The following is a 70,079-nucleotide window of genomic DNA, read 5'->3' as shown; positions in this document are numbered from 1 at the left end:
TGCCTTCATGACATTGTGCCAAGTTTGGTGGCTTTAGCGGTTTCCTCTGGTTATGGCTGTCATTGACACCCATTGCTTTGGGCTGGTGGCCTCGTGCCGGCCAGGTACCCATGACGACACATTTTGAAAGTTGGCGCTAGAGTCCCGAAAGTCCGTTTGTGCACTCCTGGCATGCCTTCATGACATTGTGCCAAGTTTGGTGGCTTTAGCGGCTTCCTCTGTTTATGGCTGTCATTGACACCCATTGCTTTGGGCTGGCGGCCTCGGGCCGGCCAGGTTGGTCAGGTAACCATGACGACACATTTTGAAAGTTGGCGCTGGAGTCCCGAAAGTCCGTTTGTGGACTCCTGGCATGCCTTTGCGACCGTTTTAGAAGTTTGGTGGCTTTAGCGGCTTCCTCTGGTTATGGCTGTCATTGACACCCATTGCTTTGGGCTGGCGGCCTCGTGCCGGCCAGGGTTGATCAGGTACCCATGACGACATATTTTGAAAGTTGGCGCTAGAGTCCCGAAAGTCCATGTGTGCACTCCTGGCATGCCTTCGCGCCCGTGTGCGAAGTTTGGTGGCTTTAGCGGCTTCCTCTGGTTATGGCTGTCATTGATACCCATTGCTTTGGGCTGGTGGCCTTGTGCCGGCCAGGGTTGGTCAGGTACCCATGACGACACATTTTGAAAGTTGGCGCTAGAGTCCCGAAAGTCCGTTTGTGGACTCCTGGCATGCCTTTGCGACCGTTTTAGAAGTTTGGTGGCTTTAGCGGCTTCCTCTGTTCATGGCTGTCATTGACACCCATTGCTTTGGGCTGGAGGCCTCGTGCCGGCCAGGGTTGATCAGGTACCCATGACGACACATTTTGAAAGTAGGCGCTGGAGTCCCGAAAGTCCGTGTGTGGACTCCTGGCATGCCGTTGCGCCCGTTTTCGAAGTTTGGTGGCTTTAGCGGCTTCCTCTGTTTATGGCTGTCATTGATACCCATTGCTTTGGGCTGGGGGCCTCGGGCCGGTCAGGTACCCATGACGACACATTTTGAAAGTTGGCGCTGGAGTCCCGAAAGTCCGTGTGTGCACTCCTGGCATGCCTTCGCGCCCGTGTGCGAAGTTTGGTGGCTTTAGCGGCTTCCTCTGTTTATGGCTTTCATTGACACCCATTGCTTTGGGCTGGCGGCCTCGGGCCGGCCAGGTTGGTCAGGTAACCATGACGACACATTTTGAAAGTTGGCGCTGGAGTCCCGAAAGTCCGTGTGTGCACTCCTGGCATGCCTTCACGCCCGTGTGCGAAGTTTGGTGGCTTTAGCGGCTTCCTCTGGTTATGGCTGTCTAGATACCCATTGCTTTGGGCTGGTGGCCTTGTGCCAGCCAGGGTTGGTCAGGTACCCATGACGACACATTTTGAATGTAGGCGCTGGAGTCCCGAAAGTCCGTGTGTGGACTCCTGGCATGCCGTTGCGCCCGTTTTCGAAGTTTGGTGGCTTTAGCGGCTTCCTCTGTTTATGGCTGTCATTGATACCCATTGCTTTGGGCTGGGGGCCTCGGGCCGGCCAGGTACCCATGACGACACATTTTGAAAGTTGGTGCTGGAGTCCCGAAAGTCCGTGTGTGCACTCCTGGCATGCCTTCGCGCCCGTGTGCGAAGTTTGGTGGCTTTAGCGGCTTCCTCTGGTTATGGCTGTCATTGATACCCATTGCTTTGGGCTGGTGGCCTTGTGCCGGCCAGGGTTGGTCAGGTACCCATGACGACACATTTTGAAAGTTTGCGCTAGAGTCCCGAAAGTCCGTTTGTGCACTCCTGGCATGACTTCGCGCCCGTTTTCAAAGTTTGGTGGCTTTAGCGGCTTCCTCTGTTTATGGCTGTCATTGACACCCATTGCTTTGGGCTGGCGGCCTCGGGCAGGCCAGGGTTGGTCAGGTAACCATTACGACACATTTTGAAAGTCGACGCTGGAGTCCCGAAAGTCCGTGTGTGGACTCCTGGCATACCGTCGCGCCCGTTTTCGAAGTTTGGTGGCTTTAGCGGCTTCCTCTGTTTATGGCTGTCATTGATACCCATTGCTTTGGGCTGGGGGCCTCGGGCCGGCCAGGTACCCATGACGACACATTTTGAAAGTTGGCGCTGGAGTCCCGAAAGTCCGTGTGTGCACTCCTGGCATGCCTTCGCGCCCGTGTGCGAAGTTTGGTGGCTTTAGCGGCTTCCTCTGGTTATGGCTGTCATTGATACCCATTGCTTTGGGCTGGTGGCCTTGTGCCGGCCAGGGTTGGTCAGGTACCCATGACGACACATTTTGAAAGTTGGCGCTAGAGTCCCGAAAGTCCGTTTGTGGACTCCTGGCATGCATTTGCGACCGTTTTAGAAGTTTGGTGGCTTTAGCGGCTTCCTCTGTTCATGGCTGTCATTGACACCCATTGCTTTGGGCTGGCGGCCTCGTGCCGGCCAGGGTTGATCAGGTACCCATGACGACACATTTTGAAAGTTGGCGCTAGAGTCCCGAAAGTCTGTTTGTGCACTCCTGGCATGCCTTCGCACCCGTGTGCGAAGTTTGGTGGCTTTAGCGGCTTCCTCTGGTTATGGCTGTCTAGATACCCATTGCTTTGGGCTGGTGGCCTTGTGCCGGCCAGGGTTGGTCAGGTACCCATGACGACACATTTTGAAAGTTGGCGCTGGAGTCCCGAAAGTCCGTGTGTGCACTCCTGGCATGCCTTCACGCCCGTGTGCGAAGTTTGGTGGCTTTAGCGGCTTCCTCTGGTTATGGCTGTCTAGATACCCATTGCTTTGGGCTGGTGGCCTTGTGCCGGCCAGGGTTGGTCAGGTACCCATGACGACACATTTTGAAAGTTGGTGCTAGAGTCCCGAAAGTCCGTTTGTGGACTCCTGGCATGCCTTTGCGACCGTTTTAGAAGTTTGGTGGCTATAGCGGCTTCCTCTGTTCATGGCTGTCATTGATACCCATTCCTTTGGGCTGGTGGCCTCGTGCTGTCCAGGGTTGATCAGGTACCCATGACGACACATTTTGAAAGTTAGCGCTGGAGTCCCGAAAGTCCGTTTGAGCACTCCTGGCATGCCTTCATGACATTGTGCCAAGTTTGGTGGCTTTAGCGGCTTCGTCTGTTTATGGCTGTCATTGATACCCATTGCTTTGGGCTGGGGGCCTCGGGCCGGCCAGGTACCCATGACGACACATTTTGAAAGTTGGCGCTGGAGTCCCGAAAGTCCGTGTGTGCACTCCTGGCATGCCTTCGCGCCCGTGTGCGAAGTTTGGTGGCTTTAGCGGCTTCCTCTGGTTATGGCTGTCATTGATACCCATTGCTTTGGGCTGGTGGCCTTGTGCCGGCCAGGGTTGGTCAGGTACCCATGACGACACATTTTGAAAGTTGGCGCTAGAGTCCCGAAAGTCCGTTTGTGGACTCCTGGCATGCCTTTGCGACCGTTTTAGAAGTTTGGTGGCTTTAGCGGCTTCCTCTGTTCATGGCTGTCATTGACACCCATTGCTTTGGGCTGGCGGCCTCGTGCCGGCCAGGGTTGATCAGGTACCCATGACGACACATTTTGAAAGTTGGCGCTAGAGTCCCGAAAGTCTGTTTGTGCACTCCTGGCATGCCTTCGCACCCGTGTGCGAAGTTTGGTGGCTTTAGCGGCTTCCTCTGGTTATGGCTGTCTAGATACCCATTGCTTTGGGCTGGTGGCCTTGTGCCGGCCAGGGTTGGTCAGGTACCCATGACGACACATTTTGAAAGTTGGCGCTGGAGTCCCGAAAGTCCGTGTGTGCACTCCTGGCATGCCTTCACGCCCGTGTGCGAAGTTTGGTGGCTTTAGCGGCTTCCTCTGGTTATGGCTGTCTAGATACCCATTGCTTTGGGCTGGTGGCCTTGTGCCGGCCAGGGTTGGTCAGGTACCCATGACGACACATTTTGAAAGTTGGCGCTAGAGTCCCGAAAGTCCGTTTGTGGACTCCTGGCATGCCTTTGCGACCGTTTTAGAAGTTTGGTGGCTATAGCGGCTTCCTCTGTTCATGGCTGTCATTGATACCCATTCCTTTGGGCTGGTGGCCTCGTGCTGTCCAGGGTTGATCAGGTACCCATGACGACACATTTTGAAAGTTAGCGCTGGAGTCCCGAAAGTCCGTTTGTGCACTCCTGGCATGCCTTTGCGCCCGTTTTCGAAGTTTGGTGGCTTTAGCGGCTTCCTCTGTTTATGGCTGTCATTGACACCCATTGCTTTGGGCTGGCGGCCTCGGGCCGGCCAGGTTGGTCAGGTACCCATGATGACACATTTTGAAAATAGGCGCTGGAGTCCCGAAAGTCCGTGTGTGGACTCCTGGCATGCCGTTGCGCCCGTTTTCGAAGTTTGGTGGCTTTAGCGGCTTCCTCTGTTTATGGCTGTCATTGATACCCATTGCTTTGGGCTGGGGGCCTCGGGCCGGCCAGGTACCCATGACGACACATTTTGAAAGTTGGCGCTGGAGTCCCGAAAGTCCGTGTGTGCACTCCTGTCATGCCTACATGCCGGTGTGCGAAGTTTGGTAACTTTAGCGGCTTCCTCTGGTTATGGCTGTCATTGACACCCATTGCTTTGGGCTGGTGGCCTCGTGCCGGCCAGGTACCCATGACGACACATTTTGAAAGTTGGCGCTAGAGTCCCGAAAGTCCGTGTGTGGACTCCTGGCATGCCTTCATGACATTGTGCCAAGTTTGGTGGCTTTAGCGGTTTCCTCTGGTTATGGCTGTCATTGACACCCATTGCTTTGGGCTGGTGGCCTCGTGCCGGCCAGGTACCCATGACGACACATTTTGAAAGTTGGCGCTAGAGTCCCGAAAGTCCGTTTGTGCACTCCTGGCATGCCTTCATGACATTGTGCCAAGTTTGGTGGCTTTAGCGGCTTCCTCTGTTTATGGCTGTCATTGACACCCATTGCTTTGGGCTGGCGGCCTCGGGCCGGCCAGGTTGGTCAGGTAACCATGACGACACATTTTGAAAGTTGGCGCTGGAGTCCCGAAAGTCCGTTTGTGGACTCCTGGCATGCCTTTGCGACCGTTTTAGAAGTTTGGTGGCTTTAGCGGCTTCCTCTGGTTATGGCTGTCATTGACACCCATTGCTTTGGGCTGGCGGCCTCGTGCCGGCCAGGGTTGATCAGGTACCCATGACGACATATTTTGAAAGTTGGCGCTAGAGTCCCGAAAGTCCATGTGTGCACTCCTGGCATGCCTTCGCGCCCGTGTGCGAAGTTTGGTGGCTTTAGCGGCTTCCTCTGGTTATGGCTGTCATTGATACCCATTGCTTTGGGCTGGTGGCCTTGTGCCGGCCAGGGTTGGTCAGGTACCCATGACGACACATTTTGAAAGTTGGCGCTAGAGTCCCGAAAGTCCGTTTGTGGACTCCTGGCATGCCTTTGCGACCGTTTTAGAAGTTTGGTGGCTTTAGCGGCTTCCTCTGTTCATGGCTGTCATTGACACCCATTGCTTTGGGCTGGAGGCCTCGTGCCGGCCAGGGTTGATCAGGTACCCATGACGACACATTTTGAAAGTAGGCGCTGGAGTCCCGAAAGTCCGTGTGTGGACTCCTGGCATGCCTTCATGACATTGTGCCAAGTTTGGTGGCTTTAGCGGCTTCCTCTGGTTATGGCTGTCATTGACACCCATTACTTTGGGCTGGTGGCCTCGTGCCGGCCAGGTACCCATGACGACACATTTTGAAAGTTGGCGCTAGAGTCCCGAAAGTCCGTTTGTGCACTCCTGGCATGCCTTCATGACATTGTGCCAAGTTTGGTGGCTTTAGCGGCTTCGTCTGTTCATGGCTGTCATTGATACCCATTGCTTTGGGCTGGTGGCCTCGTGCCGGCCAGGGTTGGTCAGGTACCCATGACGACACATTTTGAAAGTTGGCGCTGGAGTCCCGAAAGTCCGTGTGTGCACTCCTGGCATGCCTTCACGCCCGTGTGCGAAGTTTGGTGGCTTTAGCGGCTTCCTCTGGTTATGGCTGTCTAGATACCCATTGCTTTGGGCTGGTGGCCTTGTGCCGGCCAGGGTTGGTCAGGTACCCATGACGACACATTTTGAAAGTTGGCGCTAGAGTCCCGAAAGTCCGTTTGTGGACTCCTGGCATGCCTTTGCGACCGTTTTAGAAGTTTGGTGGCTATAGCGGCTTCCTCTGTTCATGGCTGTCATTGATACCCATTCCTTTGGGCTGGTGGCCTCGTGCCGGCCAGGGTTGATCAGGTACCCATGACGACACATTTTGAAAGTTGGCGCTGGAGTCCCGAAAGTCCGTTTGTGCACTCCTGGCATGCCTTCATGACATTGTGCCAAGTTTGGTGGCTTAAGCGGCTTCGTCTGTTTATGGCTGTCATTGATACCCATTGCTTTGGGCTGGTGGCCTCGTGCCGGCCAGGGTTGGTCAGGTACCCATGACGACACATTTTGAAAGTAGGCGCTGGAGTCCCGAAAGTCCGTGTGTGGACTCCTGGCATGCCTTCATGACATTGTGCCAACTTTGGTGGCTTTAGCGGCTTCCTCTGGTTATGGCTGTCATTGACACCCATTACTTTGGGCTGGTGGCCTCGTGCCGGCCAGGTACCCATGACGACACATTTTGAAAGTTGGCGCTAGAGTCCCGAAAGTCCGTTTGTGCACTCCTGGCATGCCTTCATGACATTGTGCCAAGTTTGGTGGCTTTAGCGGCTTCGTCTGTTTATGGCTGTCATTGATACCCATTGCTTTGGGCTGGTGGCCTCGTGCCGGCCAGGGTTGGTCAGGTACCCATGACGACACATTTTGAAAGTTGGCGCTAGAGTCCCGAAAGTCCGTTTGTGCACTCCTGGCATGCCTTCACGCCCGTTTTCGAAGTTTGGTGGCTTTAGCGGCTTCCTCTGTTTATGGCTGTCATTGACACCCATTGCTTTGGGCTGGCGGCCTCGGGCCGGCCAGGTTGGTCAGGTAACCATGACGACACATTTTGAAAGTTGGTGCTGGAGTCCCGAAAGTCCGTGTGTGCACTCCTGGCATGACTTCGCGCCCGTGTGCAAAGTTTGGTGGCTTTAGCGGCTTCCTCTGGTTATGGCTGTCATTGACACCCATTGCTTTGGGCTGGGGGCCTCGGGCCGGCCAGGTTGGTCAGGTACCCATGACGACACATTTTGAAAGTAGGCGCTGGAGTCCCGAAAGTCCGTGTGTGGACTCCTGGCATGCCTTCATGACATTGTGCCAACTTTGGTGGCTTTAGCGGCTTCCTCTGGTTATGGCTGTCATTGACACCCATTGCTTTGGGCTGGTGGCCTCGTGCCGGCGAGGTACCCATGACGACACATTTTGAAAGTTGGCGCTAGAGTCCCGAAAGTCCGTTTGTGGACTCCTGGCATGCCTTTGCGACCGTTTTAGAAGTTTGGTGGCTTTAGCGGCTTCCTCTGTTCATGGCTGTCATTGACACCCATTGCTTTGGGCTGGCGGCCTCGTGCCGGCCAGGGTTGATCAGGTACCCATGACGACACATTTTGAAAGTTGGCGCTAGAGTCCCGAAAGTCTGTTTGTGCACTCCTGGCATGCCTTCGCACCCGTTTTCAAAGTTTGGTGGCTTTAGCGGCTTCCTCTGTTTATGGCTTTCATTGACACCCATTGCTTTGGGCTGGCGGCCTCGGGCCGGCCAGGTTGGTCAGGTAACCATGACGACACATTTTGAAAGTTGGCGCTGGAGTCCCGAAAGTCCGTGTGTGCACTCCTGGCATGCCTTCACGCCCGTGTGCGAAGTTTGGTGGCTTTAGCGGCTTCCTCTGGTTATGGCTGTCTAGATACCCATTGCTTTGGGCTGGTGGCCTTGTGCCGGCCAGGGTTGGTCAGGTACCCATGACGACACATTTTGAAAGTTGGCGCTAGAGTCCCGAAAGTCCGTTTGTGGACTCCTGGCATGCCTTTGCGACCGTTTTAGAAGTTTGGTGGCTATAGCGGCTTCCTCTGTTCATGGCTGTCATTGATACCCATTCCTTTGGGCTGGTGGCCTCGTGCCGTCCAGGGTTGATCAGGTACCCATGACGACACATTTTGAAAGTTGGCGCTGGAGTCCCGAAAGTCCGTTTGTGCACTCCTGGCATGCCTTCATGACATTGTGCCAAGTTTGGTGGCTTAAGCGGCTTCGTCTGTTTATGGCTGTCATTGATACCCATTGCTTTGGGCTGGTGGCCTCGTGCCGGCCAGGGTTGGTCAGGTACCCATGACGACACATTTTGAAAGTAGGCGCTGGAGTCCCGAAAGTCCGTGTGTGGACTCCTGGCATGCCTTCATGACATTGTGCCAACTTTGGTGGCTTTAGCGGCTTCCTCTGGTTATGGCTGTCATTGACACCCATTACTTTGGGCTGGTGGCCTCGTGCCGGCCAGGTACCCATGACGACACATTTTGAAAGTTGGCGCTAGAGTCCCGAAAGTCCGTTTGTGCACTCCTGGCATGCCTTCGTGCCCGTTTTCGAAGTTTGGTGGCTTTAGCGGCTTCCTCTGTTTATGGCTGTCATTGACACCCATTGCTTTGGGCTGGCGGCCTCGGGCCGGCCAGGTTGGTCAGGTACCCATGATGACACATTTTGAAAGTAGGCGCTGGAGTCCCGAAAGTCCGTGTGTGGACTCCTGGCATGCCGTTGCGCCCGTTTTCGAAGTTTGGTGGCTTTAGCGGCTTCCTCTGTTTATGGCTGTCATTGATACCCATTGCTTTGGGCTGGGGGCCTCGGGCCGGCCAGGTACCCATGACGACACATTTTGAAAGTTGGCGCTAGAGTCCCGAAAGTCCGTTTGTGGACTCCTGGCATGCCTTTGCGACCGTTTTAGAAGTTTGGTGGCTATAGCGGCTTCCTCTGTTCATGGCTGTCATTGATACCCATTCCTTTGGGCTGGTGGCCTCGTGCTGTCCAGGGTTGATCAGGTACCCATGATGACACATTTTGAAAGTTGGCGCTGGAGTCCCGAAAGTCCGTTTGTGCACTCCTGGCATGCCTTCATGACATTGTGCCAAGTTTGGTGGCTTTAGCGGCTTTGTCTGTTAATGGCTGTCATTGATACCCATTGCTTTGGGCTGGTGGCCTCGTGCCGGCCAGGGTTGGTCAGGTACCCATGACGACACATTTTGAAAGTTGGCGCTAGAGTCCCGAAAGTCCGTTTGTGCACTCCTGGCATGCCTTCGCACCCGTTTTCGAAGTTTGGTGGCTTTAGCGGCTTCCTCTGTTTATGGCTGTCATTGACACCCATTGCTTTGGGCTGGCGGCCTCGGGCTGGCCAGGTTGGTCAGGTACCCGTGATGACACATTTTGAAAGTAGGCGCTGGAGTCCCGAAAGTCCGTGTGTGGACTCCTGGCATGCCGTTGCGCCCGTTTTCGAAGTTTGGTGGCTTTAGCGGCTTCCTCTGTTTATGGCTGTCATTGATACCCATTGCTTTGGGCTGGGGGCCTCGGGCCGGCCAGGTACCCATGACGACAAATTTTGAAAGTAGGCGCTGGAGTCCCGAAAGTCCGTGTGTGGACTCCTGGCATGCCTTCATGACATTGTGCCAAGTTTGGTGGCTTTAGCGGTTTCCTCTGGTTATGGCTGTCATTGACACCCATTGCTTTGGGCTGGTGGCCTCGTGCCGGCCAGGTACCCATGACGACACATTTTGAAAGTTGGCGCTAGAGTCCCGAAAGTCCGTTTGTGCACTCCTGGCATGCCTTCATGACATTGTGCCAAGTTTGGTGGCTTTAGCGGCTTCCTCTGTTTATGGCTGTCATTGACACCCATTGCTTTGGGCTGGCGGCCTCGGGCCGGCCAGGTTGGTCAGGTAACCATGACGACACATTTTGAAAGTTGGCGCTGGAGTCCCGAAAGTCCGTTTGTGGACTCCTGGCATGCCTTTGCGACCGTTTTAGAAGTTTGGTGGCTTTAGCGGCTTCCTCTGGTTATGGCTGTCATTGACACCCATTGCTTTGGGCTGGCGGCCTCGGGCCGGCCAGGTTGGTCAGGTAACCATGACGACACATTTTGAAAGTTGGCGCTGGAGTCCCGAAAGTCCGTGTGTGCACTCCTGGCATGCCTTCGCGCCCGTGTGCGAAGTTTGGTGGCTTTAGCGGCTTCCTCTGGTTATGGCTGTCTAGATACCCATTGCTTTGGGCTGGTGGCCTTGTGCCAGCCAGGGTTGGTCAGGTACCCATGACGACACATTTTGAAAGTTGGCGCTAGAGTCCCGAAAGTCCGTTTGTGGACTCCTGGCATGCCTTCACGCCCGTGTGCGAAGTTTGGTGGCTATAGCGGCTTCCTCTGTTCATGGCTGTCATTGATACCCATTCCTTTGGGCTGGTGGCCTCGTGCCGGCCAGGGTTGATCAGGTACCCATGACGACACATTTTGAAAGTTGGCGCTGGAGTCCCGAAAGTCCGTTTGTGCACTCCTGGCATGCCTTCATGACATTGTGCCAAGTTTGGTGGCTTTAGCGGCTTCCTCTGGTTATGGCTGTCATTGACACCCATTGCTTTGGGCTGGTGGCCTCGTGCCGGCCAGGTACCCATGACGACACATTTTGAAAGTTGGCGCTAGAGTCCCGAAAGTCCGTTTGTGCACTCCTGGCATGCCTTCACGCCCGTGTGCGAAGTTTGGTGGCTTTAGCGGCTTCGTCTGTTTATGGCTGTCATTGATACCCATTGCTTTGGGCTGGTGGCCTCGTGCCGGCCAGGGTTGGTCAGGTACCCATGACGACACATTTTGAAAGTTGGCGCTAGAGTCCCGAAAGTCCGTTTGTGCACTCCTGGCATGCCTTCGCGCCCGTTTTCGAAGTTTGGTGGCTTTAGCGGCTTCCTCTGTTTATGGCTGTCATTGACACCCATTGCTTTGGGCTGGCGGCCTCGGGTCGGCCAGGTTGGTCAGGTAACAATGACGACACATTTTGAAAGTTGGCGCTGGAGTCCCGAAAGTCCGTGTGTGCACTCCTGGCATGCCTTCGCGCCCGTGTGCGAAGTTTGGTGGCTTTAGCGGCTTCCTCTGGTTATGGCTGTCATTGATACCCATTGCTTTGGGCTGGTGGCCTTGTGCCGGCCAGGGTTGGTCAGGTACCCATGACGACACATTTTGAAAGTTGGCGCTAGAGTCCCGAGAGTCCTTTTGTGGACTCCTGGCATGCCTTTGCGACCGTTTTAGAAGTTTGGTGGCTTTAGCGGCTTCCTCTGTTCATGGCTGTCATTGACACCCATTGCTTTGGGCTGGCGGCCTCGTGCCGGCCAGGGTTGATCAGGTACCCATGACGACACATTTTGAAAGTTGGTGCTAGAGTCCCGAAAGTCCGTTTGTGCACTCCTGGCATGCCTTCGCACCCGTTTTCAAAGTTTGGTGGCTTTAGCGGCTTCCTCTGTTCATGGCTGTCATTGACACCCATTGCTTTGGGCTGGCGGCCTCGGGCCGGCCAGGTTGGTCAGGTAACCATGACGACACATTTTGAAAGTTGGCGCTGGAGTCCCGAAAGTCCGTGTGTGCACTCCTGGCATGCCTTCACGCCCGTGTGCGAAGTTTGGTGGCTTTAGCGGCTTCCTCTGTTTATGGCTGTCATTGATACCCATTGCTTTGGGCTGGGGGCCTCGGGCCGGCCAGGTACCCATGACGACAAATTTTGAAAGTAGGCGCTGGAGTCCTGAAAGTCCGTGTGTGGACTCCTGGCATGCCTTCATGACATTGTGCCAAGTTTGGTGGCTTTAGCGGCTTCCTCTGTTTATGGCTTTCATTGACACCCATTGCTTTGGGCTGGCGGCCTCGGGCCGGCCAGGTTGGTCAGGTAACCATGACGACACATTTTGAAAGTTGGCGCTGGAGTCCCGAAAGTCCGTGTGTGCACTCCTGGCATGCCTTCACGCCCGTGTGCGAAGTTTGGTGGCTTTAGCGGCTTCCTCTGGTTATGGCTGTCTAGATACCCATTGCTTTGGGCTGGTGGCCTTGTGCCGGCCAGGGTTGGTCAGGTACCCATGACGACACATTTTGAAAGTTGGCGCTAGAGTCCCGAAAGTCCGTTTGTGGACTCCTGGCATGCCTTTGCGACCGTTTTAGAAGTTTGGTGGCTATAGCGGCTTCCTCTGTTCATGGCTGTCATTGATACCCATTCCTTTGGGCTGGTGGCCTCGTGCCGTCCAGGGTTGATCAGGTACCCATGACGACACATTTTGAAAGTTGGCGCTGGAGTCCCGAAAGTCCGTTTGTGCACTCCTGGCATGCCTTCATGACATTGTGCCAAGTTTGGTGGCTTAAGCGGCTTCGTCTGTTTATGGCTGTCATTGATACCCATTGCTTTGGGCTGGTGGCCTCGTGCCGGCCAGGGTTGGTCAGGTACCCATGACGACACATTTTGAAAGTAGGCGCTGGAGTCCCGAAAGTCCGTGTGTGGACTCCTGGCATGCCTTCATGACATTGTGCCAACTTTGGTGGCTTTAGCGGCTTCCTCTGGTTATGGCTGTCATTGACACCCATTACTTTGGGCTGGTGGCCTCGTGCCGGCCAGGTACCCATGACGACACATTTTGAAAGTTGGCGCTAGAGTCCCGAAAGTCCGTTTGTGCACTCCTGGCATGCCTTCGTGCCCGTTTTCGAAGTTTGGTGGCTTTAGCGGCTTCCTCTGTTTATGGCTGTCATTGACACCCATTGCTTTGGGCTGGCGGCCTCGGGCCGGCCAGGTTGGTCAGGTACCCATGATGACACATTTTGAAAGTAGGCGCTGGAGTCCCGAAAGTCCGTGTGTGGACTCCTGGCATGCCGTTGCGCCCGTTTTCGAAGTTTGGTGGCTTTAGCGGCTTCCTCTGTTTATGGCTGTCATTGATACCCATTGCTTTGGGCTGGGGGCCTCGGGCCGGCCAGGTACCCATGACGACACATTTTGAAAGTTGGCGCTAGAGTCCCGAAAGTCCGTTTGTGGACTCCTGGCATGCCTTTGCGACCGTTTTAGAAGTTTGGTGGCTATAGCGGCTTCCTCTGTTCATGGCTGTCATTGATACCCATTCCTTTGGGCTGGTGGCCTCGTGCTGTCCAGGGTTGATCAGGTACCCATGATGACACATTTTGAAAGTTGGCGCTGGAGTCCCGAAAGTCCGTTTGTGCACTCCTGGCATGCCTTCATGACATTGTGCCAAGTTTGGTGGCTTTAGCGGCTTTGTCTGTTAATGGCTGTCATTGATACCCATTGCTTTGGGCTGGTGGCCTCGTGCCGGCCAGGGTTGGTCAGGTACCCATGACGACACATTTTGAAAGTTGGCGCTAGAGTCCCGAAAGTCCGTTTGTGCACTCCTGGCATGCCTTCGCACCCGTTTTCGAAGTTTGGTGGCTTTAGCGGCTTCCTCTGTTTATGGCTGTCATTGACACCCATTGCTTTGGGCTGGCGGCCTCGGGCTGGCCAGGTTGGTCAGGTACCCGTGATGACACATTTTGAAAGTAGGCGCTGGAGTCCCGAAAGTCCGTGTGTGGACTCCTGGCATGCCGTTGCGCCCGTTTTCGAAGTTTGGTGGCTTTAGCGGCTTCCTCTGTTTATGGCTGTCATTGATACCCATTGCTTTGGGCTGGGGGCCTCGGGCCGGCCAGGTACCCATGACGACAAATTTTGAAAGTAGGCGCTGGAGTCCCGAAAGTCCGTGTGTGGACTCCTGGCATGCCTTCATGACATTGTGCCAAGTTTGGTGGCTTTAGCGGTTTCCTCTGGTTATGGCTGTCATTGACACCCATTGCTTTGGGCTGGTGGCCTCGTGCCGGCCAGGTACCCATGACGACACATTTTGAAAGTTGGCGCTAGAGTCCCGAAAGTCCGTTTGTGCACTCCTGGCATGCCTTCATGACATTGTGCCAAGTTTGGTGGCTTTAGCGGCTTCCTCTGTTTATGGCTGTCATTGACACCCATTGCTTTGGGCTGGCGGCCTCGGGCCGGCCAGGTTGGTCAGGTAACCATGACGACACATTTTGAAAGTTGGCGCTGGAGTCCCGAAAGTCCGTTTGTGGACTCCTGGCATGCCTTTGCGACCGTTTTAGAAGTTTGGTGGCTTTAGCGGCTTCCTCTGGTTATGGCTGTCATTGACACCCATTGCTTTGGGCTGGCGGCCTCGGGCCGGCCAGGTTGGTCAGGTAACCATGACGACACATTTTGAAAGTTGGCGCTGGAGTCCCGAAAGTCCGTGTGTGCACTCCTGGCATGCCTTCGCGCCCGTGTGCGAAGTTTGGTGGCTTTAGCGGCTTCCTCTGGTTATGGCTGTCTAGATACCCATTGCTTTGGGCTGGTGGCCTTGTGCCAGCCAGGGTTGGTCAGGTACCCATGACGACACATTTTGAAAGTTGGCGCTAGAGTCCCGAAAGTCCGTTTGTGGACTCCTGGCATGCCTTCACGCCCGTGTGCGAAGTTTGGTGGCTATAGCGGCTTCCTCTGTTCATGGCTGTCATTGATACCCATTCCTTTGGGCTGGTGGCCTCGTGCCGGCCAGGGTTGATCAGGTACCCATGACGACACATTTTGAAAGTTGGCGCTGGAGTCCCGAAAGTCCGTTTGTGCACTCCTGGCATGCCTTCATGACATTGTGCCAAGTTTGGTGGCTTTAGCGGCTTCCTCTGGTTATGGCTGTCATTGACACCCATTGCTTTGGGCTGGTGGCCTCGTGCCGGCCAGGTACCCATGACGACACATTTTGAAAGTTGGCGCTAGAGTCCCGAAAGTCCGTTTGTGCACTCCTGGCATGCCTTCACGCCCGTGTGCGAAGTTTGGTGGCTTTAGCGGCTTCGTCTGTTTATGGCTGTCATTGATACCCATTGCTTTGGGCTGGTGGCCTCGTGCCGGCCAGGGTTGGTCAGGTACCCATGACGACACATTTTGAAAGTTGGCGCTAGAGTCCCGAAAGTCCGTTTGTGCACTCCTGGCATGCCTTCGCGCCCGTTTTCGAAGTTTGGTGGCTTTAGCGGCTTCCTCTGTTTATGGCTGTCATTGACACCCATTGCTTTGGGCTGGCGGCCTCGGGTCGGCCAGGTTGGTCAGGTAACAATGACGACACATTTTGAAAGTTGGCGCTGGAGTCCCGAAAGTCCGTGTGTGCACTCCTGGCATGCCTTCGCGCCCGTGTGCGAAGTTTGGTGGCTTTAGCGGCTTCCTCTGGTTATGGCTGTCATTGATACCCATTGCTTTGGGCTGGTGGCCTTGTGCCGGCCAGGGTTGGTCAGGTACCCATGACGACACATTTTGAAAGTTGGCGCTAGAGTCCCGAGAGTCCTTTTGTGGACTCCTGGCATGCCTTTGCGACCGTTTTAGAAGTTTGGTGGCTTTAGCGGCTTCCTCTGTTCATGGCTGTCATTGACACCCATTGCTTTGGGCTGGCGGCCTCGTGCCGGCCAGGGTTGATCAGGTACCCATGACGACACATTTTGAAAGTTGGTGCTAGAGTCCCGAAAGTCCGTTTGTGCACTCCTGGCATGCCTTCGCACCCGTTTTCAAAGTTTGGTGGCTTTAGCGGCTTCCTCTGTTCATGGCTGTCATTGACACCCATTGCTTTGGGCTGGCGGCCTCGGGCCGGCCAGGTTGGTCAGGTAACCATGACGACACATTTTGAAAGTTGGCGCTGGAGTCCCGAAAGTCCGTGTGTGCACTCCTGGCATGCCTTCACGCCCGTGTGCGAAGTTTGGTGGCTTTAGCGGCTTCCTCTGTTTATGGCTGTCATTGATACCCATTGCTTTGGGCTGGGGGCCTCGGGCCGGCCAGGTACCCATGACGACAAATTTTGAAAGTAGGCGCTGGAGTCCTGAAAGTCCGTGTGTGGACTCCTGGCATGCCTTCATGACATTGTGCCAAGTTTGGTGGCTTTAGCGGTTTCCTCTGGTTATGGCTGTCATTGACACCCATTGCTTTGGGCTGGTGGCCTCGTGCCGGCCAGGTACCCATGACGACACATTTTGAAAGTTGGCGCTAGAGTCCCGAAAGTCCGTTTGTGCACTCCTGGCATGCCTTCATGACATTGTGCCAAGTTTGGTGGCTTTAGCGGCTTCCTCTGTTTATGGCTGTCATTGACACCCATTGCTTTGGGCTGGCGGCCTCGGGCCGGCCAGGTTGGTCAGGTAACCATGACGACACATTTTGAAAGTTGGCGCTAGAGTCCCGAAAGTCCGTTTGTGCACTCCTGGCATGCCTTCGCGCCCGTTTTCGAAGTTTGGTGGCTTTAGCGGCTTCCTCTGTTTATGGCTGTCATTGACACCCATTGCTTTGGGCTGGCGGCCTCGGGTCGGCCAGGTTGGTCAGGTAACAATGACGACACATTTTGAAAGTTGGCGCTGGAGTCCCGAAAGTCCGTGTGTGCACTCCTGGCATGCCTTCGCGCCCGTGTGCGAAGTTTGGTGGCTTTAGCGGCTTCCTCTGGTTATGGCTGTCATTGATACCCATTGCTTTGGGCTGGTGGCCTTGTGCCGGCCAGGGTTGATCAGGTACCCATGACGACACATTTTGAAAGTTGGCGCTAGAGTCCCGAGAGTCCTTTTGTGGACTCCTGGCATGCCTTTGCGACCGTTTTAGAAGTTTGGTGGCTTTAGCGGCTTCCTCTGTTCATGGCTGTCATTGACACCCATTGCTTTGGGCTGGCGGCCTCGTGCCGGCCAGGGTTGATCAGGTACCCATGACGACACATTTTGAAAGTTGGTGCTAGAGTCCCGAAAGTCCGTTTGTGCACTCCTGGCATGCCTTCGCACCCGTTTTCAAAGTTTGGTGGCTTTAGCGGCTTCCTCTGTTCATGGCTGTCATTGACACCCATTGCTTTGGGCTGGCGGCCTCGGGCCGGCCAGGTTGGTCAGGTAACCATGACGACACATTTTGAAAGTTGGCGCTGGAGTCCCGAAAGTCCGTGTGTGCACTCCTGGCATGCCTTCACGCCCGTGTGCGAAGTTTGGTGGCTTTAGCAGCTTCCTCTGGTTATGGCTGTCATTGATACCCATTGCTTTGGGCTGGTGGCCTTGTGCCGGCCAGGGTTGGTCAGGTACCCATGACGACACATTTTGAAAGTTGGCGCTAGAGTCCCGAAAGTCCGTTTGTGGACTCCTGGCATGCCTTTGCGACCGTTTTAGAAGTTTGGTGGCTTTAGCGGCTTCCTCTGTTCATGGCTGTCATTGACACCCATTGCTTTGGGCTGGCGGCCTTGTGCCGGCCAGGGTTGGTCAGGTACCCATGACGACACATTTTGAAAGTTGGCGCTAGAGTCCTGAAAGTCCGTTTGTGGACTCCTGGCATGCCTTCACGCCCGTGTGCGAAGTTTGGTGGCTATAGCGGCTTCGTCTGTTTATGGCTGTCATTGATACCCATTGCTTTGGGCTGGTGGCCTCGTGCCGGCCAGGGTTGGTCAGGTACCCATGACGACACATTTTGAAAGTAGGCGCTGGAGTCCCGAAAGTCCGTGTGTGGACTCCTGGCATGCCTTCATGACATTGTGCCAACTTTGGTGGCTTTAGCGGCTTCCTCTGGTTATGGCTGTCATTGACACCCATTGCTTTGGGCTGGTGGCCTCGTGCCGGCCAGGTACCCATGACGACACATTTTGAAAGTTGGCGCTAGAGTCCCGAAAGTCCGTTTGTGGACTCCTGGCATGCCTTCACGCCCGTGTGCGAAGTTTGGTGGCTTTAGCGGCTTCGTCTGTTTATGGCTGTCATTGATACCCATTGCTTTGGGCTGGTGGCCTCGTGCCGGCCAGGGTTGGTCAGGTACCCATGACGACACATTTTGAAAGTTGGCGCTAGAGTCCCGAAAGTCCGTTTGTGCACTCCTGGCATGCCTTCGCGCCCGTTTTCGAAGTTTGGTGGCTTTAGCGGCTTCCTCTGTTTATGGCTGTCATTGACACCCATTGCTTTGGGCTGGCGGCCTCGGGCCGGCCAGGTTGGTCAGGTAACCATGACGACACATTTTGAAAGTTGGCGCTGGAGTCCCGAAAGTCCGTGTGTGCACTCCTGGCATGCCTTCGCGCCCGTGTGCGAAGTTTGGTGGCTTTAGCGGCTTCCTCTGGTTATGGCTGTCATTGATACCCATTGCTTTGGGCTGGTGGCCTCGTGCCGGCCAGGGTTGGTCAGGTACCCATGACGACACATTTTGAAAGTAGGCGCTGGAGTCCCGAAAGTCCGTGTGTGGACTCCTGGCATGCCGTTGCGCCCGTTTTCGAAGTTTGGTGGCTTTAGCGGCTTCCTCTGTTTATGGCTGTCATTGATACCCATTGCTTTGGGCTGGGGGCCTCGGGCCGGTCAGGTACCCATGACGACACATTTTGAAAGTTGGCGCTGGAGTCCCGAAAGTCCGTGTGTGCACTCCTGGCATGCCTTCGCGCCCGTGTGCGAAGTTTGGTGGCTTTAGCGGCTTCCTCTGTTTATGGCTTTCATTGACACCCATTGCTTTGGGCTGGCGGCCTCGGGCCGGCCAGGTTGGTCAGGTAACCATGACGACACATTTTGAAAGTTGGCGCTGGAGTCCCGAAAGTCCGTGTGTGCACTCCTGGCATGCCTTCACGCCCGTGTGCGAAGTTTGGTGGCTTTAGCGGCTTCCTCTGGTTATGGCTGTCTAGATACCCATTGCTTTGGGCTGGTGGCCTTGTGCCGGCCAGGGTTGGTCAGGTACCCATGATGACACATTTTGAATGTAGGCGCTGGAGTCCCGAAAGTCCGTGTGTGGACTCCTGGCATGCCTTCATGACATTGTGCCAACTTTGGTGGCTTTAGCGGCTTCCTCTGGTTATGGCTGTCATTGACACCCATTACTTTGGGCTGGTGGCCTCGTGCCGGCCAGGTACCCATGACGACACATTTTGAAAGTTGGCGCTAGAGTCCCGAAAGTCCGTTTGTGCACTCCTGGCATGCCTTTGTGCCCGTTTTCGAAGTTTGGTGGCTTTAGCGGCTTCCTCTGTTTATGGCTGTCATTGACACCCATTGCTTTGGGCTGGCGGCCTCGGGCCGGCCAGGTTGGTCAGGTACCCATGATGACACATTTTGAAAGTAGGCGCTGGAGTCCCGAAAGTCCGTGTGTGGACTCCTGGCATGCCGTTGCGCCCGTTTTCGAAGTTTGGTGGCTTTAGCGGCTTCCTCTGTTTATGGCTGTCATTGATACCCATTGCTTTGGGCTGGGGGCCTCGGGCCGGCCAGGTACCCATGACGACACATTTTGAAAGTTGGCGCTAGAGTCCCGAAAGTCCGTTTGTGGACTCCTGGCATGCCTTTGCGACCGTTTTAGAAGTTTGGTGGCTATAGCGGCTTCCTCTGTTCATGGCTGTCATTGATACCCATTCCTTTGGGCTGGTGGCCTCGTGCTGTCCAGGGTTGATCAGGTACCCATGATGACACATTTTGAAAGTTGGCTCTGGAGTCCCGAAAGTCCGTTTGTGCACTCCTGGCATGCCTTCATGACATTGTGCCAAGTTTGGTGGCTTTAGCGGCTTTGTCTGTTAATGGCTGTCATTGATACCCATTGCTTTGGGCTGGTGGCCTCGTGCCGGCCAGGGTTGGTCAGGTACCCATGACGACACATTTTGAAAGTTGGCGCTAGAGTCCCGAAAGTCCGTTTGTGCACTCCTGGCATGCCTTCGCACCCGTTTTCGAAGTTTGGTGGCTTTAGCGGCTTCCTCTGTTTATGGCTGTCATTGACACCCATTGCTTTGGGCTGGCGGCCTCGGGCTGGCCAGGTTGGTCAGGTACCCGTGATGACACATTTTGAAAGTAGGCGCTGGAGTCCCGAAAGTCCGTGTGTGGACTCCTGGCATGCCGTTGCGCCCGTTTTCGAAGTTTGGTGGCTTTAGCGGCTTCCTCTGTTTATGGCTGTCATTGATACCCATTGCTTTGGGCTGGGGGCCTCGGGCCGGCCAGGTACCCATGACGACAAATTTTGAAAGTAGGCGCTGGAGTCCCGAAAGTCCGTGTGTGGACTCCTGGCATGCCTTCATGACATTGTGCCAAGTTTGGTGGCTTTAGCGGTTTCCTCTGGTTATGGCTGTCATTGACACCCATTGCTTTGGGCTGGTGGCCTCGTGCCGGCCAGGTACCCATGACGACACATTTTGAAAGTTGGCGCTAGAGTCCCGAAAGTCCGTTTGTGCACTCCTGGCATGCCTTCATGACATTGTGCCAAGTTTGGTGGCTTTAGCGGCTTCCTCTGTTTATGGCTGTCATTGACACCCATTGCTTTGGGCTGGCGGCCTCGGGCCGGCCAGGTTGGTCAGGTAACCATGACGACACATTTTGAAAGTTGGCGCTGGAGTCCCGAAAGTCCGTTTGTGGACTCCTGGCATGCCTTTGCGACCGTTTTAGAAGTTTGGTGGCTTTAGCGGCTTCCTCTGGTTATGGCTGTCATTGACACCCATTGCTTTGGGCTGGCGGCCTCGGGCCGGCCAGGTTGGTCAGGTAACCATGACGACACATTTTGAAAGTTGGCGCTGGAGTCCCGAAAGTCCGTGTGTGCACTCCTGGCATGCCTTCGCGCCCGTGTGCGAAGTTTGGTGGCTTTAGCGGCTTCCTCTGGTTATGGCTGTCTAGATACCCATTGCTTTGGGCTGGTGGCCTTGTGCCAGCCAGGGTTGGTCAGGTACCCATGACGACACATTTTGAAAGTTGGCGCTAGAGTCCCGAAAGTCCGTTTGTGGACTCCTGGCATGCCTTCACGCCCGTGTGCGAAGTTTGGTGGCTATAGCGGCTTCCTCTGTTCATGGCTGTCATTGATACCCATTCCTTTGGGCTGGTGGCCTCGTGCCGGCCAGGGTTGATCAGGTACCCATGACGACACATTTTGAAAGTTGGCGCTGGAGTCCCGAAAGTCCGTTTGTGCACTCCTGGCATGCCTTCATGACATTGTGCCAAGTTTGGTGGCTTTAGCGGCTTCCTCTGGTTATGGCTGTCATTGACACCCATTGCTTTGGGCTGGTGGCCTCGTGCCGGCCAGGTACCCATGACGACACATTTTGAAAGTTGGCGCTAGAGTCCCGAAAGTCCGTTTGTGCACTCCTGGCATGCCTTCACGCCCGTGTGCGAAGTTTGGTGGCTTTAGCGGCTTCGTCTGTTTATGGCTGTCATTGATACCCATTGCTTTGGGCTGGTGGCCTCGTGCCGGCCAGGGTTGGTCAGGTACCCATGACGACACATTTTGAAAGTTGGCGCTAGAGTCCCGAAAGTCCGTTTGTGCACTCCTGGCATGCCTTCGCGCCCGTTTTCGAAGTTTGGTGGCTTTAGCGGCTTCCTCTGTTTATGGCTGTCATTGACACCCATTGCTTTGGGCTGGCGGCCTCGGGTCGGCCAGGTTGGTCAGGTAACAATGACGACACATTTTGAAAGTTGGCGCTGGAGTCCCGAAAGTCCGTGTGTGCACTCCTGGCATGCCTTCGCGCCCGTGTGCGAAGTTTGGTGGCTTTAGCGGCTTCCTCTGGTTATGGCTGTCATTGATACCCATTGCTTTGGGCTGGTGGCCTTGTGCCGGCCAGGGTTGGTCAGGTACCCATGACGACACATTTTGAAAGTTGGCGCTAGAGTCCCGAGAGTCCTTTTGTGGACTCCTGGCATGCCTTTGCGACCGTTTTAGAAGTTTGGTGGCTTTAGCGGCTTCCTCTGTTCATGGCTGTCATTGACACCCATTGCTTTGGGCTGGCGGCCTCGTGCCGGCCAGGGTTGATCAGGTACCCATGACGACACATTTTGAAAGTTGGTGCTAGAGTCCCGAAAGTCCGTTTGTGCACTCCTGGCATGCCTTCGCACCCGTTTTCAAAGTTTGGTGGCTTTAGCGGCTTCCTCTGTTCATGGCTGTCATTGACACCCATTGCTTTGGGCTGGCGGCCTCGGGCCGGCCAGGTTGGTCAGGTAACCATGACGACACATTTTGAAAGTTGGCGCTGGAGTCCCGAAAGTCCGTGTGTGCACTCCTGGCATGCCTTCACGCCCGTGTGCGAAGTTTGGTGGCTTTAGCGGCTTCCTCTGTTTATGGCTGTCATTGATACCCATTGCTTTGGGCTGGGGGCCTCGGGCCGGCCAGGTACCCATGACGACAAATTTTGAAAGTAGGCGCTGGAGTCCTGAAAGTCCGTGTGTGGACTCCTGGCATGCCTTCATGACATTGTGCCAAGTTTGGTGGCTTTAGCGGTTTCCTCTGGTTATGGCTGTCATTGACACCCATTGCTTTGGGCTGGTGGCCTCGTGCCGGCCAGGTACCCATGACGACACATTTTGAAAGTTGGCGCTAGAGTCCCGAAAGTCCGTTTGTGCACTCCTGGCATGCCTTCATGACATTGTGCCAAGTTTGGTGGCTTTAGCGGCTTCCTCTGTTTATGGCTGTCATTGACACCCATTGCTTTGGGCTGGCGGCCTCGGGCCGGCCAGGTTGGTCAGGTAACCATGACGACACATTTTGAAAGTTGGCGCTGGAGTCCCGAAAGTCCGTTTGTGGACTCCTGGCATGCCTTTGCGACCGTTTTAGAAGTTTGGTGGCTTTAGCGGCTTCCTCTGGTTATGGCTGTCATTGACACCCATTGCTTTGGGCTGGCGGCCTCGGGCCGGCCAGGTTGGTCAGGTAACCATGACGACACATTTTGAAAGTTGGCGCTGGAGTCCCGAAAGTCCGTGTGTGCACTCCTGGCATGCCTTCGCGCCCGTGTGCGAAGTTTGGTGGCTTTAGCGGCTTCCTCTGGTTATGGCTGTCTAGATACCCATTGCTTTGGGCTGGTGGCCTTGTGCCAGCCAGGGTTGGTCAGGTACCCATGACGACACATTTTGAAAGTTGGCGCTAGAGTCCCGAAAGTCCGTTTGTGGACTCCTGGCATGCCTTCACGCCCGTGTGCGAAGTTTGGTGGCTATAGCGGCTTCCTCTGTTCATGGCTGTCATTGATACCCATTCCTTTGGGCTGGTGGCCTCGTGCCGGCCAGGGTTGATCAGGTACCCATGACGACACATTTTGAAAGTTGGCGCTGGAGTCCCGAAAGTCCGTTTGTGCACTCCTGGCATGCCTTCATGACATTGTGCCAAGTTTGGTGGCTTTAGCGGCTTCCTCTGGTTATGGCTGTCATTGACACCCATTGCTTTGGGCTGGTGGCCTCGTGCCGGCCAGGTACCCATGACGACACATTTTGAAAGTTGGCGCTAGAGTCCCGAAAGTCCGTTTGTGCACTCCTGGCATGCCTTCACGCCCGTGTGCGAAGTTTGGTGGCTTTAGCGGCTTCGTCTGTTTATGGCTGTCATTGATACCCATTGCTTTGGGCTGGTGGCCTCGTGCCGGCCAGGGTTGGTCAGGTACCCATGACGACACATTTTGAAAGTTGGCGCTAGAGTCCCGAAAGTCCGTTTGTGCACTCCTGGCATGCCTTCGCGCCCGTTTTCGAAGTTTGGTGGCTTTAGCGGCTTCCTCTGTTTATGGCTGTCATTGACACCCATTGCTTTGGGCTGGCGGCCTCGGGTCGGCCAGGTTGGTCAGGTAACAATGACGACACATTTTGAAAGTTGGCGCTGGAGTCCCGAAAGTCCGTGTGTGCACTCCTGGCATGCCTTCGCGCCCGTGTGCGAAGTTTGGTGGCTTTAGCGGCTTCCTCTGGTTATGGCTGTCATTGATACCCATTGCTTTGGGCTGGTGGCCTTGTGCCGGCCAGGGTTGATCAGGTACCCATGACGACACATTTTGAAAGTTGGCGCTAGAGTCCCGAGAGTCCTTTTGTGGACTCCTGGCATGCCTTTGCGACCGTTTTAGAAGTTTGGTGGCTTTAGCGGCTTCCTCTGTTCATGGCTGTCATTGACACCCATTGCTTTGGGCTGGCGGCCTCGTGCCGGCCAGGGTTGATCAGGTACCCATGACGACACATTTTGAAAGTTGGTGCTAGAGTCCCGAAAGTCCGTTTGTGCACTCCTGGCATGCCTTCGCACCCGTTTTCAAAGTTTGGTGGCTTTAGCGGCTTCCTCTGTTCATGGCTGTCATTGACACCCATTGCTTTGGGCTGGCGGCCTCGGGCCGGCCAGGTTGGTCAGGTAACCATGACGACACATTTTGAAAGTTGGCGCTGGAGTCCCGAAAGTCCGTGTGTGCACTCCTGGCATGCCTTCACGCCCGTGTGCGAAGTTTGGTGGCTTTAGCAGCTTCCTCTGGTTATGGCTGTCATTGATACCCATTGCTTTGGGCTGGTGGCCTTGTGCCGGCCAGGGTTGGTCAGGTACCCATGACGACACATTTTGAAAGTTGGCGCTAGAGTCCCGAAAGTCCGTTTGTGGACTCCTGGCATGCCTTTGCGACCGTTTTAGAAGTTTGGTGGCTTTAGCGGCTTCCTCTGTTCATGGCTGTCATTGACACCCATTGCTTTGGGCTGGCGGCCTTGTGCCGGCCAGGGTTGGTCAGGTACCCATGACGACACATTTTGAAAGTTGGCGCTAGAGTCCTGAAAGTCCGTTTGTGGACTCCTGGCATGCCTTCACGCCCGTGTGCGAAGTTTGGTGGCTATAGCGGCTTCGTCTGTTTATGGCTGTCATTGATACCCATTGCTTTGGGCTGGTGGCCTCGTGCCGGCCAGGGTTGGTCAGGTACCCATGACGACACATTTTGAAAGTAGGCGCTGGAGTCCCGAAAGTCCGTGTGTGGACTCCTGGCATGCCTTCATGACATTGTGCCAACTTTGGTGGCTTTAGCGGCTTCCTCTGGTTATGGCTGTCATTGACACCCATTGCTTTGGGCTGGTGGCCTCGTGCCGGCCAGGTACCCATGACGACACATTTTGAAAGTTGGCGCTAGAGTCCCGAAAGTCCGTTTGTGGACTCCTGGCATGCCTTCACGCCCGTGTGCGAAGTTTGGTGGCTTTAGCGGCTTCGTCTGTTTATGGCTGTCATTGATACCCATTGCTTTGGGCTGGTGGCCTCGTGCCGGCCAGGGTTGGTCAGGTACCCATGACGACACATTTTGAAAGTTGGCGCTAGAGTCCCGAAAGTCCGTTTGTGCACTCCTGGCATGCCTTCGCGCCCGTTTTCGAAGTTTGGTGGCTTTAGCGGCTTCCTCTGTTTATGGCTGTCATTGACACCCATTGCTTTGGGCTGGCGGCCTCGGGCCGGCCAGGTTGGTCAGGTAACCATGACGACACATTTTGAAAGTTGGCGCTGGAGTCCCGAAAGTCCGTGTGTGCACTCCTGGCATGCCTTCGCGCCCGTGTGCGAAGTTTGGTGGCTTTAGCGGCTTCCTCTGGTTATGGCTGTCATTGATACCCATTGCTTTGGGCTGGTGGCCTCGTGCCGGCCAGGGTTGGTCAGGTACCCATGACGACACATTTTGAAAGTAGGCGCTGGAGTCCCGAAAGTCCGTGTGTGGACTCCTGGCATGCCGTTGCGCCCGTTTTCGAAGTTTGGTGGCTTTAGCGGCTTCCTCTGTTTATGGCTGTCATTGATACCCATTGCTTTGGGCTGGGGGCCTCGGGCCGGTCAGGTACCCATGACGACACATTTTGAAAGTTGGCGCTGGAGTCCCGAAAGTCCGTGTGTGCACTCCTGGCATGCCTTCGCGCCCGTGTGCGAAGTTTGGTGGCTTTAGCGGCTTCCTCTGTTTATGGCTTTCATTGACACCCATTGCTTTGGGCTGGCGGCCTCGGGCCGGCCAGGTTGGTCAGGTAACCATGACGACACATTTTGAAAGTTGGCGCTGGAGTCCCGAAAGTCCGTGTGTGCACTCCTGGCATGCCTTCACGCCCGTGTGCGAAGTTTGGTGGCTTTAGCGGCTTCCTCTGGTTATGGCTGTCTAGATACCCATTGCTTTGGGCTGGTGGCCTTGTGCCAGCCAGGGTTGGTCAGGTACCCATGACGACACATTTTGAATGTAGGCGCTGGAGTCCCGAAAGTCCGTGTGTGGACTCCTGGCATGCCGTTGCGCCCGTTTTCGAAGTTTGGTGGCTTTAGCGGCTTCCTCTGTTTATGGCTGTCATTGATACCCATTGCTTTGGGCTGGGGGCCTCGGGCCGGCCAGGTACCCATGACGACACATTTTGAAAGTTGGTGCTGGAGTCCCGAAAGTCCGTGTGTGCACTCCTGGCATGCCTTCGCGCCCGTGTGCGAAGTTTGGTGGCTTTAGCGGCTTCCTCTGGTTATGGCTGTCATTGATACCCATTGCTTTGGGCTGGTGGCCTTGTGCCGGCCAGGGTTGGTCAGGTACCCATGACGACACATTTTGAAAGTTTGCGCTAGAGTCCCGAAAGTCCGTTTGTGCACTCCTGGCATGACTTCGCGCCCGTTTTCAAAGTTTGGTGGCTTTAGCGGCTTCCTCTGTTTATGGCTGTCATTGACACCCATTGCTTTGGGCTGGCGGCCTCGGGCAGGCCAGGGTTGGTCAGGTAACCATTACGACACATTTTGAAAGTCGACGCTGGAGTCCCGAAAGTCCGTGTGTGGACTCCTGGCATACCGTCGCGCCCGTTTTCGAAGTTTGGTGGCTTTAGCGGCTTCCTCTGTTTATGGCTGTCATTGATACCCATTGCTTTGGGCTGGGGGCCTCGGGCCGGCCAGGTACCCATGACGACACATTTTGAAAGTTGGCGCTAGAGTCCCGAAAGTCTGTTTGTGCACTCCTGGCATGCCTTCGCACCCGTGTGCGAAGTTTGGTGGCTTTAGCGGCTTCCTCTGGTTATGGCTGTCTAGATACCCATTGCTTTGGGCTGGTGGCCTTGTGCCGGCCAGGGTTGGTCAGGTACCCATGACGACACATTTTGAAAGTTGGCGCTGGAGTCCCGAAAGTCCGTGTGTGCACTCCTGGCATGCCTTCACGCCCGTGTGCGAAGTTTGGTGGCTTTAGCGGCTTCCTCTGGTTATGGCTGTCTAGATACCCATTGCTTTGGGCTGGTGGCCTTGTGCCGGCCAGGGTTGGTCAGGTACCCATGACGACACATTTTGAAAGTTGGTGCTAGAGTCCCGAAAGTCCGTTTGTGGACTCCTGGCATGCCTTTGCGACCGTTTTAGAAGTTTGGTGGCTATAGCGGCTTCCTCTGTTCATGGCTGTCATTGATACCCATTCCTTTGGGCTGGTGGCCTCGTGCTGTCCAGGGTTGATCAGGTACCCATGACGACACATTTTGAAAGTTAGCGCTGGAGTCCCGAAAGTCCGTTTGAGCACTCCTGGCATGCCTTCATGACATTGTGCCAAGTTTGGTGGCTTTAGCGGCTTCGTCTGTTTATGGCTGTCATTGATACCCATTGCTTTGGGCTGGGGGCCTCGGGCCGGCCAGGTACCCATGACGACACATTTTGAAAGTTGGCGCTGGAGTCCCGAAAGTCCGTGTGTGCACTCCTGGCATGCCTTCGCGCCCGTGTGCGAAGTTTGGTGGCTTTAGCGGCTTCCTCTGGTTATGGCTGTCATTGATACCCATTGCTTTGGGCTGGTGGCCTTGTGCCGGCCAGGGTTGGTCAGGTACCCATGACGACACATTTTGAAAGTTGGCGCTAGAGTCCCGAAAGTCCGTTTGTGGACTCCTGGCATGCCTTTGCGACCGTTTTAGAAGTTTGGTGGCTTTAGCGGCTTCCTCTGTTCATGGCTGTCATTGACACCCATTGCTTTGGGCTGGCGGCCTCGTGCCGGCCAGGGTTGATCAGGTACCCATGACGACACATTTTGAAAGTTGGCGCTAGAGTCCCGAAAGTCTGTTTGTGCACTCCTGGCATGCCTTCGCACCCGTGTGCGAAGTTTGGTGGCTTTAGCGGCTTCCTCTGGTTATGGCTGTCTAGATACCCATTGCTTTGGGCTGGTGGCCTTGTGCCGGCCAGGGTTGGTCAGGTACCCATGACGACACATTTTGAAAGTTGGCGCTGGAGTCCCGAAAGTCCGTGTGTGCACTCCTGGCATGCCTTCACGCCCGTGTGCGAAGTTTGGTGGCTTTAGCGGCTTCCTCTGGTTATGGCTGTCTAGATACCCATTGCTTTGGGCTGGTGGCCTTGTGCCGGCCAGGGTTGGTCAGGTACCCATGACGACACATTTTGAAAGTTGGCGCTAGAGTCCCGAAAGTCCGTTTGTGGACTCCTGGCATGCCTTTGCGACCGTTTTAGAAGTTTGGTGGCTATAGCGGCTTCCTCTGTTCATGGCTGTCATTGATACCCATTCCTTTGGGCTGGTGGCCTCGTGCTGTCCAGGGTTGATCAGGTACCCATGACGACACATTTTGAAAGTTAGCGCTGGAGTCCCGAAAGTCCGTTTGTGCACTCCTGGCATGCCTTTGCGCCCGTTTTCGAAGTTTGGTGGCTTTAGCGGCTTCCTCTGTTTATGGCTGTCATTGACACCCATTGCTTTGGGCTGGCGGCCTCGGGCCGGCCAGGTTGGTCAGGTACCCATGATGACACATTTTGAAAATAGGCGCTGGAGTCCCGAAAGTCCGTGTGTGGACTCCTGGCATGCCGTTGCGCCCGTTTTCGAAGTTTGGTGGCTTTAGCGGCTTCCTCTGTTTATGGCTGTCATTGATACCCATTGCTTTGGGCTGGGGGCCTCGGGCCGGCCAGGTACCCATGACGACACATTTTGAAAGTTGGCGCTGGAGTCCCGAAAGTCCGTGTGTGCACTCCTGTCATGCCTACATGCCGGTGTGCGAAGTTTGGTAACTTTAGCGGCTTCCTCTGGTTATGGCTGTCATTGACACCCATTGCTTTGGGCTGGTGGCCTCGTGCCGGCCAGGTACCCATGACGACACATTTTGAAAGTTGGCGCTAGAGTCCCGAAAGTCCGTGTGTGGACTCCTGGCATGCCTTCATGACATTGTGCCAAGTTTGGTGGCTTTAGCGGTTTCCTCTGGTTATGGCTGTCATTGACACCCATTGCTTTGGGCTGGTGGCCTCGTGCCGGCCAGGTACCCATGACGACACATTTTGAAAGTTGGCGCTAGAGTCCCGAAAGTCCGTTTGTGCACTCCTGGCATGCCTTCATGACATTGTGCCAAGTTTGGTGGCTTTAGCGGCTTCCTCTGTTTATGGCTGTCATTGACACCCATTGCTTTGGGCTGGCGGCCTCGGGCCGGCCAGGTTGGTCAGGTAACCATGACGACACATTTTGAAAGTTGGCGCTGGAGTCCCGAAAGTCCGTTTGTGGACTCCTGGCATGCCTTTGCGACCGTTTTAGAAGTTTGGTGGCTTTAGCGGCTTCCTCTGGTTATGGCTGTCATTGACACCCATTGCTTTGGGCTGGCGGCCTCGTGCCGGCCAGGGTTGATCAGGTACCCATGACGACATATTTTGAAAGTTGGCGCTAGAGTCCCGAAAGTCCATGTGTGCACTCCTGGCATGCCTTCGCGCCCGTGTGCGAAGTTTGGTGGCTTTAGCGGCTTCCTCTGGTTATGGCTGTCATTGATACCCATTGCTTTGGGCTGGTGGCCTTGTGCCGGCCAGGGTTGGTCAGGTACCCATGACGACACATTTTGAAAGTTGGCGCTAGAGTCCCGAAAGTCCGTTTGTGGACTCCTGGCATGCCTTTGCGACCGTTTTAGAAGTTTGGTGGCTTTAGCGGCTTCCTCTGTTCATGGCTGTCATTGACACCCATTGCTTTGGGCTGGAGGCCTCGTGCCGGCCAGGGTTGATCAGGTACCCATGACGACACATTTTGAAAGTAGGCGCTGGAGTCCCGAAAGTCCGTGTGTGGACTCCTGGCATGCCTTCATGACATTGTGCCAAGTTTGGTGGCTTTAGCGGCTTCCTCTGGTTATGGCTGTCATTGACACCCATTACTTTGGGCTGGTGGCCTCGTGCCGGCCAGGTACCCATGACGACACATTTTGAAAGTTGGCGCTAGAGTCCCGAAAGTCCGTTTGTGCACTCCTGGCATGCCTTCATGACATTGTGCCAAGTTTGGTGGCTTTAGCGGCTTCGTCTGTTCATGGCTGTCATTGATACCCATTGCTTTGGGCTGGTGGCCTCGTGCCGGCCAGGGTTGGTCAGGTACCCATGACGACACATTTTGAAAGTTGGCGCTGGAGTCCCGAAAGTCCGTGTGTGCACTCCTGGCATGCCTTCACGCCCGTGTGCGAAGTTTGGTGGCTTTAGCGGCTTCCTCTGGTTATGGCTGTCTAGATACCCATTGCTTTGGGCTGGTGGCCTTGTGCCGGCCAGGGTTGGTCAGGTACCCATGACGACACATTTTGAAAGTTGGCGCTAGAGTCCCGAAAGTCCGTTTGTGGACTCCTGGCATGCCTTTGCGACCGTTTTAGAAGTTTGGTGGCTATAGCGGCTTCCTCTGTTCATGGCTGTCATTGATACCCATTCCTTTGGGCTGGTGGCCTCGTGCCGGCCAGGGTTGATCAGGTACCCATGACGACACATTTTGAAAGTTGGCGCTGGAGTCCCGAAAGTCCGTTTGTGCACTCCTGGCATGCCTTCATGACATTGTGCCAAGTTTGGTGGCTTAAGCGGCTTCGTCTGTTTATGGCTGTCATTGATACCCATTGCTTTGGGCTGGTGGCCTCGTGCCGGCCAGGGTTGGTCAGGTACCCATGACGACACATTTTGAAAGTAGGCGCTGGAGTCCCGAAAGTCCGTGTGTGGACTCCTGGCATGCCTTCATGACATTGTGCCAACTTTGGTGGCTTTAGCGGCTTCCTCTGGTTATGGCTGTCATTGACACCCATTACTTTGGGCTGGTGGCCTCGTGCCGGCCAGGTACCCATGACGACACATTTTGAAAGTTGGCGCTAGAGTCCCGAAAGTCCGTTTGTGCACTCCTGGCATGCCTTCATGACATTGTGCCAAGTTTGGTGGCTTTAGCGGCTTCGTCTGTTTATGGCTGTCATTGATACCCATTGCTTTGGGCTGGTGGCCTCGTGCCGGCCAGGGTTGGTCAGGTACCCATGACGACACATTTTGAAAGTTGGCGCTAGAGTCCCGAAAGTCCGTTTGTGCACTCCTGGCATGCCTTCACGCCCGTTTTCGAAGTTTGGTGGCTTTAGCGGCTTCCTCTGTTTATGGCTGTCATTGACACCCATTGCTTTGGGCTGGCGGCCTCGGGCCGGCCAGGTTGGTCAGGTAACCATGACGACACATTTTGAAAGTTGGTGCTGGAGTCCCGAAAGTCCGTGTGTGCACTCCTGGCATGACTTCGCGCCCGTGTGCAAAGTTTGGTGGCTTTAGCGGCTTCCTCTGGTTATGGCTGTCATTGACACCCATTGCTTTGGGCTGGGGGCCTCGGGCCGGCCAGGTTGGTCAGGTACCCATGACGACACATTTTGAAAGTAGGCGCTGGAGTCCCGAAAGTCCGTGTGTGGACTCCTGGCATGCCTTCATGACATTGTGCCAACTTTGGTGGCTTTAGCGGCTTCCTCTGGTTATGGCTGTCTAGATACCCATTGCTTTGGGCTGGTGGCCTTGTGCCGGCCAGGGTTGGTCAGGTACCCATGACGACACATTTTGAAAGTTGGCGCTAGAGTCCCGAAAGTCCGTTTGTGGACTCCTGGCATGCCTTTGCGACCGTTTTAGAAGTTTGGTGGCTATAGCGGCTTCCTCTGTTCATGGCTGTCATTGATACCCATTCCTTTGGGCTGGTGGCCTCGTGCCGTCCAGGGTTGATCAGGTACCCATGACGACACATTTTGAAAGTTGGCGCTGGAGTCCCGAAAGTCCGTTTGTGCACTCCTGGCATGCCTTCATGACATTGTGCCAAGTTTGGTGGCTTAAGCGGCTTCGTCTGTTTATGGCTGTCATTGATACCCATTGCTTTGGGCTGGTGGCCTCGTGCCGGCCAGGGTTGGTCAGGTACCCATGACGACACATTTTGAAAGTTGGCGCTAGAGTCCCGAAAGTCCGTTTGTGCACTCCTGGCATGCCTTCGTGCCCGTTTTCGAAGTTTGGTGGCTTTAGCGGCTTCCTCTGTTTATGGCTGTCATTGACACCCATTGCTTTGGGCTGGCGGCCTCGGGCCGGCCAGGTTGGTCAGGTACCCATGATGACACATTTTGAAAGTAGGCGCTGGAGTCCCGAAAGTCCGTGTGTGGACTCCTGGCATGCCGTTGCGCCCGTTTTCGAAGTTTGGTGGCTTTAGCGGCTTCCTCTGTTTATGGCTGTCATTGATACCCATTGCTTTGGGCTGGGGGCCTCGGGCCGGCCAGGTACCCATGACGACACATTTTGAAAGTTGGCGCTAGAGTCCCGAAAGTCCGTTTGTGGACTCCTGGCATGCCTTTGCGACCGTTTTAGAAGTTTGGTGGCTATAGCGGCTTCCTCTGTTCATGGCTGTCATTGATACCCATTCCTTTGGGCTGGTGGCCTCGTGCTGTCCAGGGTTGATCAGGTACCCATGATGACACATTTTGAAAGTTGGCGCTGGAGTCCCGAAAGTCCGTTTGTGCACTCCTGGCATGCCTTCATGACATTGTGCCAAGTTTGGTGGCTTTAGCGGCTTTGTCTGTTAATGGCTGTCATTGATACCCATTGCTTTGGGCTGGTGGCCTCGTGCCGGCCAGGGTTGGTCAGGTACCCATGACGACACATTTTGAAAGTTGGCGCTAGAGTCCCGAAAGTCCGTTTGTGCACTCCTGGCATGCCTTCGCACCCGTTTTCGAAGTTTGGTGGCTTTAGCGGCTTCCTCTGTTTATGGCTGTCATTGACACCCATTGCTTTGGGCTGGCGGCCTCGGGCTGGCCAGGTTGGTCAGGTACCCGTGATGACACATTTTGAAAGTAGGCGCTGGAGTCCCGAAAGTCCGTGTGTGGACTCCTGGCATGCCGTTGCGCCCGTTTTCGAAGTTTGGTGGCTTTAGCGGCTTCCTCTGTTTATGGCTGTCATTGATACCCATTGCTTTGGGCTGGGGGCCTCGGGCCGGCCAGGTACCCATGACGACAAATTTTGAAAGTAGGCGCTGGAGTCCCGAAAGTCCGTGTGTGGACTCCTGGCATGCCTTCATGACATTGTGCCAAGTTTGGTGGCTTTAGCGGTTTCCTCTGGTTATGGCTGTCATTGACACCCATTGCTTTGGGCTGGTGGCCTCGTGCCGGCCAGGTACCCATGACGACACATTTTGAAAGTTGGCGCTAGAGTCCCGAAAGTCCGTTTGTGCACTCCTGGCATGCCTTCATGACATTGTGCCAAGTTTGGTGGCTTTAGCGGCTTCCTCTGTTTATGGCTGTCATTGACACCCATTGCTTTGGGCTGGCGGCCTCGGGCCGGCCAGGTTGGTCAGGTAACCATGACGACACATTTTGAAAGTTGGCGCTGGAGTCCCGAAAGTCCGTTTGTGGACTCCTGGCATGCCTTTGCGACCGTTTTAGAAGTTTGGTGGCTTTAGCGGCTTCCTCTGGTTATGGCTGTCATTGACACCCATTGCTTTGGGCTGGCGGCCTCGGGCCGGCCAGGTTGGTCAGGTAACCATGACGACACATTTTGAAAGTTGGCGCTGGAGTCCCGAAAGTCCGTGTGTGCACTCCTGGCATGCCTTCGCGCCCGTGTGCGAAGTTTGGTGGCTTTAGCGGCTTCCTCTGGTTATGGCTGTCTAGATACCCATTGCTTTGGGCTGGTGGCCTTGTGCCAGCCAGGGTTGGTCAGGTACCCATGACGACACATTTTGAAAGTTGGCGCTAGAGTCCCGAAAGTCCGTTTGTGGACTCCTGGCATGCCTTCACGCCCGTGTGCGAAGTTTGGTGGCTATAGCGGCTTCCTCTGTTCATGGCTGTCATTGATACCCATTCCTTTGGGCTGGTGGCCTCGTGCCGGCCAGGGTTGATCAGGTACCCATGACGACACATTTTGAAAGTTGGCGCTGGAGTCCCGAAAGTCCGTTTGTGCACTCCTGGCATGCCTTCATGACATTGTGCCAAGTTTGGTGGCTTTAGCGGCTTCCTCTGGTTATGGCTGTCATTGACACCCATTGCTTTGGGCTGGTGGCCTCGTGCCGGCCAGGTACCCATGACGACACATTTTGAAAGTTGGCGCTAGAGTCCCGAAAGTCCGTTTGTGCACTCCTGGCATGCCTTCACGCCCGTGTGCGAAGTTTGGTGGCTTTAGCGGCTTCGTCTGTTTATGGCTGTCATTGATACCCATTGCTTTGGGCTGGTGGCCTCGTGCCGGCCAGGGTTGGTCAGGTACCCATGACGACACATTTTGAAAGTTGGCGCTAGAGTCCCGAAAGTCCGTTTGTGCACTCCTGGCATGCCTTCGCGCCCGTTTTCGAAGTTTGGTGGCTTTAGCGGCTTCCTCTGTTTATGGCTGTCATTGACACCCATTGCTTTGGGCTGGCGGCCTCGGGTCGGCCAGGTTGGTCAGGTAACAATGACGACACATTTTGAAAGTTGGCGCTGGAGTCCCGAAAGTCCGTGTGTGCACTCCTGGCATGCCTTCGCGCCCGTGTGCGAAGTTTGGTGGCTTTAGCGGCTTCCTCTGGTTATGGCTGTCATTGATACCCATTGCTTTGGGCTGGTGGCCTTGTGCCGGCCAGGGTTGGTCAGGTACCCATGACGACACATTTTGAAAGTTGGCGCTAGAGTCCCGAGAGTCCTTTTGTGGACTCCTGGCATGCCTTTGCGACCGTTTTAGAAGTTTGGTGGCTTTAGCGGCTTCCTCTGTTCATGGCTGTCATTGACACCCATTGCTTTGGGCTGGCGGCCTCGTGCCGGCCAGGGTTGATCAGGTACCCATGACGACACATTTTGAAAGTTGGTGCTAGAGTCCCGAAAGTCCGTTTGTGCACTCCTGGCATGCCTTCGCACCCGTTTTCAAAGTTTGGTGGCTTTAGCGGCTTCCTCTGTTCATGGCTGTCATTGACACCCATTGCTTTGGGCTGGCGGCCTCGGGCCGGCCAGGTTGGTCAGGTAACCATGACGACACATTTTGAAAGTTGGCGCTGGAGTCCCGAAAGTCCGTGTGTGCACTCCTGGCATGCCTTCACGCCCGTGTGCGAAGTTTGGTGGCTTTAGCGGCTTCCTCTGTTTATGGCTGTCATTGATACCCATTGCTTTGGGCTGGGGGCCTCGGGCCGGCCAGGTACCCATGACGACAAATTTTGAAAGTAGGCGCTGGAGTCCTGAAAGTCCGTGTGTGGACTCCTGGCATGCCTTCATGACATTGTGCCAAGTTTGGTGGCTTTAGCGGCTTCCTCTGTTTATGGCTTTCATTGACACCCATTGCTTTGGGCTGGCGGCCTCGGGCCGGCCAGGTTGGTCAGGTAACCATGACGACACATTTTGAAAGTTGGCGCTGGAGTCCCGAAAGTCCGTGTGTGCACTCCTGGCATGCCTTCACGCCCGTGTGCGAAGTTTGGTGGCTTTAGCGGCTTCCTCTGGTTATGGCTGTCTAGATACCCATTGCTTTGGGCTGGTGGCCTTGTGCCGGCCAGGGTTGGTCAGGTACCCATGACGACACATTTTGAAAGTTGGCGCTAGAGTCCCGAAAGTCCGTTTGTGGACTCCTGGCATGCCTTTGCGACCGTTTTAGAAGTTTGGTGGCTATAGCGGCTTCCTCTGTTCATGGCTGTCATTGATACCCATTCCTTTGGGCTGGTGGCCTCGTGCCGTCCAGGGTTGATCAGGTACCCATGACGACACATTTTGAAAGTTGGCGCTGGAGTCCCGAAAGTCCGTTTGTGCACTCCTGGCATGCCTTCATGACATTGTGCCAAGTTTGGTGGCTTAAGCGGCTTCGTCTGTTTATGGCTGTCATTGATACCCATTGCTTTGGGCTGGTGGCCTCGTGCCGGCCAGGGTTGGTCAGGTACCCATGACGACACATTTTGAAAGTAGGCGCTGGAGTCCCGAAAGTCCGTGTGTGGACTCCTGGCATGCCTTCATGACATTGTGCCAACTTTGGTGGCTTTAGCGGCTTCCTCTGGTTATGGCTGTCATTGACACCCATTACTTTGGGCTGGTGGCCTCGTGCCGGCCAGGTACCCATGACGACACATTTTGAAAGTTGGCGCTAGAGTCCCGAAAGTCCGTTTGTGCACTCCTGGCATGCCTTCGTGCCCGTTTTCGAAGTTTGGTGGCTTTAGCGGCTTCCTCTGTTTATGGCTGTCATTGACACCCATTGCTTTGGGCTGGCGGCCTCGGGCCGGCCAGGTTGGTCAGGTACCCATGATGACACATTTTGAAAGTAGGCGCTGGAGTCCCGAAAGTCCGTGTGTGGACTCCTGGCATGCCGTTGCGCCCGTTTTCGAAGTTTGGTGGCTTTAGCGGCTTCCTCTGTTTATGGCTGTCATTGATACCCATTGCTTTGGGCTGGGGGCCTCGGGCCGGCCAGGTACCCATGACGACACATTTTGAAAGTTGGCGCTAGAGTCCCGAAAGTCCGTTTGTGGACTCCTGGCATGCCTTTGCGACCGTTTTAGAAGTTTGGTGGCTATAGCGGCTTCCTCTGTTCATGGCTGTCATTGATACCCATTCCTTTGGGCTGGTGGCCTCGTGCTGTCCAGGGTTGATCAGGTACCCATGATGACACATTTTGAAAGTTGGCGCTGGAGTCCCGAAAGTCCGTTTGTGCACTCCTGGCATGCCTTCATGACATTGTGCCAAGTTTGGTGGCTTTAGCGGCTTTGTCTGTTAATGGCTGTCATTGATACCCATTGCTTTGGGCTGGTGGCCTCGTGCCGGCCAGGGTTGGTCAGGTACCCATGACGACACATTTTGAAAGTTGGCGCTAGAGTCCCGAAAGTCCGTTTGTGCACTCCTGGCATGCCTTCGCACCCGTTTTCGAAGTTTGGTGGCTTTAGCGGCTTCCTCTGTTTATGGCTGTCATTGACACCCATTGCTTTGGGCTGGCGGCCTCGGGCTGGCCAGGTTGGTCAGGTACCCGTGATGACACATTTTGAAAGTAGGCGCTGGAGTCCCGAAAGTCCGTGTGTGGACTCCTGGCATGCCGTTGCGCCCGTTTTCGAAGTTTGGTGGCTTTAGCGGCTTCCTCTGTTTATGGCTGTCATTGATACCCATTGCTTTGGGCTGGGGGCCTCGGGCCGGCCAGGTACCCATGACGACAAATTTTGAAAGTAGGCGCTGGAGTCCCGAAAGTCCGTGTGTGGACTCCTGGCATGCCTTCATGACATTGTGCCAAGTTTGGTGGCTTTAGCGGTTTCCTCTGGTTATGGCTGTCATTGACACCCATTGCTTTGGGCTGGTGGCCTCGTGCCGGCCAGGTACCCATGACGACACATTTTGAAAGTTGGCGCTAGAGTCCCGAAAGTCCGTTTGTGCACTCCTGGCATGCCTTCATGACATTGTGCCAAGTTTGGTGGCTTTAGCGGCTTCCTCTGTTTATGGCTGTCATTGACACCCATTGCTTTGGGCTGGCGGCCTCGGGCCGGCCAGGTTGGTCAGGTAACCATGACGACACATTTTGAAAGTTGGCGCTGGAGTCCCGAAAGTCCGTTTGTGGACTCCTGGCATGCCTTTGCGACCGTTTTAGAAGTTTGGTGGCTTTAGCGGCTTCCTCTGGTTATGGCTGTCATTGACACCCATTGCTTTGGGCTGGCGGCCTCGGGCCGGCCAGGTTGGTCAGGTAACCATGACGACACATTTTGAAAGTTGGCGCTGGAGTCCCGAAAGTCCGTGTGTGCACTCCTGGCATGCCTTCGCGCCCGTGTGCGAAGTTTGGTGGCTTTAGCGGCTTCCTCTGGTTATGGCTGTCTAGATACCCATTGCTTTGGGCTGGTGGCCTTGTGCCAGCCAGGGTTGGTCAGGTACCCATGACGACACATTTTGAAAGTTGGCGCTAGAGTCCCGAAAGTCCGTTTGTGGACTCCTGGCATGCCTTCACGCCCGTGTGCGAAGTTTGGTGGCTATAGCGGCTTCCTCTGTTCATGGCTGTCATTGATACCCATTCCTTTGGGCTGGTGGCCTCGTGCCGGCCAGGGTTGATCAGGTACCCATGACGACACATTTTGAAAGTTGGCGCTGGAGTCCCGAAAGTCCGTTTGTGCACTCCTGGCATGCCTTCATGACATTGTGCCAAGTTTGGTGGCTTTAGCGGCTTCCTCTGGTTATGGCTGTCATTGACACCCATTGCTTTGGGCTGGTGGCCTCGTGCCGGCCAGGTACCCATGACGACACATTTTGAAAGTTGGCGCTAGAGTCCCGAAAGTCCGTTTGTGCACTCCTGGCATGCCTTCACGCCCGTGTGCGAAGTTTGGTGGCTTTAGCGGCTTCGTCTGTTTATGGCTGTCATTGATACCCATTGCTTTGGGCTGGTGGCCTCGTGCCGGCCAGGGTTGGTCAGGTACCCATGACGACACATTTTGAAAGTTGGCGCTAGAGTCCCGAAAGTCCGTTTGTGCACTCCTGGCATGCCTTCGCGCCCGTTTTCGAAGTTTGGTGGCTTTAGCGGCTTCCTCTGTTTATGGCTGTCATTGACACCCATTGCTTTGGGCTGGCGGCCTCGGGTCGGCCAGGTTGGTCAGGTAACAATGACGACACATTTTGAAAGTTGGCGCTGGAGTCCCGAAAGTCCGTGTGTGCACTCCTGGCATGCCTTCGCGCCCGTGTGCGAAGTTTGGTGGCTTTAGCGGCTTCCTCTGGTTATGGCTGTCATTGATACCCATTGCTTTGGGCTGGTGGCCTTGTGCCGGCCAGGGTTGGTCAGGTACCCATGACGACACATTTTGAAAGTTGGCGCTAGAGTCCCGAGAGTCCTTTTGTGGACTCCTGGCATGCCTTTGCGACCGTTTTAGAAGTTTGGTGGCTTTAGCGGCTTCCTCTGTTCATGGCTGTCATTGACACCCATTGCTTTGGGCTGGCGGCCTCGTGCCGGCCAGGGTTGATCAGGTACCCATGACGACACATTTTGAAAGTTGGTGCTAGAGTCCCGAAAGTCCGTTTGTGCACTCCTGGCATGCCTTCGCACCCGTTTTCAAAGTTTGGTGGCTTTAGCGGCTTCCTCTGTTCATGGCTGTCATTGACACCCATTGCTTTGGGCTGGCGGCCTCGGGCCGGCCAGGTTGGTCAGGTAACCATGACGACACATTTTGAAAGTTGGCGCTGGAGTCCCGAAAGTCCGTGTGTGCACTCCTGGCATGCCTTCACGCCCGTGTGCGAAGTTTGGTGGCTTTAGCGGCTTCCTCTGTTTATGGCTGTCATTGATACCCATTGCTTTGGGCTGGGGGCCTCGGGCCGGCCAGGTACCCATGACGACAAATTTTGAAAGTAGGCGCTGGAGTCCTGAAAGTCCGTGTGTGGACTCCTGGCATGCCTTCATGACATTGTGCCAAGTTTGGTGGCTTTAGCGGTTTCCTCTGGTTATGGCTGTCATTGACACCCATTGCTTTGGGCTGGTGGCCTCGTGCCGGCCAGGTACCCATGACGACACATTTTGAAAGTTGGCGCTAGAGTCCCGAAAGTCCGTTTGTGCACTCCTGGCATGCCTTCATGACATTGTGCCAAGTTTGGTGGCTTTAGCGGCTTCCTCTGTTTATGGCTGTCATTGACACCCATTGCTTTGGGCTGGCGGCCTCGGGCCGGCCAGGTTGGTCAGGTAACCATGACGACACATTTTGAAAGTTGGCGCTGGAGTCCCGAAAGTCCGTTTGTGGACTCCTGGCATGCCTTTGCGACCGTTTTAGAAGTTTGGTGGCTTTAGCGGCTTCCTCTGGTTATGGCTGTCATTGACACCCATTGCTTTGGGCTGGCGGCCTCGGGCCGGCCAGGTTGGTCAGGTAACCATGACGACACATTTTGAAAGTTGGCGCTGGAGTCCCGAAAGTCCGTGTGTGCACTCCTGGCATGCCTTCGCGCCCGTGTGCGAAGTTTGGTGGCTTTAGCGGCTTCCTCTGGTTATGGCTGTCTAGATACCCATTGCTTTGGGCTGGTGGCCTTGTGCCAGCCAGGGTTGGTCAGGTACCCATGACGACACATTTTGAAAGTTGGCGCTAGAGTCCCGAAAGTCCGTTTGTGGACTCCTGGCATGCCTTCACGCCCGTGTGCGAAGTTTGGTGGCTATAGCGGCTTCCTCTGTTCATGGCTGTCATTGATACCCATTCCTTTGGGCTGGTGGCCTCGTGCCGGCCAGGGTTGATCAGGTACCCATGACGACACATTTTGAAAGTTGGCGCTGGAGTCCCGAAAGTCCGTTTGTGCACTCCTGGCATGCCTTCATGACATTGTGCCAAGTTTGGTGGCTTTAGCGGCTTCCTCTGGTTATGGCTGTCATTGACACCCATTGCTTTGGGCTGGTGGCCTCGTGCCGGCCAGGTACCCATGACGACACATTTTGAAAGTTGGCGCTAGAGTCCCGAAAGTCCGTTTGTGCACTCCTGGCATGCCTTCACGCCCGTGTGCGAAGTTTGGTGGCTTTAGCGGCTTCGTCTGTTTATGGCTGTCATTGATACCCATTGCTTTGGGCTGGTGGCCTCGTGCCGGCCAGGGTTGGTCAGGTACCCATGACGACACATTTTGAAAGTTGGCGCTAGAGTCCCGAAAGTCCGTTTGTGCACTCCTGGCATGCCTTCGCGCCCGTTTTCGAAGTTTGGTGGCTTTAGCGGCTTCCTCTGTTTATGGCTGTCATTGACACCCATTGCTTTGGGCTGGCGGCCTCGGGTCGGCCAGGTTGGTCAGGTAACAATGACGACACATTTTGAAAGTTGGCGCTGGAGTCCCGAAAGTCCGTGTGTGCACTCCTGGCATGCCTTCGCGCCCGTGTGCGAAGTTTGGTGGCTTTAGCGGCTTCCTCTGGTTATGGCTGTCATTGATACCCATTGCTTTGGGCTGGTGGCCTTGTGCCGGCCAGGGTTGATCAGGTACCCATGACGACACATTTTGAAAGTTGGCGCTAGAGTCCCGAGAGTCCTTTTGTGGACTCCTGGCATGCCTTTGCGACCGTTTTAGAAGTTTGGTGGCTTTAGCGGCTTCCTCTGTTCATGGCTGTCATTGACACCCATTGCTTTGGGCTGGCGGCCTCGTGCCGGCCAGGGTTGATCAGGTACCCATGACGACACATTTTGAAAGTTGGTGCTAGAGTCCCGAAAGTCCGTTTGTGCACTCCTGGCATGCCTTCGCACCCGTTTTCAAAGTTTGGTGGCTTTAGCGGCTTCCTCTGTTCATGGCTGTCATTGACACCCATTGCTTTGGGCTGGCGGCCTCGGGCCGGCCAGGTTGGTCAGGTAACCATGACGACACATTTTGAAAGTTGGCGCTGGAGTCCCGAAAGTCCGTGTGTGCACTCCTGGCATGCCTTCACGCCCGTGTGCGAAGTTTGGTGGCTTTAGCAGCTTCCTCTGGTTATGGCTGTCATTGATACCCATTGCTTTGGGCTGGTGGCCTTGTGCCGGCCAGGGTTGGTCAGGTACCCATGACGACACATTTTGAAAGTTGGCGCTAGAGTCCCGAAAGTCCGTTTGTGGACTCCTGGCATGCCTTTGCGACCGTTTTAGAAGTTTGGTGGCTTTAGCGGCTTCCTCTGTTCATGGCTGTCATTGACACCCATTGCTTTGGGCTGGCGGCCTTGTGCCGGCCAGGGTTGGTCAGGTACCCATGACGACACATTTTGAAAGTTGGCGCTAGAGTCCTGAAAGTCCGTTTGTGGACTCCTGGCATGCCTTCACGCCCGTGTGCGAAGTTTGGTGGCTATAGCGGCTTCGTCTGTTTATGGCTGTCATTGATACCCATTGCTTTGGGCTGGTGGCCTCGTGCCGGCCAGGGTTGGTCAGGTACCCATGACGACACATTTTGAAAGTAGGCGCTGGAGTCCCGAAAGTCCGTGTGTGGACTCCTGGCATGCCTTCATGACATTGTGCCAACTTTGGTGGCTTTAGCGGCTTCCTCTGGTTATGGCTGTCATTGACACCCATTGCTTTGGGCTGGTGGCCTCGTGCCGGCCAGGTACCCATGACGACACATTTTGAAAGTTGGCGCTAGAGTCCCGAAAGTCCGTTTGTGGACTCCTGGCATGCCTTCACGCCCGTGTGCGAAGTTTGGTGGCTTTAGCGGCTTCGTCTGTTTATGGCTGTCATTGATACCCATTGCTTTGGGCTGGTGGCCTCGTGCCGGCCAGGGTTGGTCAGGTACCCATGACGACACATTTTGAAAGTTGGCGCTAGAGTCCCGAAAGTCCGTTTGTGCACTCCTGGCATGCCTTCGCGCCCGTTTTCGAAGTTTGGTGGCTTTAGCGGCTTCCTCTGTTTATGGCTGTCATTGACACCCATTGCTTTGGGCTGGCGGCCTCGGGCCGGCCAGGTTGGTCAGGTAACCATGACGACACATTTTGAAAGTTGGCGCTGGAGTCCCGAAAGTCCGTGTGTGGACTCCTGGCATGCCGTTGCGCCCGTTTTCGAAGTTTGGTGGCTTTAGCGGCTTCCTCTGTTTATGGCTGTCATTGATACCCATTGCTTTGGGCTGGGGGCCTCGGGCCGGTCAGGTACCCATGACGACACATTTTGAAAGTTGGCGCTGGAGTCCCGAAAGTCCGTGTGTGCACTCCTGGCATGCCTTCGCGCCCGTGTGCGAAGTTTGGTGGCTTTAGCGGCTTCCTCTGTTTATGGCTTTCATTGACACCCATTGCTTTGGGCTGGCGGCCTCGGGCCGGCCAGGTTGGTCAGGTAACCATGACGACACATTTTGAAAGTTGGCGCTGGAGTCCCGAAAGTCCGTGTGTGCACTCCTGGCATGCCTTCACGCCCGTGTGCGAAGTTTGGTGGCTTTAGCGGCTTCCTCTGGTTATGGCTGTCTAGATACCCATTGCTTTGGGCTGGTGGCCTTGTGCCGGCCAGGGTTGGTCAGGTACCCATGACGACACATTTTGAATGTAGGCGCTGGAGTCCCGAAAGTCCGTGTGTGGACTCCTGGCATGCCTTCATGACATTGTGCCAACTTTGGTGGCTTTAGCGGCTTCCTCTGGTTATGGCTGTCATTGACACCCATTACTTTGGGCTGGTGGCCTCGTGCCGGCCAGGTACCCATGACGACACATTTTGAAAGTTGGCGCTAGAGTCCCGAAAGTCCGTTTGTGCACTCCTGGCATGCCTTCGTGCCCGTTTTCGAAGTTTGGTGGCTTTAGCGGCTTCCTCTGTTTATGGCTGTCATTGACACCCATTGCTTTGGGCTGGCGGCCTCGGGCCGGCCAGGTTGGTCAGGTACCCATGATGACACATTTTGAAAGTAGGCGCTGGAGTCCCGAAAGTCCGTGTGTGGACTCCTGGCATGCCGTTGCGCCCGTTTTCGAAGTTTGGTGGCTTTAGCGGCTTCCTCTGTTTATGGCTGTCATTGATACCCATTGCTTTGGGCTGGGGGCCTCGGGCCGGCCAGGTACCCATGACGACACATTTTGAAAGTTGGCGCTAGAGTCCCGAAAGTCCGTTTGTGGACTCCTGGCATGCCTTTGCGACCGTTTTAGAAGTTTGGTGGCTATAGCGGCTTCCTCTGTTCATGGCTGTCATTGATACCCATTCCTTTGGGCTGGTGGCCTCGTGCTGTCCAGGGTTGATCAGGTACCCATGATGACACATTTTGAAAGTTGGCGCTGGAGTCCCGAAAGTCCGTTTGTGCACTCCTGGCATGCCTTCATGACATTGTGCCAAGTTTGGTGGCTTTAGCGGCTTTGTCTGTTAATGGCTGTCATTGATACCCATTGCTTTGGGCTGGTGGCCTCGTGCCGGCCAGGGTTGGTCAGGTACCCATGACGACACATTTTGAAAGTTGGCGCTAGAGTCCCGAAAGTCCGTTTGTGCACTCCTGGCATGCCTTCGCACCCGTTTTCGAAGTTTGGTGGCTTTAGCGGCTTCCTCTGTTTATGGCTGTCATTGACACCCATTGCTTTGGGCTGGCGGCCTCGGGCTGGCCAGGTTGGTCAGGTACCCGTGATGACACATTTTGAAAGTAGGCGCTGGAGTCCCGAAAGTCCGTGTGTGGACTCCTGGCATGCCGTTGCGCCCGTTTTCGAAGTTTGGTGGCTTTAGCGGCTTCCTCTGTTTATGGCTGTCATTGATACCCATTGCTTTGGGCTGGGGGCCTCGGGCCGGCCAGGTACCCATGACGACAAATTTTGAAAGTAGGCGCTGGAGTCCCGAAAGTCCGTGTGTGGACTCCTGGCATGCCTTCATGACATTGTGCCAAGTTTGGTGGCTTTAGCGGTTTCCTCTGGTTATGGCTGTCATTGACACCCATTGCTTTGGGCTGGTGGCCTCGTGCCGGCCAGGTACCCATGACGACACATTTTGAAAGTTGGCGCTAGAGTCCCGAAAGTCCGTTTGTGCACTCCTGGCATGCCTTCATGACATTGTGCCAAGTTTGGTGGCTTTAGCGGCTTCCTCTGTTTATGGCTGTCATTGACACCCATTGCTTTGGGCTGGCGGCCTCGGGCCGGCCAGGTTGGTCAGGTAACCATGACGACACATTTTGAAAGTTGGCGCTGGAGTCCCGAAAGTCCGTTTGTGGACTCCTGGCATGCCTTTGCGACCGTTTTAGAAGTTTGGTGGCTTTAGCGGCTTCCTCTGGTTATGGCTGTCATTGACACCCATTGCTTTGGGCTGGCGGCCTCGGGCCGGCCAGGTTGGTCAGGTAACCATGACGACACATTTTGAAAGTTGGCGCTGGAGTCCCGAAAGTCCGTGTGTGCACTCCTGGCATGCCTTCGCGCCCGTGTGCGAAGTTTGGTGGCTTTAGCGGCTTCCTCTGGTTATGGCTGTCTAGATACCCATTGCTTTGGGCTGGTGGCCTTGTGCCAGCCAGGGTTGGTCAGGTACCCATGACGACACATTTTGAAAGTTGGCGCTAGAGTCCCGAAAGTCCGTTTGTGGACTCCTGGCATGCCTTCACGCCCGTGTGCGAAGTTTGGTGGCTATAGCGGCTTCCTCTGTTCATGGCTGTCATTGATACCCATTCCTTTGGGCTGGTGGCCTCGTGCCGGCCAGGGTTGATCAGGTACCCATGACGACACATTTTGAAAGTTGGCGCTGGAGTCCCGAAAGTCCGTTTGTGCACTCCTGGCATGCCTTCATGACATTGTGCCAAGTTTGGTGGCTTTAGCGGCTTCCTCTGGTTATGGCTGTCATTGACACCCATTGCTTTGGGCTGGTGGCCTCGTGCCGGCCAGGTACCCATGACGACACATTTTGAAAGTTGGCGCTAGAGTCCCGAAAGTCCGTTTGTGCACTCCTGGCATGCCTTCACGCCCGTGTGCGAAGTTTGGTGGCTTTAGCGGCTTCGTCTGTTTATGGCTGTCATTGATACCCATTGCTTTGGGCTGGTGGCCTCGTGCCGGCCAGGGTTGGTCAGGTACCCATGACGACACATTTTGAAAGTTGGCGCTAGAGTCCCGAAAGTCCGTTTGTGCACTCCTGGCATGCCTTCGCGCCCGTTTTCGAAGTTTGGTGGCTTTAGCGGCTTCCTCTGTTTATGGCTGTCATTGACACCCATTGCTTTGGGCTGGCGGCCTCGGGTCGGCCAGGTTGGTCAGGTAACAATGACGACACATTTTGAAAGTTGGCGCTGGAGTCCCGAAAGTCCGTGTGTGCACTCCTGGCATGCCTTCGCGCCCGTGTGCGAAGTTTGGTGGCTTTAGCGGCTTCCTCTGGTTATGGCTGTCATTGATACCCATTGCTTTGGGCTGGTGGCCTTGTGCCGGCCAGGGTTGGTCAGGTACCCATGACGACACATTTTGAAAGTTGGCGCTAGAGTCCCGAGAGTCCTTTTGTGGACTCCTGGCATGCCTTTGCGACCGTTTTAGAAGTTTGGTGGCTTTAGCGGCTTCCTCTGTTCATGGCTGTCATTGACACCCATTGCTTTGGGCTGGCGGCCTCGTGCCGGCCAGGGTTGATCAGGTACCCATGACGACACATTTTGAAAGTTGGTGCTAGAGTCCCGAAAGTCCGTTTGTGCACTCCTGGCATGCCTTCGCACCCGTTTTCAAAGTTTGGTGGCTTTAGCGGCTTCCTCTGTTCATGGCTGTCATTGACACCCATTGCTTTGGGCTGGCGGCCTCGGGCCGGCCAGGTTGGTCAGGTAACCATGACGACACATTTTGAAAGTTGGCGCTGGAGTCCCGAAAGTCCGTGTGTGCACTCCTGGCATGCCTTCACGCCCGTGTGCGAAGTTTGGTGGCTTTAGCGGCTTCCTCTGTTTATGGCTGTCATTGATACCCATTGCTTTGGGCTGGGGGCCTCGGGCCGGCCAGGTACCCATGACGACAAATTTTGAAAGTAGGCGCTGGAGTCCTGAAAGTCCGTGTGTGGACTCCTGGCATGCCTTCATGACATTGTGCCAAGTTTGGTGGCTTTAGCGGTTTCCTCTGGTTATGGCTGTCATTGACACCCATTGCTTTGGGCTGGTGGCCTCGTGCCGGCCAGGTACCCATGACGACACATTTTGAAAGTTGGCGCTAGAGTCCCGAAAGTCCGTTTGTGCACTCCTGGCATGCCTTCATGACATTGTGCCAAGTTTGGTGGCTTTAGCGGCTTCCTCTGTTTATGGCTGTCATTGACACCCATTGCTTTGGGCTGGCGGCCTCGGGCCGGCCAGGTTGGTCAGGTAACCATGACGACACATTTTGAAAGTTGGCGCTGGAGTCCCGAAAGTCCGTTTGTGGACTCCTGGCATGCCTTTGCGACCGTTTTAGAAGTTTGGTGGCTTTAGCGGCTTCCTCTGGTTATGGCTGTCATTGACACCCATTGCTTTGGGCTGGCGGCCTCGGGCCGGCCAGGTTGGTCAGGTAACCATGACGACACATTTTGAAAGTTGGCGCTGGAGTCCCGAAAGTCCGTGTGTGCACTCCTGGCATGCCTTCGCGCCCGTGTGCGAAGTTTGGTGGCTTTAGCGGCTTCCTCTGGTTATGGCTGTCTAGATACCCATTGCTTTGGGCTGGTGGCCTTGTGCCAGCCAGGGTTGGTCAGGTACCCATGACGACACATTTTGAAAGTTGGCGCTAGAGTCCCGAAAGTCCGTTTGTGGACTCCTGGCATGCCTTCACGCCCGTGTGCGAAGTTTGGTGGCTATAGCGGCTTCCTCTGTTCATGGCTGTCATTGATACCCATTCCTTTGGGCTGGTGGCCTCGTGCCGGCCAGGGTTGATCAGGTACCCATGACGACACATTTTGAAAGTTGGCGCTGGAGTCCCGAAAGTCCGTTTGTGCACTCCTGGCATGCCTTCATGACATTGTGCCAAGTTTGGTGGCTTTAGCGGCTTCCTCTGGTTATGGCTGTCATTGACACCCATTGCTTTGGGCTGGTGGCCTCGTGCCGGCCAGGTACCCATGACGACACATTTTGAAAGTTGGCGCTAGAGTCCCGAAAGTCCGTTTGTGCACTCCTGGCATGCCTTCACGCCCGTGTGCGAAGTTTGGTGGCTTTAGCGGCTTCGTCTGTTTATGGCTGTCATTGATACCCATTGCTTTGGGCTGGTGGCCTCGTGCCGGCCAGGGTTGGTCAGGTACCCATGACGACACATTTTGAAAGTTGGCGCTAGAGTCCCGAAAGTCCGTTTGTGCACTCCTGGCATGCCTTCGCGCCCGTTTTCGAAGTTTGGTGGCTTTAGCGGCTTCCTCTGTTTATGGCTGTCATTGACACCCATTGCTTTGGGCTGGCGGCCTCGGGTCGGCCAGGTTGGTCAGGTAACAATGACGACACATTTTGAAAGTTGGCGCTGGAGTCCCGAAAGTCCGTGTGTGCACTCCTGGCATGCCTTCGCGCCCGTGTGCGAAGTTTGGTGGCTTTAGCGGCTTCCTCTGGTTATGGCTGTCATTGATACCCATTGCTTTGGGCTGGTGGCCTTGTGCCGGCCAGGGTTGATCAGGTACCCATGACGACACATTTTGAAAGTTGGCGCTAGAGTCCCGAGAGTCCTTTTGTGGACTCCTGGCATGCCTTTGCGACCGTTTTAGAAGTTTGGTGGCTTTAGCGGCTTCCTCTGTTCATGGCTGTCATTGACACCCATTGCTTTGGGCTGGCGGCCTCGTGCCGGCCAGGGTTGATCAGGTACCCATGACGACACATTTTGAAAGTTGGTGCTAGAGTCCCGAAAGTCCGTTTGTGCACTCCTGGCATGCCTTCGCACCCGTTTTCAAAGTTTGGTGGCTTTAGCGGCTTCCTCTGTTCATGGCTGTCATTGACACCCATTGCTTTGGGCTGGCGGCCTCGGGCCGGCCAGGTTGGTCAGGTAACCATGACGACACATTTTGAAAGTTGGCGCTGGAGTCCCGAAAGTCCGTGTGTGCACTCCTGGCATGCCTTCACGCCCGTGTGCGAAGTTTGGTGGCTTTAGCAGCTTCCTCTGGTTATGGCTGTCATTGATACCCATTGCTTTGGGCTGGTGGCCTTGTGCCGGCCAGGGTTGGTCAGGTACCCATGACGACACATTTTGAAAGTTGGCGCTAGAGTCCCGAAAGTCCGTTTGTGGACTCCTGGCATGCCTTTGCGACCGTTTTAGAAGTTTGGTGGCTTTAGCGGCTTCCTCTGTTCATGGCTGTCATTGACACCCATTGCTTTGGGCTGGCGGCCTTGTGCCGGCCAGGGTTGGTCAGGTACCCATGACGACACATTTTGAAAGTTGGCGCTAGAGTCCTGAAAGTCCGTTTGTGGACTCCTGGCATGCCTTCACGCCCGTGTGCGAAGTTTGGTGGCTATAGCGGCTTCGTCTGTTTATGGCTGTCATTGATACCCATTGCTTTGGGCTGGTGGCCTCGTGCCGGCCAGGGTTGGTCAGGTACCCATGACGACACATTTTGAAAGTAGGCGCTGGAGTCCCGAAAGTCCGTGTGTGGACTCCTGGCATGCCTTCATGACATTGTGCCAACTTTGGTGGCTTTAGCGGCTTCCTCTGGTTATGGCTGTCATTGACACCCATTGCTTTGGGCTGGTGGCCTCGTGCCGGCCAGGTACCCATGACGACACATTTTGAAAGTTGGCGCTAGAGTCCCGAAAGTCCGTTTGTGGACTCCTGGCATGCCTTCACGCCCGTGTGCGAAGTTTGGTGGCTTTAGCGGCTTCGTCTGTTTATGGCTGTCATTGATACCCATTGCTTTGGGCTGGTGGCCTCGTGCCGGCCAGGGTTGGTCAGGTACCCATGACGACACATTTTGAAAGTTGGCGCTAGAGTCCCGAAAGTCCGTTTGTGCACTCCTGGCATGCCTTCGCGCCCGTTTTCGAAGTTTGGTGGCTTTAGCGGCTTCCTCTGTTTATGGCTGTCATTGACACCCATTGCTTTGGGCTGGCGGCCTCGGGCCGGCCAGGTTGGTCAGGTAACCATGACGACACATTTTGAAAGTTGGCGCTGGAGTCCCGAAAGTCCGTGTGTGCACTCCTGGCATGCCTTCGCGCCCGTGTGCGAAGTTTGGTGGCTTTAGCGGCTTCCTCTGGTTATGGCTGTCATTGATACCCATTGCTTTGGGCTGGTGGCCTCGTGCCGGCCAGGGTTGGTCAGGTACCCATGACGACACATTTTGAAAGTAGGCGCTGGAGTCCCGAAAGTCCGTGTGTGGACTCCTGGCATGCCGTTGCGCCCGTTTTCGAAGTTTGGTGGCTTTAGCGGCTTCCTCTGTTTATGGCTGTCATTGATACCCATTGCTTTGGGCTGGGGGCCTCGGGCCGGTCAGGTACCCATGACGACACATTTTGAAAGTTGGCGCTGGAGTCCCGAAAGTCCGTGTGTGCACTCCTGGCATGCCTTCGCGCCCGTGTGCGAAGTTTGGTGGCTTTAGCGGCTTCCTCTGTTTATGGCTTTCATTGACACCCATTGCTTTGGGCTGGCGGCCTCGGGCCGGCCAGGTTGGTCAGGTAACCATGACGACACATTTTGAAAGTTGGCGCTGGAGTCCCGAAAGTCCGTGTGTGCACTCCTGGCATGCCTTCACGCCCGTGTGCGAAGTTTGGTGGCTTTAGCGGCTTCCTCTGGTTATGGCTGTCTAGATACCCATTGCTTTGGGCTGGTGGCCTTGTGCCGGCCAGGGTTGGTCAGGTACCCATGACGACACATTTTGAATGTAGGCGCTGGAGTCCCGAAAGTCCGTGTGTGGACTCCTGGCATGCCGTTGCGCCCGTTTTCGAAGTTTGGTGGCTTTAGCGGCTTCCTCTGTTTATGGCTGTCATTGATACCCATTGCTTTGGGCTGGGGGCCTCGGGCCGGCCAGGTACCCATGACGACACATTTTGAAAGTTGGTGCTGGAGTCCCGAAAGTCCGTGTGTGCACTCCTGGCATGCCTTCGCGCCCGTGTGCGAAGTTTGGTGGCTTTAGCGGCTTCCTCTGGTTATGGCTGTCATTGATACCCATTGCTTTGGGCTGGTGGCCTTGTGCCGGCCAGGGTTGGTCAGGTACCCATGACGACACATTTTGAAAGTTTGCGCTAGAGTCCCGAAAGTCCGTTTGTGCACTCCTGGCATGACTTCGCGCCCGTTTTCAAAGTTTGGTGGCTTTAGCGGCTTCCTCTGTTTATGGCTGTCATTGACACCCATTGCTTTGGGCTGGCGGCCTCGGGCAGGCCAGGGTTGGTCAGGTAACCATTACGACACATTTTGAAAGTCGACGCTGGAGTCCCGAAAGTCCGTGTGTGCACTCCTGGCATGCCTTCACGCCCGTGTGCGAAGTTTGGTGGCTTTAGCGGCTTCCTCTGGTTATGGCTGTCTAGATACCCATTGCTTTGGGCTGGTGGCCTTGTGCCGGCCAGGGTTGGTCAGGTACCCATGACGACACATTTTGAAAGTTGGTGCTAGAGTCCCGAAAGTCCGTTTGTGGACTCCTGGCATGCCTTTGCGACCGTTTTAGAAGTTTGGTGGCTATAGCGGCTTCCTCTGTTCATGGCTGTCATTGATACCCATTCCTTTGGGCTGGTGGCCTCGTGCTGTCCAGGGTTGATCAGGTACCCATGACGACACATTTTGAAAGTTAGCGCTGGAGTCCCGAAAGTCCGTTTGAGCACTCCTGGCATGCCTTCATGACATTGTGCCAAGTTTGGTGGCTTTAGCGGCTTCGTCTGTTTATGGCTGTCATTGATACCCATTGCTTTGGGCTGGGGGCCTCGGGCCGGCCAGGTACCCATGACGACACATTTTGAAAGTTGGCGCTGGAGTCCCGAAAGTCCGTGTGTGCACTCCTGGCATGCCTTCGCGCCCGTGTGCGAAGTTTGGTGGCTTTAGCGGCTTCCTCTGGTTATGGCTGTCATTGATACCCATTGCTTTGGGCTGGTGGCCTTGTGCCGGCCAGGGTTGGTCAGGTACCCATGACGACACATTTTGAAAGTTGGCGCTAGAGTCCCGAAAGTCCGTTTGTGGACTCCTGGCATGCCTTTGCGACCGTTTTAGAAGTTTGGTGGCTTTAGCGGCTTCCTCTGGTTATGGCTGTCTAGATACCCATTGCTTTGGGCTGGTGGCCTTGTGCCGGCCAGGGTTGGTCAGGTACCCATGACGACACATTTTGAAAGTTGGCGCTGGAGTCCCGAAAGTCCGTGTGTGCACTCCTGGCATGCCTTCACGCCCGTGTGCGAAGTTTGGTGGCTTTAGCGGCTTCCTCTGGTTATGGCTGTCTAGATACCCATTGCTTTGGGCTGGTGGCCTTGTGCCGGCCAGGGTTGGTCAGGTACCCATGACGACACATTTTGAAAGTTGGCGCTAGAGTCCCGAAAGTCCGTTTGTGGACTCCTGGCATGCCTTTGCGACCGTTTTAGAAGTTTGGTGGCTATAGCGGCTTCCTCTGTTCATGGCTGTCATTGATACCCATTCCTTTGGGCTGGTGGCCTCGTGCTGTCCAGGGTTGATCAGGTACCCATGACGACACATTTTGAAAGTTAGCGCTGGAGTCCCGAAAGTCCGTTTGTGCACTCCTGGCATGCCTTTGCGCCCGTTTTCGAAGTTTGGTGGCTTTAGCGGCTTCCTCTGTTTATGGCTGTCATTGACACCCATTGCTTTGGGCTGGCGGCCTCGGGCCGGCCAGGTTGGTCAGGTACCCATGATGACACATTTTGAAAATAGGCGCTGGAGTCCCGAAAGTCCGTGTGTGGACTCCTGGCATGCCGTTGCGCCCGTTTTCGAAGTTTGGTGGCTTTAGCGGCTTCCTCTGTTTATGGCTGTCATTGATACCCATTGCTTTGGGCTGGGGGCCTCGGGCCGGCCAGGTACCCATGACGACACATTTTGAAAGTTGGCGCTGAAGTCCCGAAAGTCCGTGTGTGCACTCCTGTCATGCCTACATGCCGGTGTGCGAAGTTTGGTAACTTTAGCGGCTTCCTCTGGTTATGGCTGTCATTGACACCCATTGCTTTGGGCTGGTGGCCTCGTGCCGGCCAGGTACCCATGACGACACATTTTGAAAGTTGGCGCTAGAGTCCCGAAAGTCCATGTGTGGACTCCTGGCATGCCTTCATGACATTGTGCCAAGTTTGGTGGCTTTAGCGGTTTCCTCTGGTTATGGCTGTCATTGACACCCATTGCTTTGGGCTGGTGGCCTCGTGCCGGCCAGGTACCCATGACGACACATTTTGAAAGTTGGCGCTAGAGTCCCGAAAGTCCGTTTGTGCACTCCTGGCATGCCTTCATGACATTGTGCCAAGTTTGGTGGCTTTAGCGGCTTCCTCTGTTTATGGCTGTCATTGACACCCATTGCTTTGGGCTGGCGGCCTCGGGCCGGCCAGGTTGGTCAGGTAACCATGACGACACATTTTGAAAGTTGGCGCTGGAGTCCCGAAAGTCCGTTTGTGGACTCCTGGCATGCCTTTGCGACCGTTTTAGAAGTTTGGTGGCTTTAGCGGCTTCCTCTGGTTATGGCTGTCATTGACACCCATTGCTTTGGGCTGGCGGCCTCGTGCCGGCCAGGGTTGATCAGGTACCCATGACGACATATTTTGAAAGTTGGCGCTAGAGTCCCGAAAGTCCATGTGTGCACTCCTGGCATGCCTTCGCGCCCGTGTGCGAAGTTTGGTGGCTTTAGCGGCTTCCTCTGGTTATGGCTGTCATTGATACCCATTGCTTTGGGCTGGTGGCCTTGTGCCGGCCAGGGTTGGTCAGGTACCCATGACGACACATTTTGAAAGTTGGCGCTAGAGTCCCGAAAGTCCGTTTGTGGACTCCTGGCATGCCTTTGCGACCGTTTTAGAAGTTTGGTGGCTTTAGCGGCTTCCTCTGTTCATGGCTGTCATTGACACCCATTGCTTTGGGCTGGAGGCCTCGTGCCGGCCAGGGTTGATCAGGTACCCATGACGACACATTTTGAAAGTAGGCGCTGGAGTCCCGAAAGTCCGTGTGTGGACTCCTGGCATGCCTTCATGACATTGTGCCAAGTTTGGTGGCTTTAGCGGCTTCCTCTGGTTATGGCTGTCATTGACACCCATTACTTTGGGCTGGTGGCCTCGTGCCGGCCAGGTACCCATGACGACACATTTTGAAAGTTGGCGCTAGAGTCCCGAAAGTCCGTTTGTGCACTCCTGGCATGCCTTCATGACATTGTGCCAAGTTTGGTGGCTTTAGCGGCTTCGTCTGTTCATGGCTGTCATTGATACCCATTGCTTTGGGCTGGTGGCCTCGTGCCGGCCAGGGTTGGTCAGGTACCCATGATGACACATTTTGAAAGTTGGCGCTAGAGTCCCGAAAGTCCGTTTGTGCACTCCTGGCATGCCTTCACGCCCGTTTTCGAAGTTTGGTGGCTTTAGCGGCTTCCTCTGTTTATGGCTGTCATTGACACCCATTGCTTTGGGCTGGCGGCCTCGGGCCGGCCAGGTTGGTCAGGTAACCATGACGACACATTTTGAAAGTTGGTGCTGGAGTCCCGAAAGTCCGTGTGTGCACTCCTGGCATGACTTCGCGCCCGTGTGCAAAGTTTGGTGGCTTTAGCGGCTTCCTCTGGTTATGGCTGTCATTGACACCCATTGCTTTGGGCTGGGGGCCTCGGGCCGGCCAGGTTGGTCAGGTACCCATGACGACACATTTTGAAAGTAGGCGCTGGAGTCCCGAAAGTCCGTGTGTGGACTGCTGGCATGCCTTCATGACATTGTGCCAACTTTGGTGGCTTTAGCGGCTTCCTCTGGTTATGGCTGTCATTGACACCCATTGCTTTGGGCTGGTGGCCTCGTGCCGGCGAGGTACCCATGACGACACATTTTGAAAGTTGGCGCTGGAGTCCCGAAAGTCCGTTTGTGGACTCCTGGCATGCCTTTGCGACCGTTTTAGAAGTTTGGTGGCTTTAGCGGCTTCCTCTGGTTATGGCTGTCATTGACACCCATTGCTTTGGGCTGGCGGCCTCGGGCCGGCCAGGTTGGTCAGGTAACCATGACGACACATTTTGAAAGTTGGCGCTGGAGTCCCGAAAGTCCGTGTGTGCACTCCTGGCATGCCTTCGCGCCCGTGTGCGAAGTTTGGTGGCTTTAGCGGCTTCCTCTGGTTATGGCTGTCTAGATACCCATTGCTTTGGGCTGGTGGCCTTGTGCCAGCCAGGGTTGGTCAGGTACCCATGACGACACATTTTGAAAGTTGGCGCTAGAGTCCCGAAAGTCCGTTTGTGGACTCCTGGCATGCCTTCACGCCCGTGTGCGAAGTTTGGTGGCTATAGCGGCTTCCTCTGTTCATGGCTGTCATTGATACCCATTCCTTTGGGCTGGTGGCCTCGTGCCGGCCAGGGTTGATCAGGTACCCATGACGACACATTTTGAAAGTTGGCGCTGGAGTCCCGAAAGTCCGTTTGTGCACTCCTGGCATGCCTTCATGACATTGTGCCAAGTTTGGTGGCTTTAGCGGCTTCCTCTGGTTATGGCTGTCATTGACACCCATTGCTTTGGGCTGGTGGCCTCGTGCCGGCCAGGTACCCATGACGACACATTTTGAAAGTTGGCGCTAGAGTCCCGAAAGTCCGTTTGTGCACTCCTGGCATGCCTTCACGCCCGTGTGCGAAGTTTGGTGGCTTTAGCGGCTTCGTCTGTTTATGGCTGTCATTGATACCCATTGCTTTGGGCTGGTGGCCTCGTGCCGGCCAGGGTTGGTCAGGTACCCATGACGACACATTTTGAAAGTTGGCGCTAGAGTCCCGAAAGTCCGTTTGTGCACTCCTGGCATGCCTTCGCGCCCGTTTTCGAAGTTTGGTGGCTTTAGCGGCTTCCTCTGTTTATGGCTGTCATTGACACCCATTGCTTTGGGCTGGCGGCCTCGGGTCGGCCAGGTTGGTCAGGTAACAATGACGACACATTTTGAAAGTTGGCGCTGGAGTCCCGAAAGTCCGTGTGTGCACTCCTGGCATGCCTTCGCGCCCGTGTGCGAAGTTTGGTGGCTTTAGCGGCTTCCTCTGGTTATGGCTGTCATTGATACCCATTGCTTTGGGCTGGTGGCCTTGTGCCGGCCAGGGTTGATCAGGTACCCATGACGACACATTTTGAAAGTTGGCGCTAGAGTCCCGAGAGTCCTTTTGTGGACTCCTGGCATGCCTTTGCGACCGTTTTAGAAGTTTGGTGGCTTTAGCGGCTTCCTCTGTTCATGGCTGTCATTGACACCCATTGCTTTGGGCTGGCGGCCTCGTGCCGGCCAGGGTTGATCAGGTACCCATGACGACACATTTTGAAAGTTGGTGCTAGAGTCCCGAAAGTCCGTTTGTGCACTCCTGGCATGCCTTCGCACCCGTTTTCAAAGTTTGGTGGCTTTAGCGGCTTCCTCTGTTCATGGCTGTCATTGACACCCATTGCTTTGGGCTGGCGGCCTCGGGCCGGCCAGGTTGGTCAGGTAACCATGACGACACATTTTGAAAGTTGGCGCTGGAGTCCCGAAAGTCCGTGTGTGCACTCCTGGCATGCCTTCACGCCCGTGTGCGAAGTTTGGTGGCTTTAGCAGCTTCCTCTGGTTATGGCTGTCATTGATACCCATTGCTTTGGGCTGGTGGCCTTGTGCCGGCCAGGGTTGGTCAGGTACCCATGACGACACATTTTGAAAGTTGGCGCTAGAGTCCCGAAAGTCCGTTTGTGGACTCCTGGCATGCCTTTGCGACCGTTTTAGAAGTTTGGTGGCTTTAGCGGCTTCCTCTGTTCATGGCTGTCATTGACACCCATTGCTTTGGGCTGGCGGCCTCGGGCCGGCCAGGTTGGTCAGGTAACCATGACGACACATTTTGAAAGTTGGCGCTGGAGTCCCGAAAGTCCGTGTGTGCACTCCTGGCATGCCTTCGCGCCCGTGTGCGAAGTTTGGTGGCTTTAGCGGCTTCCTCTGGTTATGGCTGTCATTGATACCCATTGCTTTGGGCTGGTGGCCTCGTGCCGGCCAGGGTTGGTCAGGTACCCATGACGACACATTTTGAAAGTAGGCGCTGGAGTCCCGAAAGTCCGTGTGTGGACTCCTGGCATGCCGTTGCGCCCGTTTTCGAAGTTTGGTGGCTTTAGCGGCTTCCTCTGTTTATGGCTGTCATTGATACCCATTGCTTTGGGCTGGGGGCCTCGGGCCGGTCAGGTACCCATGACGACACATTTTGAAAGTTGGCGCTGGAGTCCCGAAAGTCCGTGTGTGCACTCCTGGCATGCCTTCGCGCCCGTGTGCGAAGTTTGGTGGCTTTAGCGGCTTCCTCTGTTTATGGCTTTCATTGACACCCATTGCTTTGGGCTGGCGGCCTCGGGCCGGCCAGGTTGGTCAGGTAACCATGACGACACATTTTGAAAGTTGGCGCTGGAGTCCCGAAAGTCCGTGTGTGCACTCCTGGCATGCCTTCACGCCCGTGTGCGAAGTTTGGTGGCTTTAGCGGCTTCCTCTGGTTATGGCTGTCTAGATACCCATTGCTTTGGGCTGGTGGCCTTGTGCCGGCCAGGGTTGGTCAGGTACCCATGACGACACATTTTGAATGTAGGCGCTGGAGTCCCGAAAGTCCGTGTGTGGACTCCTGGCATGCCGTTGCGCCCGTTTTCGAAGTTTGGTGGCTTTAGCGGCTTCCTCTGTTTATGGCTGTCATTGATACCCATTGCTTTGGGCTGGGGGCCTCGGGCCGGCCAGGTACCCATGACGACACATTTTGAAAGTTGGTGCTGGAGTCCCGAAAGTCCGTGTGTGCACTCCTGGCATGCCTTCGCGCCCGTGTGCGAAGTTTGGTGGCTTTAGCGGCTTCCTCTGGTTATGGCTGTCATTGATACCCATTGCTTTGGGCTGGTGGCCTTGTGCCGGCCAGGGTTGGTCAGGTACCCATGACGACACATTTTGAAAGTTTGCGCTAGAGTCCCGAAAGTCCGTTTGTGCACTCCTGGCATGACTTCGCGCCCGTTTTCAAAGTTTGGTGGCTTTAGCGGCTTCCTCTGTTTATGGCTGTCATTGACACCCATTGCTTTGGGCTGGCGGCCTCGGGCAGGCCAGGGTTGGTCAGGTAACCATTACGACACATTTTGAAAGTCGACGCTGGAGTCCCGAAAGTCCGTGTGTGCACTCCTGGCATGCCTTCACGCCCGTGTGCGAAGTTTGGTGGCTTTAGCGGCTTCCTCTGGTTATGGCTGTCTAGATACCCATTGCTTTGGGCTGGTGGCCTTGTGCCGGCCAGGGTTGGTCAGGTACCCATGACGACACATTTTGAAAGTTGGTGCTAGAGTCCCGAAAGTCCGTTTGTGGACTCCTGGCATGCCTTTGCGACCGTTTTAGAAGTTTGGTGGCTATAGCGGCTTCCTCTGTTCATGGCTGTCATTGATACCCATTCCTTTGGGCTGGTGGCCTCGTGCTGTCCAGGGTTGATCAGGTACCCATGACGACACATTTTGAAAGTTAGCGCTGGAGTCCCGAAAGTCCGTTTGAGCACTCCTGGCATGCCTTCATGACATTGTGCCAAGTTTGGTGGCTTTAGCGGCTTCGTCTGTTTATGGCTGTCATTGATACCCATTGCTTTGGGCTGGGGGCCTCGGGCCGGCCAGGTACCCATGACGACACATTTTGAAAGTTGGCGCTGGAGTCCCGAAAGTCCGTGTGTGCACTCCTGGCATGCCTTCGCGCCCGTGTGCGAAGTTTGGTGGCTTTAGCGGCTTCCTCTGGTTATGGCTGTCATTGATACCCATTGCTTTGGGCTGGTGGCCTTGTGCCGGCCAGGGTTGGTCAGGTACCCATGACGACACATTTTGAAAGTTGGCGCTAGAGTCCCGAAAGTCCGTTTGTGGACTCCTGGCATGCCTTTGCGACCGTTTTAGAAGTTTGGTGGCTTTAGCGGCTTCCTCTGTTCATGGCTGTCATTGACACCCATTGCTTTGGGCTGGCGGCCTCGTGCCGGCCAGGGTTGATCAGGTACCCATGACGACACATTTTGAAAGTTGGCGCTAGAGTCCCGAAAGTCTGTTTGTGCACTCCTGGCATGCCTTCGCACCCGTGTGCGAAGTTTGGTGGCTTTAGCGGCTTCCTCTGGTTATGGCTGTCTAGATACCCATTGCTTTGGGCTGGTGGCCTTGTGCCGGCCAGGGTTGGTCAGGTACCCATGACGACACATTTTGAAAGTTGGCGCTGGAGTCCCGAAAGTCCGTGTGTGCACTCCTGGCATGCCTTCACGCCCGTGTGCGAAGTTTGGTGGCTTTAGCGGCTTCCTCTGGTTATGGCTGTCTAGATACCCATTGCTTTGGGCTGGTGGCCTTGTGCCGGCCAGGGTTGGTCAGGTACCCATGACGACACATTTTGAAAGTTGGCGCTAGAGTCCCGAAAGTCCGTTTGTGGACTCCTGGCATGCCTTTGCGACCGTTTTAGAAGTTTGGTGGCTATAGCGGCTTCCTCTGTTCATGGCTGTCATTGATACCCATTCCTTTGGGCTGGTGGCCTCGTGCTGTCCAGGGTTGATCAGGTACCCATGACGACACATTTTGAAAGTTAGCGCTGGAGTCCCGAAAGTCCGTTTGTGCACTCCTGGCATGCCTTTGCGCCCGTTTTCGAAGTTTGGTGGCTTTAGCGGCTTCCTCTGTTTATGGCTGTCATTGACACCCATTGCTTTGGGCTGGCGGCCTCGGGCCGGCCAGGTTGGTCAGGTACCCATGATGACACATTTTGAAAATAGGCGCTGGAGTCCCGAAAGTCCGTGTGTGGACTCCTGGCATGCCGTTGCGCCCGTTTTCGAAGTTTGGTGGCTTTAGCGGCTTCCTCTGTTTATGGCTGTCATTGATACCCATTGCTTTGGGCTGGGGGCCTCGGGCCGGCCAGGTACCCATGACGACACATTTTGAAAGTTGGCGCTGAAGTCCCGAAAGTCCGTGTGTGCACTCCTGTCATGCCTACATGCCGGTGTGCGAAGTTTGGTAACTTTAGCGGCTTCCTCTGGTTATGGCTGTCATTGACACCCATTGCTTTGGGCTGGTGGCCTCGTGCCGGCCAGGTACCCATGACGACACATTTTGAAAGTTGGCGCTAGAGTCCCGAAAGTCCGTGTGTGGACTCCTGGCATGCCTTCATGACATTGTGCCAAGTTTGGTGGCTTTAGCGGTTTCCTCTGGTTATGGCTGTCATTGACACCCATTGCTTTGGGCTGGTGGCCTCGTGCCGGCCAGGTACCCATGACGACACATTTTGAAAGTTGGCGCTAGAGTCCCGAAAGTCCGTTTGTGCACTCCTGGCATGCCTTCATGACATTGTGCCAAGTTTGGTGGCTTTAGCGGCTTCCTCTGTTTATGGCTGTCATTGACACCCATTGCTTTGGGCTGGCGGCCTCGGGCCGGCCAGGTTGGTCAGGTAACCATGACGACACATTTTGAAAGTTGGCGCTGGAGTCCCGAAAGTCCGTTTGTGGACTCCTGGCATGCCTTTGCGACCGTTTTAGAAGTTTGGTGGCTTTAGCGGCTTCCTCTGGTTATGGCTGTCATTGACACCCATTGCTTTGGGCTGGCGGCCTCGTGCCGGCCAGGGTTGATCAGGTACCCATGACGACATATTTTGAAAGTTGGCGCTAGAGTCCCGAAAGTCCATGTGTGCACTCCTGGCATGCCTTCGCGCCCGTGTGCGAAGTTTGGTGGCTTTAGCGGCTTCCTCTGGTTATGGCTGTCATTGATACCCATTGCTTTGGGCTGGTGGCCTTGTGCCGGCCAGGGTTGGTCAGGTACCCATGACGACACATTTTGAAAGTTGGCGCTAGAGTCCCGAAAGTCCGTTTGTGGACTCCTGGCATGCCTTTGCGACCGTTTTAGAAGTTTGGTGGCTTTAGCGGCTTCCTCTGTTCATGGCTGTCATTGACACCCATTGCTTTGGGCTGGAGGCCTCGTGCCGGCCAGGGTTGATCAGGTACCCATGACGACACATTTTGAAAGTAGGCGCTGGAGTCCCGAAAGTCCGTGTGTGGACTCCTGGCATGCCTTCATGACATTGTGCCAAGTTTGGTGGCTTTAGCGGCTTCCTCTGGTTATGGCTGTCATTGACACCCATTACTTTGGGCTGGTGGCCTCGTGCCGGCCAGGTACCCATGACGACACATTTTGAAAGTTGGCGCTAGAGTCCCGAAAGTCCGTTTGTGCACTCCTGGCATGCCTTCATGACATTGTGCCAAGTTTGGTGGCTTTAGCGGCTTCGTCTGTTCATGGCTGTCATTGATACCCATTGCTTTGGGCTGGTGGCCTCGTGCCGGCCAGGGTTGGTCAGGTACCCATGATGACACATTTTGAAAGTTGGCGCTAGAGTCCCGAAAGTCCGTTTGTGCACTCCTGGCATGCCTTCACGCCCGTTTTCGAAGTTTGGTGGCTTTAGCGGCTTCCTCTGTTTATGGCTGTCATTGACACCCATTGCTTTGGGCTGGCGGCCTCGGGCCGGCCAGGTTGGTCAGGTAACCATGACGACACATTTTGAAAGTTGGTGCTGGAGTCCCGAAAGTCCGTGTGTGCACTCCTGGCATGACTTCGCGCCCGTGTGCAAAGTTTGGTGGCTTTAGCGGCTTCCTCTGGTTATGGCTGTCATTGACACCCATTGCTTTGGGCTGGGGGCCTCGGGCCGGCCAGGTTGGTCAGGTACCCATGACGACACATTTTGAAAGTAGGCGCTGGAGTCCCGAAAGTCCGTGTGTGGACTGCTGGCATGCCTTCATGACATTGTGCCAACTTTGGTGGCTTTAGCGGCTTCCTCTGGTTATGGCTGTCATTGACACCCATTGCTTTGGGCTGGTGGCCTCGTGCCGGCGAGGTACCCATGACGACACATTTTGAAAGTTGGCGCTAGAGTCCCGAAAGTCCGTTTGTGGACTCCTGGCATGCCTTTGCGACCGTTTTAGAAGTTTGGTGGCTTTAGCGGCTTCCTCTGTTCATGGCTGTCATTGACACCCATTGCTTTGGGCTGGCGGCCTCGTGCCGGCCAGGGTTGATCAGGTACCCATGACGACACATTTTGAAAGTTGGCGCTAGAGTCCCGAAAGTCTGTTTGTGCACTCCTGGCATGCCTTCGCACCCGTTTTCAAAGTTTGGTGGCTTTAGCGGCTTCCTCTGTTTATGGCTTTCATTGACACCCATTGCTTTGGGCTGGCGGCCTCGGGCCGGCCAGATTGGTCAGGTAACCATGACGACACATTTTGAAAGTTGGCGCTGGAGTCCCGAAAGTCCGTGTGTGCACTCCTGGCATGCCTTCACGCCCGTGTGCGAAGTTTGGTGGCTTTAGCGGCTTCCTCTGGTTATGGCTGTCTAGATACCCATTGCTTTGGGCTGGTGGCCTTGTGCCGGCCAGGGTTGGTCAGGTACCCATGACGACACATTTTGAAAGTTGGCGCTAGAGTCCCGAAAGTCCGTTTGTGGACTCCTGGCATGCCTTTGCGACCGTTTTAGAAGTTTGGTGGCTATAGCGGCTTCCTCTGTTCATGGCTGTCATTGATACCCATTCCTTTGGGCTGGTGGCCTCGTGCCGGCCAGGGTTGATCAGGTACCCATGACGACACATTTTGAAAGTTGGCGCTGGAGTCCCGAAAGTCCGTTTGTGCACTCCTGGCATGCCTTCATGACATTGTGCCAAGTTTGGTGGCTTAAGCGGCTTCGTCTGTTTATGGCTGTCATTGATACCCATTGCTTTGGGCTGGTGGCCTCGTGCCGGCCAGGGTTGGTCAGGTACCCATGACGACACATTTTGAAAGTAGGCGCTGGAGTCCCGAAAGTCCGTGTGTGGACTCCTGGCATGCCTTCATGACATTGTGCCAACTTTGGTGGCTTTAGCGGCTTCCTCTGGTTATGGCTGTCATTGACACCCATTACTTTGGGCTGGTGGCCTCGTGCCGGCCAGGTACCCATGACGACACATTTTGAAAGTTGGCGCTAGAGTCCCGAAAGTCCGTTTGTGCACTCCTGGCATGCCTTCACGCCCGTGTGCGAAGTTTGGTGGCTTTAGCGGCTTCGTCTGTTTATGGCTGTCATTGATACCCATTGCTTTGGGCTGGTGGCCTCGTGCCGGCCAGGGTTGGTCAGGTACCCATGACGACACATTTTGAAAGTTGGCGCTAGAGTCCCAAAAGTCCGTTTGTGCACTCCTGGCATGCCTTCGCGCCCGTTTTCGAAGTTTGGTGGCTTTAGCGGCTTCCTCTGTTTATGGCTGTCATTGACACCCATTGCTTTGGGCTGGCGGCCTCGGGTCGGCCAGGTTGGTCAGGTAACAATGACGACACATTTTGAAAGTTGGCGCTGGAGTCCCGAAAGTCCGTGTGTGCACTCCTGGCATGCCTTCGCGCCCGTGTGCGAAGTTTGGTGGCTTTAGCGGCTTCCTCTGGTTATGGCTGTCATTGATACCCATTGCTTTGGGCTGGTGGCCTTGTGCCGGCCAGGGTTGATCAGGTACCCATGACGACACATTTTGAAAGTTGGCGCTAGAGTCCCGAGAGTCCTTTTGTGGACTCCTGGCATGCCTTTGCGACCGTTTTAGAAGTTTGGTGGCTTTAGCGGCTTCCTCTGTTCATGGCTGTCATTGACACCCATTGCTTTGGGCTGGCGGCCTCGTGCCGGCCAGGGTTGATCAGGTACCCATGACGACACATTTTGAAAGTTGGTGCTAGAGTCCCGAAAGTCCGTTTGTGCACTCCTGGCATGCCTTCGCACCCGTTTTCAAAGTTTGGTGGCTTTAGCGGCTTCCTCTGTTCATGGCTGTCATTGACACCCATTGCTTTGGGCTGGCGGCCTCGGGCCGGCCAGGTTGGTCAGGTAACCATGACGACACATTTTGAAAGTTGGCGCTGGAGTCCCGAAAGTCCGTGTGTGCACTCCTGGCATGCCTTCACGCCCGTGTGCGAAGTTTGGTGGCTTTAGCAGCTTCCTCTGGTTATGGCTGTCATTGATACCCATTGCTTTGGGCTGGTGGCCTTGTGCCGGCCAGGGTTGGTCAGGTACCCATGACGACACATTTTGAAAGTTGGCGCTAGAGTCCCGAAAGTCCGTTTGTGGACTCCTGGCATGCCTTTGCGACCGTTTTAGAAGTTTGGTGGCTTTAGCGGCTTCCTCTGTTCATGGCTGTCATTGACACCCATTGCTTTGGGCTGGCGGCCTTGTGCCGGCCAGGGTTGGTCAGGTACCCATGACGACACATTTTGAAAGTTGGCGCTAGAGTCCTGAAAGTCCGTTTGTGGACTCCTGGCATGCCTTCACGCCCGTGTGCGAAGTTTGGTGGCTATAGCGGCTTCGTCTGTTTATGGCTGTCATTGATACCCATTGCTTTGGGCTGGTGGCCTCGTGCCGGCCAGGGTTGGTCAGGTACCCATGACGACACATTTTGAAAGTAGGCGCTGGAGTCCCGAAAGTCCGTGTGTGGACTCCTGGCATGCCTTCATGACATTGTGCCAACTTTGGTGGCTTTAGCGGCTTCCTCTGGTTATGGCTGTCATTGACACCCATTGCTTTGGGCTGGTGGCCTCGTGCCGGCCAGGTACCCATGACGACACATTTTGAAAGTTGGCGCTAGAGTCCCGAAAGTCCGTTTGTGGACTCCTGGCATGCCTTCACGCCCGTGTGCGAAGTTTGGTGGCTTTAGCGGCTTCGTCTGTTTATGGCTGTCATTGATACCCATTGCTTTGGGCTGGTGGCCTCGTGCCGGCCAGGGTTGGTCAGGTACCCATGACGACACATTTTGAAAGTTGGCGCTAGAGTCCCGAAAGTCCGTTTGTGCACTCCTGGCATGCCTTCGCGCCCGTTTTCGAAGTTTGGTGGCTTTAGCGGCTTCCTCTGTTTATGGCTGTCATTGACACCCATTGCTTTGGGCTGGCGGCCTCGGGCCGGCCAGGATGGTCAGGTACCCATGACGACACATTTTGAAAGTAGGCGCTGGAGTCCCGAAAGTCCGTGTGTGGACTCCTGGCATGCCGTTGCGCCCGTTTTCGAAGTTTGGTGGCTTTAGCGGCTTCCTCTGTTTATGGCTGTCATTGATACCCATTGCTTTGGGCTGGGGGCCTCGGGCCGGTCAGGTACCCATGACGACACATTTTGAAAGTTGGCGCTGGAGTCCCGAAAGTCCGTGTGTGCACTCCTGGCATGCCTTCGCGCCCGTGTGCGAAGTTTGGTGGCTTTAGCGGCTTCCTCTGTTTATGGCTTTCATTGACACCCATTGCTTTGGGCTGGCGGCCTCGGGCCGGCCAGGTTGGTCAGGTAACCATGACGACACATTTTGAAAGTTGGCGCTGGAGTCCCGAAAGTCCGTGTGTGCACTCCTGGCATGCCTTCACGCCCGTGTGCGAAGTTTGGTGGCTTTAGCGGCTTCCTCTGGTTATGGCTGTCTAGATACCCATTGCTTTGGGCTGGTGGCCTTGTGCCGGCCAGGGTTGGTCAGGTACCCATGACGACACATTTTGAATGTAGGCGCTGGAGTCCCGAAAGTCCGTGTGTGGACTCCTGGCATGCCGTTGCGCCCGTTTTCGAAGTTTGGTGGCTTTAGCGGCTTCCTCTGTTTATGGCTGTCATTGATACCCATTGCTTTGGGCTGGGGGCCTCGGGCCGGCCAGGTACCCATGACGACACATTTTGAAAGTTGGTGCTGGAGTCCCGAAAGTCCGTGTGTGCACTCCTGGCATGCCTTCGCGCCCGTGTGCGAAGTTTGGTGGCTTTAGCGGCTTCCTCTGGTTATGGCTGTCATTCATACCCATTGCTTTGGGCTGGTGGCCTTGTGCCGGCCAGGGTTGGTCAGGTACCCATGACGACACATTTTGAAAGTTTGCGCTAGAGTCCCGAAAGTCCGTTTGTGCACTCCTGGCATGACTTCGCGCCCGTTTTCAAAGTTTGGTGGCTTTAGCGGCTTCCTCTGTTTATGGCTGTCATTGACACCCATTGCTTTGGGCTGGCGGCCTCGGGCAGGCCAGGGTTGGTCAGGTAACCATTACGACACATTTTGAAAGTCGACGCTGGAGTCCCGAAAGTCCGTGTGTGGACTCCTGGCATACCGTCGCGCCCGTTTTCGAAGTTTGGTGGCTTTAGCGGCTTCCTCTGTTTATGGCTGTCATTGATACCCATTGCTTTGGGCTGGGGGCCTCGGGCCGGCCAGGTACCCATGACGACACATTTTGAAAGTTGGCGCTGGAGTCCCGAAAGTCCGTGTGTGCACTCCTGGCATGCCTTCGCGCCCGTGTGCGAAGTTTGGTGGCTTTAGCGGCTTCCTCTGGTTATGGCTGTCATTGATACCCATTGCTTTGGGCTGGTGGCCTTGTGCCGGCCAGGGTTGGTCAGGTACCCATGACGACACATTTTGAAAGTTGGCGCTAGAGTCCCGAAAGTCCGTTTGTGGACTCCTGGCATGCCTTTGCGACCGTTTTAGAAGTTTGGTGGCTTTAGCGGCTTCCTCTGTTCATGGCTGTCATTGACACCCATTGCTTTGGGCTGGCGGCCTCGTGCCGGCCAGGGTTGATCAGGTACCCATGACGACACATTTTGAAAGTTGGCGCTAGAGTCCCGAAAGTCTGTTTGTGCACTCCTGGCATGCCTTCGCACCCGTGTGCGAAGTTTGGTGGCTTTAGCGGCTTCCTCTGGTTATGGCTGTCTAGATACCCATTGCTTTGGGCTGGTGGCCTTGTGCCGGCCAGGGTTGGTCAGGTACCCATGACGACACATTTTGAAAGTTGGCGCTGGAGTCCCGAAAGTCCGTGTGTGCACTCCTGGCATGCCTTCACGCCCGTGTGCGAAGTTTGGTGGCTTTAGCGGCTTCCTCTGGTTATGGCTGTCTAGATACCCATTGCTTTGGGCTGGTGGCCTTGTGCCGGCCAGGGTTGGTCAGGTACCCATGACGACACATTTTGAAAGTTGGTGCTAGAGTCCCGAAAGTCCGTTTGTGGACTCCTGGCATGCCTTTGCGACCGTTTTAGAAGTTTGGTGGCTATAGCGGCTTCCTCTGTTCATGGCTGTCATTGATACCCATTCCTTTGGGCTGGTGGCCTCGTGCTGTCCAGGGTTGATCAGGTACCCATGACGACACATTTTGAAAGTTAGCGCTGGAGTCCCGAAAGTCCGTTTGAGCACTCCTGGCATGCCTTCATGACATTGTGCCAAGTTTGGTGGCTTTAGCGGCTTCGTCTGTTTATGGCTGTCATTGATACCCATTGCTTTGGGCTGGGGGCCTCGGGCCGGCCAGGTACCCATGACGACACATTTTGAAAGTTGGCGCTGGAGTCCCGAAAGTCCGTGTGTGCACTCCTGGCATGCCTTCGCGCCCGTGTGCGAAGTTTGGTGGCTTTAGCGGCTTCCTCTGGTTATGGCTGTCATTGATACCCATTGCTTTGGGCTGGTGGCCTTGTGCCGGCCAGGGTTGGTCAGGTACCCATGACGACACATTTTGAAAGTTGGCGCTAGAGTCCCGAAAGTCCGTTTGTGGACTCCTGGCATGCCTTTGCGACCGTTTTAGAAGTTTGGTGGCTTTAGCGGCTTCCTCTGTTCATGGCTGTCATTGACACCCATTGCTTTGGGCTGGCGGCCTCGTGCCGGCCAGGGTTGATCAGGTACCCATGACGACACATTTTGAAAGTTGGCGCTAGAGTCCCGAAAGTCTGTTTGTGCACTCCTGGCATGCCTTCGCACCCGTGTGCGAAGTTTGGTGGCTTTAGCGGCTTCCTCTGGTTATGGCTGTCTAGATACCCATTGCTTTGGGCTGGTGGCCTTGTGCCGGCCAGGGTTGGTCAGGTACCCATGACGACACATTTTGAAAGTTGGCGCTGGAGTCCCGAAAGTCCGTGTGTGCACTCCTGGCATGCCTTCACGCCCGTGTGCGAAGTTTGGTGGCTTTAGCGGCTTCCTCTGGTTATGGCTGTCTAGATACCCATTGCTTTGGGCTGGTGGCCTTGTGCCGGCCAGGGTTGGTCAGGTACCCATGACGACACATTTTGAAAGTTGGCGCTAGAGTCCCGAAAGTCCGTTTGTGGACTCCTGGCATGCCTTTGCGACCGTTTTAGAAGTTTGGTGGCTATAGCGGCTTCCTCTGTTCATGGCTGTCATTGATACCCATTCCTTTGGGCTGGTGGCCTCGTGCTGTCCAGGGTTGATCAGGTACCCATGACGACACATTTTGAAAGTTAGCGCTGGAGTCCCGAAAGTCCGTTTGTGCACTCCTGGCATGCCTTTGCGCCCGTTTTCGAAGTTTGGTGGCTTTAGCGGCTTCCTCTGTTTATGGCTGTCATTGACACCCATTGCTTTGGGCTGGCGGCCTCGGGCCGGCCAGGTTGGTCAGGTACCCATGATGACACATTTTGAAAATAGGCGCTGGAGTCCCGAAAGTCCGTGTGTGGACTCCTGGCATGCCTTCATGACATTGTGCCAAGTTTGGTGGCTTTAGCGGCTTCCTCTGGTTATGGCTGTCATTGACACCCATTACTTTGGGCTGGTGGCCTCGTGCCGGCCAGGTACCCATGACGACACATTTTGAAAGTTGGCGCTAGAGTCCCGAAAGTCCGTTTGTGCACTCCTGGCATGCCTTCATGACATTGTGCCAAGTTTGGTGGCTTTAGCGGCTTCGTCTGTTCATGGCTGTCATTGATACCCATTGCTTTGGGCTGGTGGCCTCGTGCCGGCCAGGGTTGGTCAGGTACCCATGATGACACATTTTGAAAGTTGGCGCTAGAGTCCCGAAAGTCCGTTTGTGCACTCCTGGCATGCCTTCACGCCCGTTTTCGAAGTTTGGTGGCTTTAGCGGCTTCCTCTGTTTATGGCTGTCATTGACACCCATTGCTTTGGGCTGGCGGCCTCGGGCCGGCCAGGTTGGTCAGGTAACCATGACGACACATTTTGAAAGTTGGTGCTGGAGTCCCGAAAGTCCGTGTGTGCACTCCTGGCATGACTTCGCGCCCGTGTGCAAAGTTTGGTGGCTTTAGCGGCTTCCTCTGGTTATGGCTGTCATTGACACCCATTGCTTTGGGCTGGGGGCCTCGGGCCGGCCAGGTTGGTCAGGTACCCATGACGACACATTTTGAAAGTAGGCGCTGGAGTCCCGAAAGTCCGTGTGTGGACTGCTGGCATGCCTTCATGACATTGTGCCAACTTTGGTGGCTTTAGCGGCTTCCTCTGGTTATGGCTGTCATTGACACCCATTGCTTTGGGCTGGTGGCCTCGTGCCGGCGAGGTACCCATGACGACACATTTTGAAAGTTGGCGCTAGAGTCCCGAAAGTCCGTTTGTGGACTCCTGGCATGCCTTTGCGACCGTTTTAGAAGTTTGGTGGCTTTAGCGGCTTCCTCTGTTCATGGCTGTCATTGACACCCATTGCTTTGGGCTGGCGGCCTCGTGCCGGCCAGGGTTGATCAGGTACCCATGACGACACATTTTGAAAGTTGGCGCTAGAGTCCCGAAAGTCTGTTTGTGCACTCCTGGCATGCCTTCGCACCCGTTTTCAAAGTTTGGTGGCTTTAGCGGCTTCCTCTGTTTATGGCTTTCATTGACACCCATTGCTTTGGGCTGGCGGCCTCGGGCCGGCCAGATTGGTCAGGTAACCATGACGACACATTTTGAAAGTTGGCGCTGGAGTCCCGAAAGTCCGTGTGTGCACTCCTGGCATGCCTTCACGCCCGTGTGCGAAGTTTAGTGGCTTTAGCGGCTTCCTCTGGTTATGGCTGTCTAGATACCCATTGCTTTGGGCTGGTGGCCTTGTGCCGGCCAGGGTTGGTCAGGTACCCATGACGACACATTTTGAAAGTTGGCGCTAGAGTCCCGAAAGTCCGTTTGTGGACTCCTGGCATGCCTTTGCGACCGTTTTAGAAGTTTGGTGGCTATAGCGGCTTCCTCTGTTCATGGCTGTCATTGATACCCATTCCTTTGGGCTGGTGGCCTCGTGCCGGCCAGGGTTGATCAGGTACCCATGACGACACATTTTGAAAGTTGGCGCTGGAGTCCCGAAAGTCCGTTTGTGCACTCCTGGCATGCCTTCATGACATTGTGCCAAGTTTGGTGGCTTAAGCGGCTTCGTCTGTTTATGGCTGTCATTGATACCCATTGCTTTGGGCTGGTGGCCTCGTGCCGGCCAGGGTTGGTCAGGTACCCATGACGACACATTTTGAAAGTAGGCGCTGGAGTCCCGAAAGTCCGTGTGTGGACTCCTGGCATGCCTTCATGACATTGTGCCAACTTTGGTGGCTTTAGCGGCTTCCTCTGGTTATGGCTGTCATTGACACCCATTACTTTGGGCTGGTGGCCTCGTGCCGGCCAGGTACCCATGACGACACATTTTGAAAGTTGGCGCTAGAGTCCCGAAAGTCCGTTTGTGCACTCCTGGCATGCCTTCATGACATTGTGCCAAGTTTGGTGGCTTTAGCGGCTTCGTCTGTTTATGGCTGTCATTGATACCCATTGCTTTGGGCTGGTGGCCTCGTGCCGGCCAGGGTTGGTCAGGTACCCATGACGACACATTTTGAAAGTTGGCGCTAGAGTCCCGAAAGTCCGTTTGTGCACTCCTGGCATGCCTTCACGCCCGTTTTCGAAGTTTGGTGGCTTTAGCGGCTTCCTCTGTTTATGGCTGTCATTGACACCCATTGCTTTGGGCTGGCGGCCTCGGGCCGGCCAGGTTGGTCAGGTAACCATGACGACACATTTTGAAAGTTGGTGCTGGAGTCCCGAAAGTCCGTGTGTGCACTCCTGGCATGACTTCGCGCCCGTGTGCAAAGTTTGGTGGCTTTAGCGGCTTCCTCTGGTTATGGCTGTCATTGACACCCATTGCTTTGGGCTGGGGGCCTCGGGCCGGCCAGGTTGGTCAGGTACCCATGACGACACATTTTGAAAGTAGGCGCTGGAGTCCCGAAAGTCCGTGTGTGGACTCCTGGCATGCCTTCATGACATTGTGCCAACTTTGGTGGCTTTAGCGGCTTCCTCTGGTTATGGCTGTCATTGACACCCATTGCTTTGGGCTGGTGGCCTCGTGCCGGCGAGGTACCCATGACGACACATTTTGAAAGTTGGCGCTAGAGTCCCGAAAGTCCGTTTGTGGACTCCTGGCATGCCTT

The sequence above is a fragment of the Anarhichas minor genome, unplaced genomic scaffold (assembly GCF_050575085.1).
Source record: "Anarhichas minor isolate MPS153535 unplaced genomic scaffold, ASM5057508v1 ptg000018l, whole genome shotgun sequence".
Taxonomy (NCBI): domain Eukaryota; kingdom Metazoa; phylum Chordata; class Actinopteri; order Perciformes; family Anarhichadidae; genus Anarhichas; species Anarhichas minor.
This window is presented reverse-complemented; position numbering follows the sequence as displayed.